Consider the following 69,753-nt stretch of genomic DNA (forward strand, 5'->3'; position numbering starts at 1 on the left):
TCGAAAACGTAGGCTATCTCTCTTGGGTGAAACATTATCGTCCATCGTCTCTCTGTAATGCAAGTGATCACACACCGACATCTACACCGTACGGATCATATTGTTTTCTTGCTTCTTTCCCGTTGCTCACATGTTCTGGTGTGAGCTCGGATATTGTTTATCCTAAACTCAGAACTGGCATGCTAGGTGTGCTCTACCTGCACATACCGTGGCTAGAGCGGTATACTGCTGTACGCTTCATAAAGGCATGACTAGTGCAAAGTTGGCGTGACAAAGACAGAGAAGGGATCTTCAATTTGAAGATATTCATACGGAGTATCACTAAAGTTAAAAAGCACCAGCATATCCGTGATTTCTGCTTTTCCATGAGGGGCTAACATACATTGAAGATGGCATCCAACCCCAACCTCCCTGATCTCCAAATTTGCCTATTAAATCAGTCCATAGATGCCAGAAGGGAGCAAACAAACAGGACAAGATTCCTTGAAAACCACCGTCTGCCTGCACGGCAGAAGCGAGAAACAAGAACAGGGGGTAAAAAGGACAAAGACACTCCAGACAACCTTGGCGCTTAATCCCCGCAAGCAGCCAATCACATCTCGTTCCAGGTACCATGCTGCACGTTTAACTGGGAGGTGACGACACTGCGCAACGGTCCCAATCTCCACCAAAACAAAGTTTTGGAGCTGTGGGGTCCGGTCGGCGCTTAAGGCTCTTAGCATGACCAATCAAAAGAGTGGTTCTAGAAACGGTTGCGGGAGGTGGATTCGCAACCATGCGGTTGGGATTGCGCTAGCACGAATTAGAGACGGAAGGGAACGAAGGGCAAAGGTCTCCCGGGTTCGAGGACGCTGGGCTGAGGCTTGTTACGAGTCTGGGCGGTTTCCTCGAAAGGTGAAAAGGTCATGATGTTGTTTGGGATGCCTTTCTGTTTATCAAGCATGTCATTCAGTGGAAACATCTATCTAATAGAGTTTCAGACATGCACCAAACAAATCGTCAAATTATATTAACAAAGGAACTACCAATAGGGGCATAATCACCACGGCAAGAAACGGCCACAATACCCATTAGCACAATTCAAAGTTTAATGCTTGGACAAATTAATTGTCCAACAAGATAACAATACACATGTTGCTCTCAAGCAATGCTTTCGCTATTCAGACCGGTCATGTGTACATTACCAATATGATGTAATATACAAGCGCTACCACCAGCATGCAAATGGTATCATGAAGTTGTTCCTTCCTGTCCTCTTTCAGATCGGTAGCGATCCACAAATGCAGCCTATTCTGGGCACCAGGATGACGGCAGTCACATGTCAGACCCCTCACAGCAAACCGGATCCCAATAGTTTGGATTCCAAGTCTCGAAGAATCCAAGCAACCGTCCGTCTCGCGATGCCGCAAAATTGGATAAACTGGTCATCCGAACGAACAAAAGACGCCGCCCGCAACGCCGAGTTTAATTTTCATGCCGTGCTTTCCTTTTCCCCCTTCCCGTGTGTTTACCGAGCCCGTGATAATCGTGCTTGTGATACTGGAAACTCGTATACCCATCCTGCTTCAATACGATCCACGAAAACTCAACAGGAAACATAGGTCGATTTCTGGGTTAATTTCCTTGTCGAACGAAGGACAAACTTATTTTGCTGGTTGGCTCAGCCAAGGAGGCGTTGTGGTGGGCGTGGTTTCCAGCACCGTCCAGAATTTGGGTTCAAACACTGTTGTCCCCCAAAACACTGGTTGCCCACGCGTGTTATGTCTATTAATTTTTGTTTCGTTCAGGACTTGACGGCCGTTTCGGCATCGATCTTTCTCCGTTTCCCCTTTGGCGCCGGGCCCATTCGTGGAGTGTGATATGTTACCGTCCGCGTGACAACTTCACGAATATGCCTGATCGTTGTGCCCTTCGAATCCTTCCAAGCAGGCCCGAAGCAGGATGCGGAAGCCGGCGTGCTTGGGGAGGTATTAGCACTTGGTGCGTCCGAATCTGCGGGACGTTTCGTGCCAGAGATTTCGCTCATTTTCCTCAACTTGAGCGCCGCCTCCCAGTCAAACACTGGCCTCACCGATGTCGACGTGAGGGGAGTCCTTGGTGAATGGAGGATCGAAGTTGAAACGGCAGGCGACACGGGAAGTCTCATACTTGGTAATCCTGATGGGCCTATGGGTGGTGCAGACAAGGGAAGTGTCGGACCGCAGCGGGAAGGATTCGGTCGACTTGTCCCTTTGGAATCGGCCTTAGGACTATTTATGGTCGAGTTCGTCTCGTCCTCCTCTTCCTTTACCTTGGCTTCATCGCACTCACAGCTGAAATCAGATGCAGTTGTCGAGGGCGAGCTTATAGTGTCGTCGTCGTTATCCCGGGCTGAAGGGTCCTCAGATTCTGTTGACCCAAAGCTCTCATTGCTCTGGTTGCTCGAAGTAGTGCTGACGGTACTTGTCCGGTTTAGTGGTGGCTTCGCCGGAAGTGGTGGTGACGCAAGGCTTGGTGACGCAAGTGGCACAGTCTTAAGAAAATCTAGATAGGCCAGAGGCGGCGTGATAGGAGTCTTCTGCAACTCCTGTTCCCACTTGAGCGTAGCACTGAGTGGGTTGGCCGAGGGAAGGCCAGCAGAAGGAAGGCCAGCAGAGTGGATAATAGGGTCGCGAAAGGCCGGTGACCGCGAAACGGTCGACAATGGAGTGCCTAAGGGGATAGCAGATGGCAGCGACACAGCTGAACGAAGTGGCTCCGAGTCAGACCGCGAACAGCTGGGAAAGTTTGCTGTGACCGGGGTCGACAGCTTGAGTGTTGGTTTGGCCGACATGGTGAAGACGATTATGATTCTGGGTCAAACGAGACAACTGCAGAGTATCCAACACGAAAGACCCAACGGTGACAACTAAGAGTTGTCTCAACTTGAAAAACTTTGAACAGGTCGATGGAAGCAAGAAGGCGGAGAGTCAAAGGCTAAGTATATGAATGAGGGAATGGGACTTGAAACACCATCCGGGGATGGGCCAGATGTTTCCCCAAGTGGGTAACAAAGGATCGAATCCGGATCGAATCCCTCGAAGAATACCCTGTCTGTGCCCTGTTTCCAGAGCGCCGGAACAGTGGAAATGTCTGTGGGAAACAGACTCAGCCAGGAGCCGTGTGTTTTTCACACTTATAAATCGGCCCGCAGCAAGGTTGGGCGGGGGTCGCTCTCTTAAGCTGAAAGTTCGGGAAGCTAAAGACAAAAGTTAGTCTGTGATGATCCCAAAAGATATCTCAACACCGTGGTGGCTGAGTTTTCAATCGGTTGTCTGTTTGGAAGAACAAAACTGGCAGAAGGAAGCAGCGGGATGAAGGGAAACAGGATGTCCAGAACATCAAATGCAGGCGTGCTGTGACCAGGGGTGGCTGCCAGCACACCTCGTCAGTTAGGGGAGGGGCTTGAGGCAGTAGCAAATCAGAAAGAGGAGCAGAGGTGGGGCAGACGGTTGACAAGCGACAAAACAGCAGGGTCTCGAAGCAGTAGAGGTGTGTGCGTGAGCGTGGGTGCGGGCGCTACAGCACAGGCGTATGACTTCCCGCGATGCAATTTGCCCACTCCATGGCCGCCAGGCTTGTCTTCCTCCTAGGGAGAAGTACTGTGTCTTCCGTCTTCCGGAGGCCTGTGAGGGATTTACACAATAATTTTGATGCGCGGACGCGGACATGAAACCTTTCAGCAGTAAAAAGGTACCTACCTCCTTTGTGAGCGCTGGAGCCGCGGAGGATCCCAACACCAAGCTTTGTGCTGACCCGCCGGCCTGGGTCGGGAAGTCAGCGGGTGTGCTGCCGACTATTTTGGGGATTTCTTTTTTGGAGAAGAGGGATGATCTGGTCATCACAAACCTCAAAGAATCCTGAAGTTTGCTGCTTGGCAAAGTGTAAATCAATCCAAACAGCTTGAGCCAGATTCGCAGAAACACGCGCAGCAAAGACTGCGTAAGGCGATCCAGCACACCGGATGGTGATGGCTTGTCACGACGAGACGGGAGCCCAAGACCAAAACGAAATCCCCCAAGGCGGCGGATCGTGACTGCGTCGATGTCGGTTACTCACAACCGCCAGGCAACAAAAAGGAGTGTCCGATTGGTGGATGCGGACCCAGGATGGGCGCTAAAGTCATATAATTAGCACAGGGCAACATGATTGGCTAGATCTTGCCGCTCACCACACACAGTTCGACGGACCCTCGCTCTCAAGCTGTTAAGGTCAAGTGTGAACTCGCAGTGGCCGATCCCAATATCACAGTTTGCCAAAGATCTGTGGCAGCGCAGTCGAGAATAGAAACAGAATCCTTTCAGCTGGAATGCGGAGATGTGATGTGCAGATATAAATCTTGCGGGGAAGGTGGGGTCCAAAAGAAACCAAGAGAATGGATTGGTGTTGGCTCAAGGGATGAGGTGATGAGATCTTGAAAGCAACACCGAAGAAGTATCAATGTTCACTGGACCTATCTGCGAGCGCAACTTGACATGGTCTACGGATTTCAAAAATGCCATCCGGAGCATCTGCGGGTTGTTGGGCCCATATATGTCTATTGCAAGGCATCTCTAACCGCCTGCAATTCCGGGCCGCTGCAGCTTGGAGCTATTTTGGGTGATGACTTGGAGCAGTCCTGGCTTGCGGCTCTGCCCGTCATGACTTGTGGCAAGACCACATATTCTCGTCATGAAAGTTGAAACAAAACCATATGTGCCTGTTCAGCGCGTGCTACGAGTTGAAGGTGTGGCTAGACGAGCCTCGCCAGTGTATCGTTTGTCCTAGACAAAAAAACTCGAGTGGCTGAACTTTTTCAATATCCCCTATATGTAACTGCGTCTTCTCATCGGGCAATTGCATCAACCAGCACTGCGCGCGGCTGCTAACGCGCTTACAAAAACTAGTTGGCCTTCTGTAGGAAGCATGTATTGGTCATGGCCAACCCTTTAACCCACCACGTGTCGTTTAGGTCTTCATCTCAACAGCATCATTGGCTGTCCTTCCCTGCGATTCAAGCTGGTCAATGCTACTTCGGTACCCACAATATATGTCTGAAAGAGCGCGCGCCTGTTCCTGCCCCAACACTATTGTCCAGGCCGTTGATCGAGTCAAAGAGGCTGATTCGACTACGGCCGGACCGTGTTGAGGCAAATCCTAAGCTTCCTGGTGAACTGAGAGTTCACTTGGCTTTGTGTTATGGTGCGGTCTGAGAATATTCTCAGTTCTACTATCACAATTTACCTACCCAATCTATCAGGGTTAGGACATATGGCTTGTGTGGCTATGTTTTTGGTACCAATGGTTCAGACCCTTATGGTTGACGTTCTGCGGCTCTCGCATATGCAGATTGAATTCCATCCTTTGCACTTGAGTTGTGTTGCGGCGTAGCCACCACGGGACTATCTTGGCGATATGATCCTGGGCATTTGTAGTGCCTTGATAGCAGAGCTTACCATTGTAGTCTTTCATCAAGCTTTGGGGTGAAACGGTAAATTTGTCTCTCGGTGACCTCTAAAGTTGAATGAAACGTTTATCTTCGTCGACTATATCCTATCCATGGATTGAAGACTTCTCTAGCGGCAACTGAGGAGTTCTCAACACTATGTGGATCACATATTTGGGCTTTGATCCGTTAGGTCGGGCTCGAGGACAAGTCAAACGGCTGATGATTGCTGTGTTTGACACGAATTCGACTCAGACAGGCGGTTATCTGATGTTATACAGCCAACAGAAACTTTATGACTTCCAGCTTTACCAATAAACATATTGTATACCACTAGATGCTCCTGATGGCAAGAGAGCTCTTCTTGTTCATTTTTATCTTACGGTGTCTCTGCGGAACCTGAAAATCCTCAAGTGTAAAGTCCCGATCCTTTTTCCCTCTATTGAGTGGTAAGAGGGACCAGAGTGTCAGTATAGCGAACCTCCTTTGAGTCAAGAGATTCTCTTGTCCATCGGTAAGGTTTACTTGTGTGCTAGTTACTTGCATCACAGCGCTGATATCTATCCAAACTATATTGTTTACAGTCTCTGTGCTCATATCATTGACTAGATACAGAAGTACGATTGTAGCAAATCGCTTCATATAATCTGGAATTAGGAGAACACATATGAGAGTGAAGGATGCCTTAGAGGTCATAGAGTCAACCAGAGAGTTCTATTCCAATAAGAATGAGGTAGCTACTAAGGCAACCTCTCTTCTAAAGCTTATACTGTGACCGTATTACTCTTGGTTGACATTCTATGATGGTAAATGGTCCAACATCGATATTATTTAACGACGAAGCTAAAACAACGAGGTAAAATACGGTTATCTGAGAAGGGATGACTATGAGCTAGGCTTCATGTATCATTGGGTCCAGCTCCCCACCATGTCTGGATTCTGTGACCTGTCAGGCTCTTGTAACTGATCAACATTGTATATAATGACTTTTCTTAGATAGAATTCATGCATAAAACAAGTATGGACTTGTGAGGACCTATGCTGGCATGGATAGGCTTTTTGCCCATCTCCTCCGGGGTGCACTGGCTACTCGGCCGTATGATCTGTCGCAGCAGAAGGAAAAGCATCTCGTACTTGAACAAAAAGCGTGAACAGTCTTCAATTTTATCTGCATTGACTATGGAAGACTTCATCTAAAATCAAGTTGAGTTCTTCGTGATTTCCATGCTAACTTGCGAGAGTGCTCAAACAACATGCGGATGTCAAGGAAAGAACGTGATAGGCTAACCAGTTCCTTCATATCGCAGACATCAAACTGCTGGTGACATTCCAATGCATGATAAATGGGGTGAGTATGCTTGAGCAACACATATATTTTGGGGTGGCACTTGCACTTTGGATCATGGATGTGGCTAGACGTGTTTGGGACCACGATGTTTACAGCCAGGTCATTATGGTGACCACGACCTTGACCTACATTGTATGAGGGCAAGCATACACAGCTACAAGTAAATTATAATGAAATTGAACGATGAAAGCATGTATTGGCAAAAGAAAAAAAACAATGCTACATGGATCAAAGTTGAGGAGATGTTGCTTAGCCAGCTGGCAAGCAGTTGACTGAGACAAACTGTGACAAGATCGTCAGGCTCACGAGTAATATTCAGGTGAAATGAATCCCGGTGCCCGAGTTCAGAAGCCGATAATCTCATGAGCTGGTATATCAAGATTCAGAATGGCTTCCTCGAGTCGGAAAGCAACAGGATAGGATGCATCTTGGGGCATCATGATTATCCAGGGGACGATGAAGCCCGCCTTCCCAAAGATGGCGCGAGGAAGCCATGTGGTAGGCACGTGGTAGAGAATAGCGGCGAATGAGCGTCAAATGAAGAATCCAATATTGCCCAATCATCCTCCAAATTTGACGAACCCGGAGATAAGGCCAAGCTGTCATGCCGGAACTGGATATGGCAGTGATACGTTATTAGACGGCTGATATCTTGGATGCTCTTTAATCACCAGACATGGATATTGTGACGTCTGGGTAATGAAGTTGATGTCGGCGAAAAGAAGTAGAATTGATAAAGTGATCGCAGGAACTTCATCTATTTGAACCTGAGCTTGACTCAGGAAACCGAGATTAACCAGCTAAGATGTAGAGCCGACTGTCTGTGCCACATATCCACAAGTCTTTCTCTTACAAGACATGCTCTCTAGCAAAACTTCATTAAAATGCTGAACTACCGACATCCATAACAGTTTTCCTGGATTTAAAACGGGATAAAGTCAGAAAACCAGCCTGTCGGTTCGGCGGAGGCAGGCTAGGGGAGAAATTATTGGAGAGCTGGGTCGTGAAGCGAAACACGGGAACGGAATCAGCCTTGTATCTGTGACTGCTTACGGGGAAGGAACTGCGCGGTGCGGTTTTGGACGATGCAGAGTTGTGTGATATTGCTCATTGGTGAGCGTTTGATGGGCCCTGTCAGCCTCTTAATGACCGGATTGTCTTGGTGTTCGCTACCACACAGTACATAAACGACCCATGAAACCGCGCTACGCGAAGGAATCAACGTGCAAAGCTGTCGGCAGATCCCGCCCTTGCACCAGGCCATCTGTGCAGAATGTGACCCTTGTTTACCGTATGTGCACTAGTGTGGCAGGGAGTTGAGGTTAAAGTTTAGTTTGACAGGTGTGAAGCGTTGGCTGAGATCGCTTGCTTCAGTGTTGTGCATAGGCTGACATGAACCTCCCGGGGGGGGGGAGGGGGGCAGCAACGTTTGCAGGACTCAAACCAGACGAAAGAGCGACAGCAGCTTCTCAACAACGGAAGTGAAATTGTTCCGAGGATAGGGTAGGATGGGGAGCAGGCTGAAGCGGGAACGGCACACGGCATTGACGACAATCTCTTCGATATTGCGCGCCCATGTGGGGAGGATATTAAGGTTTCCTTGGGAAAGAAGTGAAGAATGTGTTGCATGGTGGTTTAGTGCTACATTGCAAATGACCAGGGTTTGCTACGCTGTGTTTCGTGTCTCCGTGCTCATCACGACGAAACTTGCGTGGCGTGGCGGTTGTCGTGTCGCAGCTAAACCTGGACAGACATGAAACTTTCGAGATATGGGAGGAGGAGGGCCGATAAGATTGGATGTCGGAGCTCGAGCTTTGACCCCTGCCTGACTTCGCTGATATCGAGATAAGGAACATGAAGGCCCTACGGAGCATGGGGTACAGCTTGTTACATCCATCAAGTCATGGGTTTTGCACATCCATCAGTCAATTTCAAGGGCTCAATGCAGTTGTTTGGGAGGACTCGGTGCACACACGGGTCTCGAAAGGTGCTGACTGTGATTCTCAAGCAGCCGGAAATCAGTTGCTGCAAGTCTGCTGCGCTGTCGTCCATCGCCGAACCCGACAGCAACCGAAAAGGTGCTGCGGGGGTGTGGCACAGCTCTGTGTGGGTTCACCCGAAGTCCCCGGCCACTTTTCTCGGCAGTCATGTAAGACACATCATCCAGCATCTTTTGGATGACACCTGCTGCTGTCGTCACCTGATTTGAACCTCGGGATGCTCATGCGTCTAGAGCATCCTGTTTCGTGTTTACCATATAGACATGCTGCGAGAATCCGTGTTGCCTATTGTGAATTATTAATAACAGCATCGAGTAAGCCCAACTAGTAGCAGCCTGGCAGGACAATCCTGTCGCCCTCTACACCTTGGTTTTCTGGGCGAAGGAACAATAGTTTCTCGTCCTCCCTTTCCTCGCACTGCTGCGTGGATGTCTGCTCCTCACGTGCTGGTGCCTAGATAGCCCACTATCGATATCAACATCGCCCAAAAATGCCGACTTGTGAGGGTGTTGAGGGGTCATCTTTTGGGGCACCAGAAAGTGGGCCACGGACCTGATCGCAGCTCTGCTGCCGATTGGGCAGCGCGAGATGTCGATGGGTCCGAGGCGGCGGGGTGGACCCACACCGACTTTTTGGGTTGGAGGCTGGTTACCGTGCTGATGTCCTGATGTGTTGGCCATATTACCATGTCACCTTCACGCTTAGTGGGGCACTGCTCGGGCTCCTTACATTCGTACCCCATCCGCCATTTGCCAATTCATCCAAGGGTGCACACGCAGAAAATCTCCACACTCGTGTGCTTCCTTGGTGTCTGAATGTTAACTGCGATCACGGATCTGTAGATCGATTAGTTTGCTCTGGTAAGATTCAGGTGAAGACAATGTATGTCTTTGAATTGAATCATTCGCCTTGGTAGGCTGGCAGATATACAGTACCAACCAGCAGCGCATGCAGTCCTCCTAGTTTGCTGCGTGGGGTATAGTCCGTCAGGACAAGGTAGATCGGGAATTGCATGGTGTGGTGTCTTCGGTCCTTCGGTAAGGCTGAGTTTGGTTAGGGTAGGATAAGGTAAACAAGGAGAGAACCATCAAAGAACATATCACCATCCTCATGAATAGTCCCGCAGCACGGGGGGCATTCAGGGTTGCTGGAACTAAATTTAGGCTGGGCTTGAAAAGCATTGCAGGAGGATTTAGGCATCGAGTGTCGGTACCTAGAGAGGGAGTGAATAGGGTTGGAGTCAATGTGGTTGTGATGCCGATCATCGGTGAAGTCAATGCATGATCTGTTCTAGACACAAAGGAGGGGCAACCGTGAGGATTCATGCCTGGCCGGATATCTTCGTCAAGAGTTTTGTGGTGACTCCTATTCATGTTTTTGGGGTCGCAACGAGATATGATCCGATGGTTTCCCAGAGTTATCCCGGACTCCCAATGATCTGTAGATACAGTTCCTTGAACGGTATCCTTCACAAACTGCTCGTGCCAGGTAGCACTCTTGGGTCAACGATGAGAGACGCTACGTTACCCAGCACTCAAGTCTTACGCTGGTAAAAGACCGCAATCGAAGATTCGAAGAGTCTTCTGCGCAGCGTTCCGCAGGTTTCCTTCCGTTTTTCCCTGCTGTGGCCCCCAGTGTCTTGACCTGGCAGTTGTTTGGGCGGGTCCGCCCAGCACTCCTATCCATCGCCAGTAAAGCTGTCGGAGTAGGCAAGGATCAAAAGAGTGCTATTGAAGAGGCCCCGACGGAGGTACGGCTCTGTACGCCTTATAGTATACGGTTATTGTAGACATTTTCCTGCAAAGTAAGCTGCTTGATCCCCGCAGCAATCACAAACTACATGGAGATAGGCAAAGCCGCAGGGCTGAGAGACGCGTGGGGATGTTTCCTCGATGCACTTCGATGCACTGCGGCGAGCTTTGTGGGGGAGGCGGTCAACATTTTCCATGTCTGGCAGGGTCAAGGCCCAATTCTCGCAGCACGAGCTACGCACTCCCTCCTCGGAGCTGGCTGTTGGACCCCTCCAAAGAAGAGCTCAACCCGCCAGCCACCGTGTGGGTCCCTGCCGCAAAATCCTGAAGAGGAGCGCCCCACTTTGGGCTGATTCATCCAACCAAATCCAAAGTTAAAGTCAGACCGCGCCCTCAAATCATCTTGCGGCTTTCCCTCGTCTCTCCTCCTTTTCCCTCGCACAACCAATCAAGCACCCAAGTGTCTCCCCACCCGACGACCGTTCCAGCACTGGGGGCCTGCCGACCCGGCTTCGTCAAACCAATCGTCGAAGAAGACCCAAAAGAATTTCATCAAATCAACGGCCGTTTTGAATCGCAACATCGTCATCGCGCAGCCCAATAAGGACTGCCAGAGCAGATCGGTCGCGATCCAACAAGGCAGCCTCGTCTGAGTCGCCCTGCCGCCTCGCTTAGTCACCGTTCTGTCAAGATTCGCGCTTGCAGGGTGCTTGCAGCCCGTTGAACCCTGTCTTCCCGCTGCTGCGCGCACTGCAGTAAGAGAAGCTTTGACTAGCAACACCAGTGCGCTTGTGCAATCCCAAGGAAGCCTTCTGATTCCTGGTTTCATCAGCCCAAGTGGCGCAGCTGCTGTTTTTGGTACGTACGTCACCATTTCCATTCCGGTAACCGTGTACAGCAATCCGCGTGAGGGCCAACGCGTCCATACTTGGTTTTGAATATCGGGTTTTGCCAGCAAGTGCTTGCAGAGCTACCCTGCTAAGCGCCCAACTGAGACCGGGATGTGAAGCAAGCAGAGTGCACACATCGACCCTTCAATATTTGTTTCCCCACGAAGTCTTTTTCTGTGGCGGACTGGTAGAGCATCACGGTGTCTGCAACCGGACAGTGGACTCACACGCTTACAGATCCTTATTTGGAATATTCAAAACATAGCCTGGCGCGACTCCCATAGGCGCTCGCCAGCCAGTCATCTCTCGGCGTAACCAACCGCCCGAGACAACTGAGCGAATCACCGGGCATATTGTCCCCACTAACACTAGGGGCAAAGACCGTCAGCTCGGGGACCTATCACCACCTTCGACGGCGATACTAATCTCACCATTGGCCACGGCCCGGTCCCGTGATTGTTCCTGCCTGCGGACCGCAATTAACTCGATCTCGCGGCTGCTCAATCAACGTCCCCATCGCCTATCCCAAGTGCGGCTCTGTGTACTGGGCACAAGGGGTATTATTGAAGTGTGGAGTCTGTCGAAACCGCAGCTCCATCATTCTTGTGGCTGTAAGTGCATGTCTCTATGTCCCTCAGGTGTGGCAGATCTCTGCGGACATGCCCTGCCACATTTCGGCGCTTTCCCTATTGTCTTATTCCTGCCTGTGTATACACTTATTACTAGCTCCTGGTTTGCGTTTCCAACTTAAACTGTGATGACCTCATGCCATGTGTACATATTACCTTGGCCACTTATTTTCTCACCGCGTGAACGATGTTGTGCTGACGATTATTCAGACTAAACAGCGCCTCTGGGTAGCAGAGTAGTCTGGTCAGATAGTGGTGAGTACTTCCCTCACTTGAGCTCAATTGTTGCCCATCTGGTTGTGTTTGGTTCTGTCTTAAGTGGACCGCACCACTTGTCTTGCAAACCTTACATCCGTTCCTTCACCACTTTCTATCCGCTCAGAGAGACAGTCGTGAGAGATAGAAGAGTAGCCCACCAACATCTCAACTCGACTTTTGCATGCCCGACCGAGTGGCTTGGCATCAACCGCAGACAGCCTGGTGGCCTCATCCGAGAGGGTTCAATAGAGAATTGGGGCTCCTGGGACGGCCAGGCTCTGTCATCACCAGCCTGACGCCTCAACCACATCCTCGTTTTCCTATTTTGGCGCTGCTACCCAGATCGGTTTGGGCAGATGAGCTGGCTCGCAGAGTGGACCTGCGGTGCATATCCTGTTATGCATGCCAGCGCATCAACTGGCCTTGGCCCTGGCCTCAGGCGTCAAAGCGATGTTCCCCACCATAAATGCAGCCCCACCTTCTCCCTTCCCCTCCTTCCCTTCCCCTCTCTCCCTCCAGTCCGGCCTCACCGTCGGACGCTCATATACTGCCATGCGATAGACCAAGTCGCTGACATGAGAAAAATGCTAGATCAGGACCAGTACCCAGTTTATTTTGTCCAGTGTGGCCTCTGCATAGACGCTGGCACTTTGCCTTTACTCTCAGTGTAGGACTTACGCATAAATTGAGGCAAGCTCAGCCATTCTCACGTGGCCGCGCTTGTTCTCCCCCAACTGGGCTACTTCTCTGAGTCTCGCCTGGCGACTACTCAGCCTGCATATGCTGCTGTGCAACCAAGTGCGCAGACTGCCTGCTCTCCCCTTGACTGCCAACTCATTGCTGCAATAGATTGGGTGTGCTGTTCTACGCCCAACCCACTCAGGGACAGAGTACTTCGTTGTCCGTCCCTTAACCCAATCACTTCGAGGCGCTTGATTCTTTATCAGTGGTTTCAAAGACTTTGGAAGCGACCCGACTGGTAACTCAGCGCGCCTCGGCCACTGGTCTTCTGGAACCTCAGTTTACCCGTAAACTAACAGCACTCAACATTCCCTACTCAGTTTTATGCCTTTGCATTCATAACAAGGTTATTGCTTCGAAACTTAACAGCGCGTCTCATCATTCCGTCCAGCCGCCTTTAGGATGATGGAATACGCCCAATACCAGCAACAACCGCAGACCGCGCATTCACAACCTCATATTCAGACTGGTTACCCAAGTTCGACAGGTGGCAACAACATCACTTCACCATCAACTCAACATCTTTCTCAAACATCACCAATTCTTCCCTCTCAGCAACATCAGCCATCGCCGACTCAAACCCACAATATGTATCAGACGCAGTACGCGGTGCCGCAGCAAAACATGCATTACGGCATGCCTGGTATTCAGGCCGCCGCTATGGCAGCAACGGCAGCTGCTTCCGGATCTTCATACCCATACATGCCGTCAGATCCAAGTCTGCAGCAGTCCCCGAGAATGTCGACGGTCGGTGCGAAGAAGGATGCCAGGGCAGGACCGCGCTCTCCCCAACAGATGAATAACATCCCTCAGCAAAGGCGGATGGGCCAGGTTGCCAGTCCGGGTGTTCCGAACGCGCCGACGATGCTTAACCACGGTGGTGCCCGCCCTGCCGTTCCTCCTCCGATGGTCGCAGCTCAGCAAATGCCGCCTGCTCAGTCTCCTGAGATGTCATCTGGTGCCGTTGAAGAGACCCCTCTCTACGTCAACGCCAAGCAGTTCCACCGGATTCTTAAGCGTAGAGTTGCACGTCAGAAGTTAGAAGAGGCACTTAGACTCACCAACAAGGGCCGGAAGCCTTATCTCCACGAGTCGCGGCACAATCATGCCATGAGACGCCCGCGTGGTCCTGGTGGTCGTTTCTTGACCGCTGAAGAAGTGCAACAGATGGAGAAGCGCAAGCGGGAGGAAGCTGAAGCTGCTGCGAAGGCTGCTGCGGAAGGCTCCGAGCAGAAAGAGCAGCAGAACGAGCAGCAAGGCGAACAACAGACACAATCGGAGCAACAGCAACAGCAAGAAGCTGGCAACAAGACTCCGACTGGTGCGACCAAACGGAAGTCGGATAGCTCTCCGAGCACTGCATCCAAGAAGCCAAAACAAGGGTCAGATGAAGGCGGCGACGAAGAGTAACGCAATATGGATAATAACAACTTGTGGAGCAAGGAAATCGGAAGGGAGGTAGCGCTTTGGTTTTATACCCAATCTCTGTTCATAAGAATGTCTACGAAGTTATGACACGACCTATCCTTTCATCCTCTTTAGAGACCAGTTTGGCAAGCAATGGCAAATCTCTGGCAAAGGAGTCTTTTGGGGTTCGGCGACGGTCGCGTCTCTTTAGCTTTGACTTTTCGTTCTCCCCCCTTTTTAATCTCCTTTTCAGATTATGCAACATCTCCTCTCTGGGTCTTCCGTAGGATTCTTGCATCGGCACAGTAACTTCTGGGGGGTGAAACACTCGCTTTATATGGACATAAACTTTGGGTGCGTTAGGGGCTTTTGCGTGGGGAAAGCGGGGGCATCTCTTGCTGTTCATTCCATCGTTCGATACCATTACAGCTTTTCGCCTCACAGCATCAGAAGTCTTCATTCGGGTTGGGTCGGCCTTGCGTTGTGTGCTTGAGGCGATGGGCGGACGGTTGGTCAGCTGGGTGGATGGTGGGAAGGATGATTGGTTTTGGACGGACGTGGTGTGAAGGGCCCTCTGGTACTTGGGGACCGGATGGGTGATATGGGATAGGACCTCTGGATTTTGTTGGCTGGTTCGGGGTTGGAAGGTAAAAGGGGGGACGGGAAGATTGCTTACCACACGGTTTGACTGAATGGAATGGCTACGATCGGATACCCCCCCTCAGAAACATATATATTCCTCTGGCTTCATGTGCGATTTTTGTCCATTGCTATGAGTTGTGTCTATGGCGGCTCCTCCCCACTGTTTTTCCTGGAAGTGTAGGGCTGTGAGATAGTGGAAATAGTCTGGTTGCCGCTGCCCTTGATCTTTATAACAGAACGGAACTGTGGCCCCAGGGGTGAACATGGAACTGAGGATACCAGACTAAGATATGGGCAATTCAAGTCCTCATGGCTTGTCATGAGGTAGAATGGTGGAGGGTTTATACTTTAGATGTATTGTTTGTGCATATAGTGACCTCTTTGTTTCGTTTGATGACTTAGAGTTTTCTCGCAACTGTCCTGGATTCCAACCGATGGGCGATGTACTCATACGGTCCATCGATAATGTACTTTCAGTGATAGCAAACCATCGGCTCTCGTGGCGAACGCTGATAAAAGTATGCCTATGTCACGCTTCGACAGCTCAATTTGAAAACTTGTTGGGACTTCTCCAGCAGCAATGGATAAAGCGGTTGTCTTAATTGATGCCTCGAATATCAGGCGAAAAAGACTGTTGTGCGCAGGGTCTTGTACTGAAAGTAATATTACGTACGATTACGGACTTTACAATGCACCTTACGTGTAACACCAAAGTGGGACCAGTTTCCAACCAAACAATATCTGCCACAACCAGCATCTGAACCTCTCCCTCATCCTCATCAACCATTTTCTCACTGAACGGCGTTGCTTGTTTTGTGGCGCCCAAATACGAAAGATGTTGTTCTTCAGGTATGTCATGAAGTATATGTTATGAGTCACTAACATTTGTTGTTTTAATGGCGAGCTGCAGTTTTGTTTCAACGTCGTTCACTGATGGGCAAGTTCCCACTTGAACTGGGAGCTGTCATCAAACGACCCAGCCCTGTCTTATCCTGTAGAAAGTTTCATGGAAGCATCCTGCTTCGCATAATACCTCACTTTACAAGGATATGTCACTCACATTCAACAAGGCATATTTTTTTTGAGTGAGGAAGAGTGATGGCTTGACCGTCTCTCAGCCCCATGCTCTTGACTACTCCCTTACCCCCTAGCTCTGCTTGTTGCTCAGCTTGGGCTTGGTTTCAGCAAATCGCCACCCATTTGGACTTCATCTTGGTGGGAATTTCTTACTAAGCATGACACAGCTTTTTTAAGACCCTCATCGACCACGAGGTCACGGTCGAACTCAAGAACGATATCCAGCTCCGTGGTATCCTGAAGAGTGTTGACCAGTACCTTAATATCAAGCTCGACAATGTCCAAGTCATGGAGGAACTCAAGTACCCCCACTTGGTAAGCAAGGTCCTTTTAGTATAAGGAGTATTTGTTTCGCTGGACAAAAGACCGATCGATGAAACACTCCTGCTGATGGTTCATGGACCAGAGTGCCGTTAAGAACATCTTTATCCGCGGCTCCGTTGTGAGATACGTTCACTTACCGGCTAGCGCAGTGGATGTGCAACTGTTGGAGGATGCTGCCAGAAGAGGTGAGTCTGGCTTTTTCTCATGATGTTCCGGAACGAGTCTCATACTAACATTTTGATAGAAGCCCAGAACCAGGCTGTGAAGGCTAAATGAGCTGCATGTAATCAGCAGGAAGATTGAGACAACGCAAAGAGTGCAATAAGCGTTCGAGTTGTGAAGCACGGTGCAGCTCCTGTTGCCACTGCGGCGCTCTGTATTGGTGGAAACTAAGCAGAGATAAGGCGAAACATAATGAACGAGAAGAGAGGAGACAACGTGTCAATGGCCGATGGAATCAAGGGTGATGACGCGGGGCCATCTCTTCCACATGCCTTTACAATGCATCCCATAAAGACTTACCGTGCTTTTGAGACACCAAGTAACGGCCAACCTGAATGCAGATATGAAGTGCTTTGGCCATATGGGCATCTCGCCCTCCTCCGTCCCTTGCTGAGTTCATTGCAGTGGAATAACTCAAATCGTATTCTAAATTTGCTCAGATATGCCGCATTATTTCTACCACTTGCTCCGCACACCCCTTTGCTGCGTAAAACTATGAGACCCGGATCTCATGCAAACCATGCTAAGAATGAAGTAAACAAAACCAGAGATCGACACAGGAAAATTCGTATTGGTAACCCCAGCCCACAAACTCGCGAGCAAGCAAAAGAGGCGAACTCCGCCTGAACAAGTCTCGCAGCCTTCTTATTCCCCACCCATCGCCATCTCGCGAACTTCCCCGAGCCCACAAAAGCTAACCTTGGTTTTGTGACGAGGCTGATAAGAGGCTTATTTTGGAACGGCTTTCCTAACGAGGAAGCATTGGGAGCTTGGCTCAGTTGGAAGAGCGCAGGTCTCATACCCAAGGATCTTATCCCAGCATCCGAAGTATGATCGGGCTAGACACCCGAGTAATCCTGAGGTCGTGAGTTCGAGCCTCACAGTTCCCATTTTATTTTGCAGTCTTCCCCCTTACATAGGCTCCATGATGGATGTTTGCTTTCTATTTTGGAGCCTTTTAACTTGATATCGAAATTACGTGGATGCTGGGTTTCCCAATTAAAGATACCCCTCAGGGATCGAAGGGCTTATATATCACCCTTATAAGTTTAAGGGGATCCATACTATATACATAAAAAATGTCGGCTCAAGGCTCGCGTTTGAGTCATTTTACCAGTAAACAGCTCCTCCTTTCCCATCCTTTCCATCCCACAATCTCTCCTTGTCTTCCCCATTGCCATTCCTCTCATGCAAGACCCGCACTAACCCACCCCTCTTTCTCTCAGCAATCCACCTATCAATCCACCCTCTCATCCTCTTCCTGCTCGTCTCATTGCCCACATTAACCGTCGGAACAACCTTCTCGATCTGCAGTGCCATTAAGAACAACGCCAGCTCCCGGAAGCTGCTGTGCTCGCTGTATGGCACTGCAAAGCACATCGCCTCAGTCGCATTCCCGCCCCGCTGGGGCACCAGATCTCGAGCCGTAATCTGCGGACGCCACTGTGGGCTGTGGAGAAGTTGCGTTGTGGGCAGAGAGTTGGGAGGTAGGTTGGCGAGGTTCTTGGGTGCAGACTTTGAGACAGAGGGTCGAAAATTCCAGCCAGACGGCCGGAACCCCACGATCTTGCTGAAGTGTCCCTTGAAGCCCTGGAGGTACTGTGCTAGTGTGTCGGCATTTATGTCCATCAGCGCGTGCATGTGCACTTGGGCTTCGCGTGGGTCGGAGGTCAGGAGGGCGGTCAACTCAGGGTCGTCTAGTTGGCGACACATGCGCAGCTTGGCTGGCGCTGCGTAAATCTTGGTCTGGAGGGCCTGTGCGATGCCTACACATATGCGTTCCTTGCCGATTGAGTATGTGCCGCAAACGACTAGGAGGCGGTTGCGAGGCTGACCAAGGAAGGTAAGGGCATTTGTGGAAGGTGAGCCTGATTTTTGGTTGCTGGACGAGGAAGAGAACGATGAACTGACAGTGAGAAACTTGCTGACGGATTCTATACCTGGTTGATGGCCCACTTTCCCTCGACATAGAAGCCCATCCCATACAGAGTTGTCGTTGGCCGTGATGCTCTTGTTGAGCATGGCACATAACTCTGCGCATGCCCGTATCACGTCACTTTGTGGGGGAAAGGAGTAACGTGGGTTCAAATAAGTGGTATCGAGATAGCAGACATCGATTTTCTGCTGTTTTGTGCGGCTTGAGATGGCATCAACGGTCTCGGGCTTCAACAGTGGATGCTCGACGTGAGCAGGACATGCTCGAAAATCGCCACAATGGAGTATTCTCTGTACTCTTCCGCCGCTAAGGATTTTCTCAAAAAGAAACATTGAACTTCCAGGACAATGATTTGCGGGGATCATGGTGACAGTGACGCCATCGGTATCGGGCACGGCCACAGTCGTGTTAAACTCCAGTTCAACGACATATTTTGCCGCCGTTCGCAGTTGAGACTTCACCAGCGATCCAGTTACTTTGCTGCAATAGATCGGACCATGCGTCCAATTGGCCGTCAATCCCATATAATGATCGCTGTGGAAGTGGCTGAGGAAGTATGCCTTGCACCCCTTTACAGCACCATATCGGAAGGCGTCCACGCAGATTGAGAAGCCCGGCATGATCTTGTAAAATGGACATGTCCGTTTGTACGCGGGCAAGCCGCGTGAGGCATGCTCGGCCGCAGCGGCTGTGGCCCAGGCACGGTCTTCGGCATGGCTAGACATGAGCTTGGCAAATGCTGAACTGGACGACGACGACCTTCCCCCAACAATGTTGTCATCAAGAATGATAGGATTCGGTTGTCCTTGGCGAGGAATTGCCGCTTTGACAGACCGACTTCCTATATTGATTCCATCAATGGCGACACCGGACTTAGGTTGTGGTAATGGGGTTGGGTTTCCATCAAGACATGAGTTGACATGTGCTGTAGCCTCGTCCACGCTGGCACCGGCAAGACTGCCGTTGCAGACAGGACAACACTCCTCCATGGCGTCGTTTTCATCGATGCCACTATCTTCTCTATCCTCTTCCATTTCAAATCGTGCTTGTTCTTCCATGTAGCGCATTGCTTCAAGTTCCTCGCCAGTAAATTCCTCATTCATATAGGCGTCACTGTCAGGATTTGCTAGGCATCCTTCAGCTCGGTCGGGTATGTCATCGTAGCCTTCATTATTGCCGAGCTTTTCGTCCATCGGGGTTTCATGCCATACAAATGGCACCTCCCTGTCAAGTCTGGTGCCATTGGTAAGTTCACCTGGTCCTAGATCCTTAATGGATATACACTCGCCGACCGTAAAACTAGATTCGTGCGATCTCACCCTTAAGTTTGAATTTTGCTTCTCATCTTCGTCCTCAGAAGATGAATCTTCAAGGAACGGCATTCCTGGCCTTTTCATCTTCTTTTTGATCAGACTTTCCTTGTCTCTCGCTTTCTCATGCGCTGACTGAGCCTCAGTCCGAGACTCAAGGAGATTACCATCCTCGGAATTGAGCCTCCTCCGCTTCACAGGCCCCCCTGCTTCGTTAAACCTCTCCGTTTCCCCTTCATCAGCATGGGAAATTTGCTGGGGAGGAGTTGCCCCATATATGTCCTCTTCATGGCCTTCACCATTGTCTCGCACTCCGACATCGAGGTATGCAGCCCCTGTCTGCGGTTCCTCATCCTCCTCATCTTCTAATAATGTACAGTCATTTCCTTTGCCGACAAAAAGCTCCTCATCTTCAGGCCGCGGTGCCTTCTGGAAGAAATTCAGGATACTGTGGTTGGGCTTCTCCTTTCCAAGGAGCACCTGCTTTGGCTTTGTCGTTGCTGTCGACTTTCCCGAGGAAGTCAACGAAGAAAAGGCTTGGGTAAGTCGTATTTGCCGTTTTTGCGGCGTTTTATTCGGCCCAGTCTTGGTTTTATGTGGCGTTGCGGATGAGGATGACGTTGAGGAGGATCTTGTTACAAGACGGGTCTGGGTCAGTTTTGACTTCGCCATTCCGTTTTTTCCTGTAATTATGCCGTGGAGGGGTAGAGTTGAATGGGAGTCGCTCAGGATATGGTATCTGATACTCCAAAAGGGCTCTAGGAGGATTGGCAGGCTGTAATAGGATGTGCTGAGATGATCAATTGCAGAAGATGGGAATGCAAAGACAAAACAGTGCCAGTCCAATAAAACATGATTGGGAGTGAAAGAGGTGGGGTGTTTAGCAAAGCCTTGACGCGGACGCGATCTCGCGTTGTCACGTGCATCTAATCAAAACACTTATCAGCCCGGGATTTTGGCCGATCTTTTTCTTCTTTACCTAGTGAACCAGCTTAAACCTTACCACTTATACAATAGACTCGCACTCACTTAGGCGTCTAGGTGTCTTAAACAAAAGCAAGACTGAAGCGTGGAGGACAAAGAGCGAACAAAAGGCACAGGACATGCAACTCTCAGTTTGGGAAACTCGACTGCAATCACAATCCCATTTCATTTTTGATACCTCCAGTCACAAGACCACTAGTATTCCCAAGAAGCCGATCGTAAACCAGTAACAAATTACTCCTCCGCATTTTCGTTCTCGTCGTCCTCGGCACCCTCCTCCTCCTCGTCTAGACCACCAGGGGGAACCTCGTACAGGCGGAGAATGCTCTTGTTGGGGTCCTTGACGAGCACATACTTGCCATCGTCGCGCTGCAGGACCATGTCAGCAATGGTGCGCACGATACCCCAGCCGTTGGACAGTTTCAAGTTCATCTGAGAAGCAAAGTCCTTGGGCTTCCAGCCGATGACGCCCAGGATGACGTGTTTGTCATTGACCTTGGGCGAAGCGCGTGACACGAAACTGCACTCTGGTTAGCCTGTCATATAGGCAAGGGGGAAAGAGGGAGGGCACCAAACGTACCCAATCTTCATGGTATCGGCATTAGCTAGAATACTCTGCACGGTCCAGCGAGCCAGCTTGCAGCTGTTGTTCTTCATCTCGGTAGCAACGACAGCACCGCGCTGAGAGACGAGCTTCGTCCGCCAGTCCAGGGCGCCGCCAGCGCCGGGAGCCTTGCTGTCGAACTCGTTGAGCGCATGGACCGTGATGAACTGGTCCTCACCAGTGGTGGGGTTCTTCTGGACAGCATCGAGCTCAGTGCGGACAACGATGAACACGGGGTCCTCCTCGCTCGTCGACAGGTCGAAGCGGCGGTACTTGTAGGCCTTGGACGCCGGCGGTTCAGTCTCCTCGGATGCGCTGTAGAAGGGGTTCTCGTGCGCCATGTTCACTTTCTGGCTCTCAACGACAACCTGGTTGGCGAAGTTGTGGTTGATGTAGGTGGCCTCCTCGGCCAACGCGCTAGGCTGGTTGATGCCATCGCGTGAGTTGTCGCCCTCAATCGGGGCGTCAGCAGCATTCTCGTTGACAGTAACCATGTCAAGCGCGGCATTATCACGCTTGTCAAGGAAAACCTTGTTGCCCTGCTTAACAAGAACAATATCCCACGGGTAGACAGACCGCGGAGCGCACATGAGCATGGAGAGGATGCTGTCCGTGGCAAAGATGGTGCCCTCGTCCTTCTCGGCCAGCTCCTGGATGACGGGATCGGAAGAGGTAGTGACATTGTACACGGCACGGTCGATGACCTCCAGCTTACGCTCGGCGTTCTTGACGGGAGGCTTGTCGTAGGAGCGGTCGTAGTAGTAGAGGAAGCCATAGCTGTCGAGGTCCTCGCCCTCATCAGCCTCCAGATTCAGCTTGGTGAGACGGTTGAAGTCAATCTCCTCAACCAGCTTCCAGTCAGGCTTGATGTTGATCGAAGCATCGCGAGCGCGGGCTGGCTTGTCGTAGTCCTTCCAGCCGAAGCGACGGCCGCGCGCTCCGGAGGAGCGGCTACCACCCCGACCATCGTAGGCACCGTAACCGCCGGTCCGACCCGACCGTCCAAGGGCCTGACGACCGGGCCTGGCGGCACCGGTGCGCTGGGTACGAGTCCGGGTGAAGACAGCGCCGCGGCCAAAGCGCGACTTGCCGGTGTCGCGAACATTTGAGACGACGGAGAATGAGGCCTCGTCTTCGGCGACAGGGGCAGCAAAGAGCGAGGCAGAGCCAGCGCCGTAGACCTGCTGGTCACGGTAACTCTTGTACTGCTGCCGGCTGCGGCCGTCCCTGCCCTCCTTAGCCTCAGTCCAGTCGGCCATACGGCCTAGCTTGTCGCCCTTGGAGTAAGGGGCATATGGGACGCCATTGAGGGTGGTCTCATTGGTGATTGGGGGTCCCCAAGTATCATCGGGATCGGGTAGAGAGTTGATCAGGTCGACCAGGGCCGAGGCGCCGGGAGGGGGGATTGCCATCTTGTCAAGGGAAAGACGGTAGGCTGCTCGGTCAGAAGTTAGCTACTAAGTTGGAGATATAAACTATACTGCAATAATCGGCCGGGCGAGGGTTGGGGTACCGACTAATCAACACGTAGTCAGATGGTTCTGAACCGATCGCTGAACAAGCAGCCGTCTGCCTGGCAACGCCCTCGCCTTTTTTGCCAAAGGGTCGAAATTGTTTGGTGGGGGGTGTGTGTGGTGTGGGGAGAGTGGATAGTGGGGCAACTGGTGTAATGAGCTGTAAAATTACCGTCACATATGGACATGAGTGGCCAGCCCCAAAGAATCCTGGAGCACACAGTGTCTGTGGTGAATGATTCATACTTTTCAGCCAACTAACTGAATCACTTTATTTGCAGTTCAGAATTTACCAACCAAAGAATCATGCAATTCGGCATTCACGAAAGACCAGATCACATAGAATTCTTGGTTGGAATTCTACCACTATCCTCGCCAGTTCATCACCTAAACAGTGCGAATGTCCAACGGTAATTCCGTACTCCATATCTTGCTCTGTACTGTGTATGCCAAGAACCTCCCTTGCTTGATCAAATGATGACCAGATCCCTCCCATGCTTCTCAACTTCATATTACCAGATGCGCGAGAGTAGCAGCTCAGGTTCCATGTATTCCACGGGAAACTGGTGAAATGAATGGTATTGATAGCCTTCATACATCGTGTGTCGAACGCTTCCTTCAATCAATATGCCACCCCCAGTTCCATCTTTGTCGCAAAGATGCTCTCCAGCGCATCTCGGACTTCGAACTCTTCCATGACAGCGCCAAAGCTGCCTAACAGTTAGCGCACCCACCCAATACACACAAATGTAACAAAGACAAACAACATACCCATAACACCGAACCTTCCCCTTGAGCTCTTCTGTGAGCCTGACAAAGTCCTCCTCCCTCAACTCAGAAAACCTTGGATGCCCCAGGATCATGCCCCATGCCATGACCGGCGTGATCTCTCCGTCTAGATCCAGCTTCTTGCTCAAGTCCAGGAGCGTGGTCAAGTCGGCTTTACTCAGTTCCCAAGTTCGCTGACCATGGTTCCCAACCGCACTTGTTGAGTCTTGACTAGTACCGCCGTCAGCCGAACAGGCAGTGTTACTCTTGCTTTTGTTTCCGGTGCCGGAGTGACTCCTATTGCCGTAACTGTCACCGAAAGGGATGTCGGGTGTTAAGTCGGAGAAAGGCTCAGGTGGGCATGATGCCATGAGCGCATGGCCACAAGGCTCGTTCAAGCCCGTTTCATAGTTGCGCTCCAGCAACCAGGGCATATGGTTCATGCATGGCTTCTCGAGGCTAAAGGCATTGGTTTGTCAGCCACTACTTGTCACCCATTTGGCTTTGATAGGAACAGGATGGCTCATACGTCAGCACAAAATCAATGCCAATCTGCTCATAGTCCAATACTAGATTTGGACCATGGGTCATTGCTTCGGCATTCGCCTCCATGGGCCCCTGCTGGCATTGGTCATGTCCTGGGGGATAGATCGCGCTGTGTGGTGAGGTGCCACAGCAGCGATGGCTTACCGTGCACGCAGACAGCGGCGGAGGGGTAAACGCAGTTGAGTTGCTGGATCCTGGGCCGTAGCTCCCGGCTATACTAGAACTGGACATGCAGCTGGTGCTTTGTTGGCTCATCAAGTCTTCTGTCACGGGCCTTCCATAGTTGATACCGACTTGGGCAAGTAGCGTCTTCAGGCGACGGTTCTCTTCGACTAACCGCTCTTTTTCACGGGCGATGTTGCTAAAAATTTCCCTTAAGCGGAGCACCTCATCCTCGAGTGCCTTGATGTAGGCTTCTTTTCGCTCCCGATGTGTCCTTTGAGCTTGCCGGTTAAGCTCTTGACGTCGAGTTAAGGCAGGTTTGCTGCCTGGCTTAGGACCACGCCTCTTAGGTGGATTTCCATCTGCGACTCACGTCAGCTTTTGAGATGCTCTTTATCTAGCCATCCCGATTGATAACAATCACATACCTCTTGTGGCCCTCTTCTCTGCGAGAGTCTTAAGAATACTCAAGTTAAATACAGATAAAGGGTCGGTATCCTGGCCGGAAGTCCCGGTACTATAGCTGGGCTGTGGTAACGAGTTTTGAGGAGATGCAGATGCCATTGTTCTTGAATCGTATAGAGATGAAAGGGATGGCTTGCGCTGTGGGGACGAACAGGTTGGCTGTGAGGGGAAAGCCGCAGCTATACAACCGATGTCAGCAGTCATTTTGGTAACAGTGCTTGATCCAGTATCAATGATGTTTGTCCCAGTTTGACAAGACTCTTGATAAAGTCCAATTTTAAATAGAAAGGTGGAAAGGGCTAACATTGGGATTCTATCCCTTTTCAAGCTTCCTAGCAATCAACATGCACGCTGGGATCAAACAGCGGGACGAAAGGGAGCGGAAGCGATCATTCATGGCAGAGCACTCACCCGATGCAACAATGGGAATGCGACAATGGTACTCAACAGATTGCAATAACAACGATAGGGTGCTCGCAGTGAGACAGGATAGTTAACAGCCTAGTTTATACTACAAAGGGTATGGGCTTGACGAGAGACTGGGCGTGGTGCTTAGCATTGAAGTGTAGGAGCTTAAGGATGATGATGAAACTGTTGCCGAACGGAGATGTGTCGGAGGCTATGGCCTGCAGGGGTGAAGGGGAGGGCAGCAGAACAGCCAAGCTTGGCAGTCGATACCACGAGATACAGCAAATTGTCCCGAGGATATAGGCTTTGTCTTGGTCATGTCAAAATTGTGATATCAGCGATGCTGTGTTAAACTATCGATGGCTCTCTCAACCAAGCGCCGAAGGTTAATTGGATCTTGGTCTTGGGAAGAACTCCACCGCGGCTCCAGGTCTGTGACGACTTGCTGATCTCGCAGCTGGCGCCAGCTTAGCGATCTTATCTTGACGTCTCAGGTTCCACTGCTGTGTGAACAGTTTTCAACTCCTGCATCCTGTGAGAGCTGAATATTCCATGCTATCGTGAAGTGGGATTTCATGTACCAGCTTGGATAAGATCTTCATATAGACTTTGTTCATATCACAAAAGTGCATAGTGTTGTTTGTATCCTGTCCATTCACTCTTCTGCACTGTATGGATCTGTAACAGCTCGGATGCTCTTATACTGTGTAGTCGATTCTCCACACTGGTTTCTGAGAGCCAGGACTGAGTGGCCAAGCTTTCGAGCACCGCACGGGACAGCAACGCCTCTTAACCCTAAGCATTCTGAGCTCTGTGATGTCCTAGTGTCTGTCTTTGCCTCAATGCTGCATCGTCAAAATGAGATATATGAAAGTACTATTTTGATATGGGTATGGTGCTGTGGTAATTGTGGTTAATACCTGCGCAGTTCAACAAGCGATCAGGTAGGTACCTAGGTGGTTTTTTTGTGCCCTTTCTTGGCCCAGTATTCGAGCTGGGCTTTCTTTTTGGTCGGTTAGATTCTTGCCGAGGCATTGCGGCTTTCCAACTGAGGATGGCTCAACCCAGTTCCGGCATACCTTCTGTGTTGAACTGCGCTGAAATCAACATTTTACGTTTGCTCTCTCAGGCAAGAGGGACATTCAGACCAGAGAAATACCTACCTTACGGACAAAGGGACCAAGAATATCCATCATGCAATCTGTTTTACAGTTATTGAATCCTTGTTATCCACTTCAGGTTACAGCAACGGCTCCGCATGTGACTGGTACCTGGACTTTTCCCCGCAGCTCGGCCCCTCGGTCGAGGTCACCGTTTCAAGGGAAAACCTCCGGCACTCGAACTTCTGAGTACAATCTCTCCATAAGTTAAGGTTGAAAGTCCACCGAGTCAGTGAGGCTTTTCACTTTGTTGTTTTATATGGCTTCATACTGATTCCTCCGTTCTATGCTGCCTGTGTGTTCTCTTCTGCCGGCGGCGCCAGCTTGAAAGCCGGTTCTTCAGCAGCGGGCAACATATTGTCATCAACATCAAGCTGCTTCAAGTTATCATTCCTTCGATCACCGCCCGGTTGCTGTTTTTGGATGTGTCCAAAGTTGTCTGGTTTGCCGCTCAGATACGGGGTGTGCACTTCTGCTACTTTCTACCTGTCCTTGAGGAGTCTTTGGCCCATCACTGACTCGTAGTTTAGGAAGCCCGGTAGTCCATAACATTGTGACATTCTTCAGACCTTGCGCAGGCCCTTGGACAACTGGGCTTGTTGGTACGACACGCCCGCCAAGCTCCGATCACCTCTCTCCGACCATTTGTCGCCAAGACCGGATCCTATCCCCACTTCCCCGGCACCACGGCTCCGGGACTTGTTTGGTCCACACCGTTGGGGTCCGGAACCTTGCTATGGCAGCACACTCAACATCACATCACATTCACTGGCTTTTGCCAATGGATGGGGCAGCCAGGATAAAACAACTCCTCCGGGTTTTGCTACGAACTCACCTTCGCGGGTTGATCAACCTCCAGCCAACGCTCCTCCTTTTGATGGTCACGACCATCATCCTTACCGCTCTTCATCCACTGAAGGTGCTCTATCCTAACAAGTGCTATGAACTCTCATCAAAGTTCATCCTCCCTGTCTGGAACTGGCTACAGTACCTGTTCGAAAAGCACAATGGTGCAACTATTACGTTTTCGGGAGATGACCTTCCCCCTGGAGAGAGCGCAATTGTCATAGCAAATCATATCGCTTGGGCCGATTACTTTCTCATCCAGGCACTTGCAAAAAAGGCCAGTATGTTGGGAAGGACAAGGTGGTTTGCGAAGAAAGAGTTGCAAGCAGTTCCAATCCTTGGTTGGTAAGTGTCTGGTACTCTCGTTGGCAAGGAGGGGTTGTTGGGGTTTTTGTATCGTATCAATTGCTCTCAATATGAGACATCTAGTCAGAACTGTGAGCCCACTAACATTATCATACATGTAGGGGGCTGGTAGCCATGGGAATGCCCATGGTCAGTAGGCGTTGGGAAGCAGACCGACTTGTGGTCAAGTGCTTCCTTGACAACATCGTAAAAGGAAAATGGCCAATCTGTAAGTCCATCTTTGGCTTTTCCAGTCCATCACTCTCGCCACTGTAGAGCATCTAGGGACTTATCAATGGACCGACCTCCAGGGCTTGTCATATTTGCCGAGGCCACACGCCTCGTTCCTGAAAAGCGACTTAAGTCAATGCAATGGTGCGAGCGCCACGGAAAGCCTCAGCCGAAACACCTGCTGTATCCCAGAACCAAAGGGTTTACCACAGTGGTACAGCGCTTGCGCGAAGCGGCCCACATCAAAGCAGTTTACGATCTTACCGTCGCATACCAGCGCGGTCGGGACTGGCTTGTCGCGCCTAATTTTTGGCACGCGCTCTCTGGTCCGCATCTCAGCGAGCCCGAAGAACGAGGCGGAGGCGGATACCGCTTTCATGTGCATAGTCGGCGGTATCCTATCGAGGAACTTCCCCGTGATGAGGCAGGATTAGCCAAATGGTTAGAAAGAAGATGGCTCGAAAAGGGGGAGTGGCTGGAAAAGAAGAGGATTCAGTGGGCTGTTGAGGGGCAGAGGGCGGCTGATATGGCCGGTTCAGCCCCATGTCCGTCGGAGGAGCTTGGAAAGCAGTGTAACTGACTGCGATTGAGGCTATATTAGGCCTTGATGTTTTGCTTGCCGCCCAGGGCGAAGTTAAAAGCGTAATGATAGTGGATAAGGCTTGAGTGTACACTGCCCCAACAGGGTTGGTCAGTGTCATAGGCGTGCTCCCAGGCCATATGCGATGCTATTGACCAAGACATATGGAAGTGATGACAACATTACTACTGGGCCTAACACGGAACAAGCACGAGGTGGCTTTTGTACATGACCGTTGCCGTGGCGGCGAGGGAAGGCAGCCGGTGAGACGGGACACTAATTCTGGTCTGACTTTGAGTCTTCCAGTCCGGTAGCCTATATGTAAAAACAAGTAACAACGTCTGTATAACCAGTCGGAAACGGTGCCAATGTGACACAGCATTGAGGAGGAATGAAGAAGAGTTCAGTGTCCATGCAAGGTCAAAACTGGCTGGATAGAGAGGTTCGATCATGGAGGGTAGTGCACTCGCTGTTTTCACTCCTCGATGTAGCTGCAAGATAGAAACCAGCGTTGAAAAGTTGGGTCTATCTCAACTTGATTTGTATCTTGAACGTTCCGGTAGTTCAATGCAGTGCATACCTTACATATAGTTGGCTGCCAGTGAAGTAATCATGTTATCTTCTAACTTACTCTTCGACCACAGCGTTGAGTTACCTAAGCTAAGAACACTGGTTCCTTGATGCAGGCAAGCCCGGGCATAAAGCGCGACATCCGTCGCCTCTCAATAATGTATAAGATAAGGCGGCATGAGTGTCAATTGTGTCTTTCCATGATCTGGTGAGAACAAGTTGAATCGAAGATTTTATCATCCAGTACGGCATTGTAGTCTCCTGATTGAAGAGACAGCAGCGAGTCTGGACCTCTTAGGGACGCAGGTACCCCTCCCGGACAAAACTCGAGTGGGTTGAGTGGGTTGACAACGTGTGCTGACCGTTGGCAGTCAAGGCCGGTAACCTGATATCAATGTTGTATTGCATATCTCGGGCTTCCTAGTAGGCAAGTCATCTGTGGCTGAAATATCAGCCAAATAGCCTCAACGGAACCGCTGCGGTGTTACATGGCGGGTTTGGACTGCCCAGTTGCTATGTCAACCGTCACGATTTCCACTACTCGAGAACTGTGTGCCAGGAGCAGTAACATATCGAAGGGTCGTATTCCTGCAGCTGAATGCTACCTAAGGTAGTGTCCTGTGGCTTTCTGTTACCAAGGAACGAAAGAACAGGTAGGGAGCACTGTTCCTGTGTTTTTCTTACACCCAGTAATTCTTATTACCTTGGTCATAAGCTCAGAGAGGAGTTGATGTGAGGAGCATGCTCAACTAGGATTTGTGACATAGGAGTCTCTCGGTTGTTACCAGAGCTCTAAGACTTGAATATAACAACTTACGAAAACTTCCCATGTCAATCATGCCCCAAAGCTCTTAAGAGATGGCATGGTTAAGTGAAGCAACGCAAGGATCAACCAGGTAGCCCTCTCTATTGGTGTTCAAGCTGAGAGCACGGGTGACCCACCAAGATCCAGACCTGCTCGAATCATTCTCATCACTTCAGGTTGTGACGACTAGAGCGTCATCATAGAACCGATCTTGCCTTACAGTCTGAAGTCACTGGTTGGCACAGTACGAGTCAGGGTCTTGGAGATCACCCTAGTGTAGAAGATGGGAGAGCGAAAGCAAGAACAAGAATTGATCTAAGATCCAATAGCAACTGAAGGGCAAGACCACAGAACTACAGATGCATGGCCAGGATGCCAGCAAGATACCTTGGAGGAGAAATGGGGATGATCGACGAGCTGCAGAAGAGGTGGGTAAGAACGCACTGCCAGAAGCAAGAAGAGTAAGATGAACTTAATTAAGGTACTCAGCCAATTAACGCTGCCGCGCGCACGGCGCCCACTATTGGCGGTGTTATCAAGCCTCTGGTGCGACTGGAAAGCATGCAGAAAAGAAATCAGTCAACGAATGGACGAATAGCTTGATGCAGCAATAGCTCCTGGATGCAGCAGTTCGCAGTGGGAGCAGCCGTCTTTCGGTTTGACCTGGGACGCTGGCAAAAAGGTGAGGTCACGTTGGAACTCTTTGACTGGCATGTTGAGCAGCGACTCAGCGAAAATAGGCAGTCCGTCAGCTGACACGGCACAGTGGCTGGGTCGATGTGTTTCTGGGAGCTTGAGCAGGCTAGGAGTGTGCTTTTTATTTATTTAATTTATTTAATCATGTATCTTATTTTATTTTATTTTTTGCGGCCATCCTCGACCAAAAGTAGCTTGTATGGACTAGCTTTGGATTATTGACCAGAGTGATGGTGGGCGGGGCATTCTGTCATTCCGTTTCTTACGCTCCATCCTTTAAATCGGTGTGAGGAACTTGGCTCTTCAAACCCCCCAAGTGGCTGCACACTGGAATCTGGAATGGGTCTCGTTGGAGACACCTTGTAAATGTATTGCCTTTGATACAGGCATACGCCTGACTGGGCAACGTAACCAGACTATTCCTATTCCTTGCGGGCTTCCTTCAGAGCTAAATCAAGGCACAATGCGTCTCAGTCTCATAGTAAGCTTCACGATAGCATACACCTACCTGGGTAGGGATGGGTAAGGTTAAATGTAAGGGAGGTAACCAGAAATTGACTAGCTTTGTTTGAATAACAGCGTTGATACGGATGCCAAACTTCCATACAAAAAACTTGACATTGACTGACGTTTGAAGACAAGCAGCCGAAAGCTGTGGAACAGCAGCGACGGCTTGGGCCTGGAGCAACTCCAGAAGCATCCCAGCACAGAATGTTCAAGTTGTGGGAATCTGATTGGTCAGCGTGTGGGGCTTCCCCGCTTCTAAGGGTACCTCACAACGCGAGTACAATGGAAAAGCCAGGCCGAGCTGCCTTGGGACAGTGCGTACACAGTGTGGTGAGCACACCATAGCGCCTTTTTGGCCGTACCGCACACTTGAAATCCAACGATTGGAACCTGATCCAACCTTGCGCTACCCAGTCACGGCCATTCTCTGGCGCTCTGTTCTTCGAGCAGTTGACGGGAAAGCACAGCCGATTATTATCGCTGATTGCATTGCATCGCATTGCCTCTGTTTTGTCAGAATTCATCACAACACAATTCTAAAAGAATACTAGTGCCAAAAAGCTGACACCGACGCCACCTAATAATCAACGAACAGCAAACAACACCCCCCAATTCGCCGCCTGAAACGGACCACACTGTTGGTGCCCACTGCTTTGGGATATCATCGTTGGTTTGTCTTGGCTCGGGCCTGTCTCCCGAACAGAGATCCCCACTTTTCACCACCTCAGTCTTTCCCGCCTGCACCAACATAACCAAGTGAGGCCAGTTCAGCGACAACAACAGACCACCACCAGGCAATCCTTTGCCCAGGGGCCGGAGACACCGTCCCGTGCTTCCACTGATTGACCGGACGCGCAATTGTTGCAGTCCTGTGAACGATCTCCCTGCAGCCTCGACTTTGAGAGCCGGTAGAAGCAGCATCGCCGCCCACGCCCAACACTCAACCCGAGCCATCCGGCAGCTTGCTCAATCCAAATCATCTTGCCGGTAGCCCTCCGATCATCTGGGTTCTCCGCTTCCTCGGAGTAGAGCATTCACAGCGTCGGGCATCCCACCGCGTCTTTTATTGTCGCGTGTGCATAGCGGCCCCGCATTCCCGGCAACCGCGCAGTCTCCGATTTCTTTTTTGGCCCTGAACAGCGGCACACCTCCGTCAAACCGTGCCACATTATGTCTCAGACTTGTGCGCTGATCTAGCTCTGGCTTCTCTGCCAGAACCTTTTCTTCTGTTCTGGCTGGCTCCCACCGGACCCCCAAACTGCCGTCAGTTTACACATCTTCAAGTCGACCAATCCTCCTCCCGATTCCGCGGGGCCCTAACTGGTCCTTGGGGGCTCGAAACACCCTCTGCCCGTGCAGCAGTGTCGAGTTCTAGGGTCTGAGAAACTTCTCGTGCGAATTCTTTTTCTTTTTCAGTCGAGCGTCGTCAATACCGCTACTATTTTCTGTCTTATTCCTTTACGACGAAGAGATCCGAACGGTCATGCTCCATAATACTGAACCGGCCTCCTTCTGCCTCTGCATATGGTAGTATTGAAGAAGGAATGGATCGGCTTTCAAACCCCGAAGCTACAATGGACGACGAGTCTGCCATTGTCACGCCCAGAATGCTGGTCCCCCCGCCCTCCCCCTCGCTCCGGGTTTCGGCTTCGGCCAGTCCAATGGAAAGATCCCTCAGCGAGAATATTCGGGAAGAAAGGGAGGAACTGCGTGAAGCGGCCGAGCAGACCCTCAATGCCATCATGGACTTGAACATGGATGGCACTATCCGATGGGTTAGCCCTTCGTGGGTGGATGTCATCGGCACTCAGCCTGACTCTGTTGTTGGCACCCCTATCGCAAACCTCATCGTGAGTGACAACAAGAATATTTTCGCAGATGTGGTCGAGAGCATGAGACAGGATGATAGACGAAGCCAATTCATTCGGTTTGTGGTCAATCTGGGCCCCTCCTCCAAGCTCTGGCCCGTCGACGTGCCCAAGGCCCCCCCAGAAGAGCCCGCCCAAGCTGTGGCTATCGACATAGAAGCACAAGGTATTATGATTTACAGCGGGGCCTCTGGTGGAGAGAGTCATGTAAGTTTTTGTCTTCCCCTCGCGTTTCGTCGATCGCCTGCGTTTTGTCAACCGTTGCTAACCGTATGATTTGAGACCATGTGGATGATTCGACCATGGGTTGCCCCGCGCGAAATCAAAATTGACCTCCCTAGAGTGATAGTGGAATCACTGGGGTCTGGTGCTGAGGTTCTTGCTAGTTACCTCACCCAGTTGGCCGAGACGGGTGTGGAGGATCCAGCCCAACACCCACCTCCCCTTCCTGTTCTTTGTCGAATATGTGAGCGCCAAATCTCGCCATGGTGGTTTGAAAAGCACACAGAACTCTGCTTGCAGGAACATCGAGCCGAAATGGATGTTCAGATGGCCCAAGAAGCTCTCACGGAACACCGTCATGCAATTGTAAAGGTGCTGGATGCACTTGAAGCACGGCAGAGCCGGTCAATGACAGGAGAGCAATCGAGTTTGCCCGTGGCTGAATACAAAGGTTTACCCATCGGTCCTCCCCCATCCTCGAACTCGTCTCCAGGCAGCGGCTCGCCAGTCCCCGGTGCTCGATCGCGTGACCGCTCTTCTGGCTTTGGGCATACACGAAATCGGTCGTTTGCAGTTCGCAGACCGCAGGCGAGAATAGTTGAACTGCTGCTCGATCTCTGCGATACGGCTCTGGAGATCAGCACACCAGCACTCAAGGATAACTCAGCCAATCAGGCTGCTCTTGGCGAGTTTCGCACCCAATCTCCCCAATCTGAGAGCAGGATTGCTCAAGTAATGCAGTGGGAGACGCCTACAACGAACACGCTGGAACAAGAACAGGGTCTTGCACTGCTCTGTTCTGACACCGAGCATGTTGTTAAGCGCAAGGTCGATGCTGTCCAGCGTCACCGTAGGATTTTGGAGTATTCTGAGCGCATCCGCATCGAATTTGCCTACATGGTTCAAGACTGCATCGATGCTGCCATGCGCAAGGCTGCTAAGATAGCGGCAGGTCGTTTGAGTGACTCGACAGAAGAGGAGGAGGAGGAAGACATCGAGATGCCACCAGTAATTGAGGAAGGTGTCTTTGCTGGCTCTTTTGAAGACCCTTCTGCCCTGGAGCTGGCTCTTGAAAAGGCTGACATTGAAGAAGACCCCGACAAGCGAAGACTGTCGAGGATGCTGCCGTCTCCACGATCTGCGAGCCCCAAAGAGTGCCCAACACCCCGATCGACCCGTGGCGTCGGGGGTACTATTACGGGGCCAGCTCACTCCCGTCGTGGTTCGATGATATTGGAAAGCGATGCGTGCGACAGTGACGGCAGCCTGCTGTCTTCCGTTGCTACCAAGCCCCCACAGCGGACAGATTCTCCCATGTCCGAGTTTGGTGATTTGCGCAGACACGCAAGTCAAAAGAAGCACAAACGCAGGAGTTTGATCCTGCCTGGCGCCGTGTCTCCGCGCAGGCAAGAATCGCCCTCGAGAGCAGGGCATCCTCCTTCGTCACCGTTACGCATCCATAAGCCTCGGAACCTGGCATTCCCTGGTGTGGACACTGCAGTCGTCTCTCCCGAAGCCTCTCCAATGTTGCCAAGCAGCGAATTTACATCGCCGAACGCACACCATACATACCATCATCGGAGGCAATCGTCAACGGCAGTTCCCATGATGCCACTTGAAGGGGGACCAGCCAAGCCGCCTCCTTCTCCTCGTTTAAGCGCTGTGGTCGGTGGGCCACAGGCTAAAGCAGTTGCCCCGTCAATCAAAGACTTCGAGATCATCAAGCCTATCAGCAAGGGCGCTTTTGGTAGCGTCTATCTGTCCAAGAAGAAGTCCACTGGGGAGTATTTTGCCATCAAAGTCTTGAAGAAAGCTGACATGGTGGCCAAGAATCAGGTTACCAACGTCAAAGCCGAGAGAGCAATCATGATGTGGCAAGGAGAGAGCGACTTTGTTGCCAAGTTATACTGGACCTTCTCGAGCAAAGATTACCTCTACCTGGTCATGGAATACATGAATGGAGGCGACTGTGCGTCTCTGATCAAGGTCTTGGGCGGTCTGCCAGAAGACTGGGTTAAGAAGTACATTGGCGAGGTCGTCCTGGGAGTTGAGCATCTGCACAGTCGAGGCATCGTACACCGCGATCTCAAGCCTGACAACCTGCTGATTGATTCCAAGGGTCATCTCAAACTAACAGATTTTGGCCTGTCGCGCATGGGTTTGATCGGTCGGCAAAAGCGGGCTCTCAACAGCGGTGCTGAGGCAGCCCCTGATATTCTCAAGCACGGCCCGTTTGCTCGCTCGGCTTCCATGGCCTCATCTCGATCCACGTCGATGGACCTCCATGGCCGAAGCCATTCGCCTGGATCTACTCCGCTTATGACGCCGAGCGACTGTTACCCGTCGAGCTTGGGTCAGCCGTCATGTTTTACCTTGGGCTCCCTTTCTCAGGAACCTCGTCGTGTGTCCGCGCAGCGCAGCGATAGCAACGGGAGCGAGGCTCTGACACACATGATTAGCGGGCTGTCTTTGAATGAAAGTCACAACAACTCACAGGCCGTCTTGTCCCCGCCAGAGGGCGGCGAAACGGAAGCCGCTGGCTCACCCGACCTCGTTGCGTTGTCCCAACCATCTACTCACAACAGCGTGGAATATAGCAAAGAAACCTCCGCGCAGTCTTCCATGCCCCCACCGAATTGGGCATTGTTTGACCCTGAGGACACCAACCGCCGGTTTGTGGGCACGCCGGATTACCTGGCCCCTGAGACCATCAAGGGTGAACCCCAGGATGAGACCAGTGACTGGTGGTCTGTTGGGTGCATCATGTACGAATTTCTCTACGGCATCCCTCCTTTCCATGCGAGCACTCCGGATGAGGTTTTCGAAAATATCCTGGCTCGTAGGCTTCACTGGCCTCCTGAGGACGAGGATGAAGTCTCTCCTGAGGCCAAGGATCTCATCAATAAGCTTCTATGCATGGATCCTCAGCAGCGACTAGGAGCAAATCGTGATGAGAAGTTCAAGTCTGGTGGCGAAGAAATTCGCAGCCACCCCTGGTTCAAGGATATCAACTGGGACACCCTCCTTCAGGACGAAGCGCAGTTTGTTCCGAATGTTGAGAATCCCGAGGACACCGAGTACTTCGACTCCCGGGGTGCAACGCTGCAAAACTTCGCAGATGAGATTGAAGACCAATCTTCCACAGCGACACCCCCTGTCGCCGACTACATTGATCGTCCCCATGATGCTCTCTCACGTGCCAGGGCACCCATTGGAACGCCAAAACGCTCGATGCCATTGCACATTCCCCCGCATGTGCGGGACTTGAAGAGCAGACGTCTGAGCGAGCCTGTTGCTGCCGATGATTTTGGCAACTTCTCTTTCAAGAACCTGCCAGTGCTCGAGAAGGCCAACAAAGAGGTAATCCAGAAACTCCGGACCGAAGCTCTGGCCGCACAGAATAAGCCCATCACCCCTGGAGGACTAGGAAGCCTCACGTCTCCTGGACCAGGTACCCTCGAAGGAAGCCCGGTTATTAGTAATCCGGTTCAGCGAACGTTATCGAATGCAAAGGCTTCTCAACGACCGCAATCTCCTGGCAGTGTCAGCCACGCCAACTCCTCCCCTAGCAGAGTTTCGCAGCCTTCATCCCCGCTTCTTGTCTCGTTCCATGCCCCAACGACGATAGAGAATAGACGTAAAACAGCAAGCAATGACGCCAACACTGCCCTGCCGTCTGGGAACTCGCTGCAGCCGGGCACCTTTATCGAGGTTGCTCGCGTCCCTCCCAGTCTTCAGAAGGCCGCCACTACCATTGCTGCAGCTTCTCCTGCCAGAGGCCGTGGCCAGGCTCCCCAGCTGCCATCATCTCCTCAAAGGACTGTTCCGTCCCAGCTAATTACTACTCCCCGTCATGGGGGTGGCCCTGCTGGTGGCCGATCTCGCTCCTTGACTGTTGGTTCCCAGGAAGGTAGTCCTATTGCTGCAGATAGCCTGATGGCCCATCACCGACACCGTCGCAGCCAGCTCTTTGACATGTCGCCGTCTTCCTCGGACAATGAAGGAGACAAGGCTGCCTTGCTAAGGGTGCAACGACGCCGTCAGAGCTCCAGGAGAATGTCGACTATCTCGACGGCAGATGCCTCTGCTTTCCGTGAAGGCCCCACCTTCCGACCATTGGATGTCCTCATTTGTGATGACCATCCGGTCTCCCGGATGGTCATGGAGAAGCTGCTTGAAAAGTTGCGGTGCCGCACAATCTCAGCTGCCACGGGCAGTGAGGCTCTCCGTTATGCCATGAGCGACATCAAGTTTGATATCATCTTCCTTGAATACAAACTCCCTCAGCTCACTGGCTCTGATGTTGCCCGCATGATACGAGATACTAAGAACACCAATACTCATACCCCTGTGGTCGCTATCACATCTTATTTGAAGGAACTGCCTGCACCTCAGTACTTCGATTCTCTGGTGGAGAAACCCATTAGCTCATCCAAGCTGACAGAGGTGCTGAGCACACTCTGCCACTGGAAGCCTGCTCCCTCTGCCCAGACCACTACCAGCTCGTCAACCTTGGCGATGCCGCATCCTGCCACAGCTACCCTACGCCAAGCAAGCCTGCGTGCCGAGTACAGTCCAAGTACAGCTTCGGCCTCATCCGGATACGCGTTGCAGTCCAACAGCAGCTTCCGGGAGGATTCAGTCACTTCTAGTGTCTATGGCGATTCGGAATCGGTCGCAACGGATGATATCCCAGTGCTCATCAGCCGAAAGGCTACAAGCGACTGGGATGAGAACGGACTAGGCATTACAGGCCCCGATGATCAGTCTATCCAGTCTTCCAATAACAATACAGTGTCGCTCCCGTCACATCCTCGCCTCTACGCACAACAGTCTGCTCCGGCTCAGATGGAGCATCCTGTTCCCCTGCGAAGCAACAAGATCTCTAGCCCACATCATCCGTCCTTAGATAAATTCCGCTCTAAGCGTGATTCCATAGAGAGACGTCCGGGTGAGGGAAGCGTCGACTCGGCAGACGACGAAGATGAAGAGTTTGGCGGCACAACCAGTGGCTTGGGTGTGCTGGTATCAAGTGGCCATCCGAGCAACAGCAGCGGTAGCTGCAGCACTCCCGGATCTCCACTGAGCATCGCTAGCACGGCGCAGGCACAGTATCGCAGCAAGACGGTGTTACCGTCGTCGAAGCTGGCCATTGAGATGATGAGGGCTAACAGCCATGACAGTGTCCCCACTCCAGCTGGCGATAAAGCTGAGATTGGGGCTTTTCGTGATGAAGCGATCTATGCTAGCCCGAAGGGTTCGCCTGACAGCACTGATAGCACGGTAGGGCCCGCCACGGCGATTGAGGTAGCTACAGTTGCGGCACGGGATGTGACCGAGAAAACTCTGGATCAGCAGACGGCGTGGCCTAAAGAGGCACAACAGCAACAGCAGCAGGAACAGGAGCGAGAACCGGTGAAGGTTCCTACGCTTCTAGAGCGAAGCCCAGCTACTGCGGCTTTGACCACGCCATCTCTTACTGCGATGACTGTAGAAGATGATCGGAGCCAGAATGTCGTGGCAGCTACCATCATCCTCAGCCCTCCGTTACCTGCGCCTGCAGCTGAAGCATCAACCCCAGTCCTCCACAGCAAGGCAGAACAGATTGTGTCTGCCGAAGAAGAAGTGACTCCCCGTCCGCCAGCTGTGACAACATTAGTCCAGGGAGATTTTGTCGATGACGATCCCACACCGAGACGGCCGCCTGTTCGGACAGTGGACCGGGATAATGATATGTCGCCTTTCCCTGGGGCGATTTGACAGCACGTCTTTTTGCAGTGAACGTTATGACTCCGTTGGTTTTGATGCGGCCCTTTATCTCTGACATTGAGTCAACGACCTTGAGTTTCCCCCTTCTATGCTAGCTAGTTAGGTACTAGTATGAATGATGAATGAATGGCGAAATGAGCGAGGCGTTAGTGGGACATGGACATTAACATAACTCGGTTTTGGCGATGGTTGTGCTTTTGCACGTCTGCTCAAAGATACTACCATGTGATGTTGCCTAGATGGCTTTCGTCGTTTCTTTTTACGACTGATCGAGGCTGTTTGGTCTTCCCACTCCCGTTGGACTGCAGATAACAAGAGCATGATAAGGATAGGTAGCTAGGATGAAGGCTGAATCTGGATGGAAGCATGGGTTTTTAAGGGTTTATTTTGATGTGGAGCAAAAGGTCAGGTCTAGAAAACATTGAAGGAATGGAAAACATAGTGTGTCCACGGCTGGATGATGAAAACTCAATTTCGATCTAAAGATGTGATTAGGGTTGGTTGGTCTTCGGCTCCCGTCTTTCCAAAACAGGATGAGACGTCACATATGTCTGGGTTTTGAGGCCACCTTATGTTGAGGAAAGTCTGAACCTACTCAATGAAATTGAAAGTATTCCCTGAAACTTGGCTCATAAAGTTGTTATGCTCGTTAAGGAGACAAACCTGCCACTGAACTTTGCCAGCCCCTGGCCATGTGATAAGCCTGGTCGGTTATGGATCTGGGCTTTGAGACCGTGGCCTGAGTTCGATCAACTTCTGCTGTATATAACTTGGACAATATTTCCTTCTCGCTTTAAAAAGTACTTGTCCCTTCTTCAATAATTTGTCGCCGATGACGGGCCTGTCTGAATCATTGAGTATACTTGAGAATTCGAAATTTCACCGAGCCGACACCATGCTTACCAACATATCAACACTCGGAGAAAGCTACACAGAACGCAAATCTTTTCTCATTGATCAGGCTCCTACCTATTTCTTGATGAAGCAGGTCATGATTTGCTTGCCCCCCAACCACCTCGTTCATTAATGGCAAGCTTTGGCGAATGCTATCGTTAATAATCAGCAAATCTCCGATTGTGGCCGAGTGTAACCACTGCTGATATTCGGTTGCTGCATGCAACGCCAAGCTGTTTGTTGAGATTGTCCCTCTGGACTCGTTCCCACATCCTCTGAGCTGTTTGCATGCGGCAAAGCCTATGTGTGGGCAGTTCGGATTTGTTTACGACGGGAAGATGGAGTTGAGGGAAGCGGCGGTCATGGAAATATTCCACAGATTTTGGTTTGCATGTTCTAGGTGCTTCATTGCCGCCTAAGGAAACAGGGTAACACAACATAGTTCTCACAGATTGCGCCTCTACAATGTGATCCGGTTGCCGATTTGGCCAGACGGTATCGGACGTCCCTGGCTCAGGGCAGGAGAGCACGAGACCTCCAACTGGAACTGATGGGGGTTCCTGTGGAAATTTCGGCAGTTGATTTAAGTTGACCAATAGAAATGCGCGAATCGAGCCCCTGGCTGTTTCTTGGTTTGTGGAACCAGGCCTTTGGTTGCGGCACAAACCTTTTGAAGACACGAACTGTCTTGGTCGGGTCCAATCAACTTTGACCTCTTGATTTCTTTGCCGAAGAAATGATTTGGCTGGATCCGGTCAGCAGGGTAACTCTCGATTTGTTTTACTTTTTGGTCCCCGCCCTTCCCGCCTTCCCTTTTTTTTTTTCGCTGCGGTCGCTCTTTGAGCTCGTGCCAAGCGAAGAGGTTCAAAGCCATGGAACGCTAAGGTTGGCCCTCTCGATGCGGCTCGTCCAGCTGGAAACCTATCAACTCACCACGTGCGTGGGGCTCTCACTCTGGTTGGCTGGTTTCGCCGTCGGGTCTGGAAGAGAGCTGGGGCCAAGGGAGCGGCTCTTCGAGGACTGAAGATGCGGTTGCAGATTGTGGGGTGCCAAGAGAGCCAAGAACAGGGCCCCAACCGCTGCCGCTGTCGTGAGGTGCCACCAACCGCCACGTTTGCGCCGAGGTTGCTTCTTGGCCACCGCCACAGAAATCTCGGGCTCGATGACAGCCTAGTCGTCCGTCGCTGTGTTTTGGGGCTATGTGGCCAAGAAAGCTTGGTATTCTTGACTCTTACAGCCAAGAGGACCAAGAGATGCTCCCGCTATGCGATCAGTAGGAAATTGACTCGGCAGCAGCATGTGCATCATAGATAATCAAACCAAGATCTCGGTGCGACCTGTCTGCGTTGGGAACTGGAGTTAAGTAGTTGCAGTGCGCTACTGCACACTAGTCGGCAAGAGAGGCGGGATGCCAGTGCGGAGGACCCGGGATGGACCCATAGCAACGACACCATCTGAGACGCAGCGTGCGTTGTGTTGAGGGGCCGACAGGCAGAGAGGCTTGAACAGGCGGGGTTCGAGACGCCAGCGACCGTCGAGGACCCTCGAAGCGATGAACAAGAGGTTGCCAACGAAGAAGGGGACATCGGGGTCACGACAGATGGCAAGGTTCTCAGCATATTCTCGGCATCTGGCACTTCTAATGGGATCTGGCTCGTCACACACAAAAACAACGGCAGTCAGCGGTTGGTGCAACTCTAGACTCGATTTCGATACTTGGTGCTGCTCTTGATATGCCGGGCACAGAACGTACATACCTACATACTTACAGAACGGCGAGGATCCAGTGAGCGCACATGCAGAGGTTCACTGTCGCACAGCACGCTACGCGAATGCAGGGCCCTCTTGTCCAGCAGAAAAGCGTCAATAAATGCGAATGCCGTTATGTGGCAGCGGCCCATCCATGAATCCTTGTGGTCGCGTGAGGGAAGAGCATCCCGGCATGCTGGGTTTGCCTGAAGAGGCAAGCTGGTGGGGTTGGTTAAACTTTTGTCTCCAACGCTCCCCCACGGTCTTTTTAGTTTCGAATGGTCAGCGCCGGGGATTTGTCGTCACACAGTCTCCCCCGTTTCCGGATCACCGGCGTCTGATGAGTCGCTTGCTCAGCCAGCTCTGCATATTTCTCTCGCGCTCCGTCCTCTCCTGTAGCCTCGAGCTTTCTTCTCCAGCGGGCACTTCCTCCTCGACCATCCAACCTGTTCTATCCCACACAAACCGGGGACAGTCAGCCTTGCCGGTCTGTTGGAGGCTTCAGCCAACAACATCCCTTTTGCTGAGCATATCTGAAGTTTATTGTGGCTCAACCGCAAATTTTGTCCTATTCCTTTTCCATACTTGCGTCCACGTCCTCTGGATCTCCCTTGATCCAGCTCTTTCGCGCGCGAGCCGCTCGCCGCAACCGTCGCAATGGTGAACTCCATCCGGCACCACAGCCATCACAATCCTCCAATTGGGCAGATTCCTGTTCCTCACGGCCCTGACACCGGCAATGAGCACGACCACTATCCTCCTGGCAACCCGCCGACCGACCCCGAGGATCAGCGTGCCATCTTCGGCTACCTGACTCATCCAGACGATTGCTACACCGACGACGGCGTTTACTGGGCAGATCTGCCTCTCAAGAAGCGCCTGGCATTCGTCAACAAGGTCCACAATGAAGAAGCAAAGAAGGAGCTCCGCCAAATTGGCAAGATGATGAAGGCTGATCCCCTCAGCCCGATCTCTTGGTACATTCACAATGCCGTCCTCCCCGGCGCTGGTCTCGGCCTCGAGGGTTATGTCCTGTTCAGCATTGGTAACCTCGAGCCCCTCTTCCGCAGCACCTGGCCGCAGTGCTGGGGTAAGGATGCCACTGTGTGCAGTCAAGACTGGATTGCTTCGGTCACATATCTCGAAGTCATTGGTATTATGGTTGGCCAGGTGGCCGTCGGTGTTATTGGCGATTGGATTGGTCGTCGTTGGGGTCTGATCCAGGATGCTGCCATCATGTTCGTTGGCTTGCTCATGATCACTGCCAGCTGGGGCTTGACCCTGGAAGGCTGGGTTATCTGCTACGCTTGGTCTCTGTTTTTCTATGGTACGTCTTGGATTATCTCGTTTTTGATTTTTTTTTGTTCGTGTTTGCTAACCTGCTCTCTACCATCCAGGTTTCGGTGTCGGTGGCGAGTATCCCATTACTGCCACATCGTCAATGGAGAACGCAGTTTCGGCTGGAAAACTGTCGACCCGCGAAGATCGCATGCACCGTGGACGTAAGGTCACCTTGGCCTTCCTCATGCAGGGTTGGGGTCAGCTTGTCAACCAGGCTTTCCTCATCCTCTTGCTTCTGGTCCTGCACCACGGTGACGGCGACCCACCGTATGGCACTACGACCACCCAGTGGATCTGGCGTGTTTCGTTTGCTGTGCCTGCTGTCGGCACCCTTTGGCTCGTGTACTATCGCGCCTACAAGATGCCCCATGCCGGTCGCCAACTCGCCGCTGCGAAGAGGAAGAGCAATGTCACAGGCTACGATATCGAGTCGCTCAGGTTGACCTGCACCTTCTTCGGTGGTCGGTTGCTCGCCACGGCTGGAACATGGTTTTGCAACGACGTATTCTTCTACGGCAACAAGCTCTTCCAGGCCCAGTTCATCGCTGTCATCAGCAGCAACCCGTCCTCGGTTCTGACGGGCTGGATATGGAACTTGTACAATGTCATCATCTCGCTGGCTGGCTACCATCTCGCTTCTCTCCTCATCGACCACAAGCTCTACGGCCGTAAGATGATGCAACAGGTCGGTTTCCTGATGTGTTTTATCATGTTCATTGTCCCCGCATTCAACTACGAGTATTACACCTCGCCAAAGGGTATCAAGGCTTTCCAGGCCATGTACTTCCTTTCCTCCTTCTTCAACCAGTTCGGCCCCAACAGCGTCACCTTCCTCGTTGCCGGCGAAGTATTCCCCACTCCCATTCGCGCTTCGGCACACGGCTTCTCTGCCTGCATCGGCAAGTCAGGCGCTCTGTTGGCTTCTGTTCTGTACAACTACATCGACACCCAGACCAAGTTCCACGTTGTTCCATGGTTTGGTCTCGCTGGCATGATTCTCACCTGGCTGTTCCTTCCTGACACCACTGGTCTGGATCTGAAGGAGCAGGAGCGTCGCTGGCACTACATCCGCACTGGCCGCGGTCACGAGTACCATGGCATTGCCATCCATCCTAAGCATCTCTCCTTGTGGGAGCGTCTCATGGGCGTTGGCAAGAACTACGACCCCGAGAAGGACCTCAAGCAGAAGATTGAGGATATGCGCGAGGAGTGGACCAGCAAGGAGCGGCTGCGCCGCGAGAAGGAGGTTGGCGGCCAGGCTGCGGGCGACCTGGAGTGTCTGGACGATGATGAGTTCAACGATAATGTGCACCGCTACTTTAGGGAGACTACGTCGGAGCACCTGTACGTATCGGGCGCGAACCCGGCAGTTAATAACAGCGATGAGTCGGAGAAGGATCCGGAGAAGGTCAAGAGGGTCAGCAGTAGTGATGAGATCGCTCCGGTTCCTGCTACGCCTGGCGCGCAGCAGTCTGGGAAGAAGGAATCGGCGGCGGGTCTGTCGGAGAAGTCATCGAGCTGAGGTTAGAGTCCTTAGGCTTGGTTGATATGGTAGAAATGTTGGGTTTCCATAATGAGGGAAGGTTAAGGGGCTGGGAAAGCAGGCTTCGCCCCAATGAGTCGTTTTGCAAGGCCTCATAAAGCATGGGAGTTAGGGTTCATGTCGTTTTGACGACCGTACATATAAAAGTATTGCTGTGATACAAGCATAATACCATAGAATTTGTGCCCTGAGATCTATGTCCCATTTGCAATTTGCTGTGGCAGTGGACTGATATGCATTAACTCGGAGCAGATGTCCCAGATGCTTTTCCTTCTCCTCCAATGCCATCAATCGTTCTTGACAAAGGCACCTTCTTCTTGTCATCATCATGCCTGATCAACAGGGGGCAAACTATGCATCACAGGAGCACTCATGAACGAAGTGGCGACTGATCCGGGAAGTAACCTCTGTTTCATACATTTTTATCGGGGAGGAGCCGGTATCACGGGCTTTCTGACCTGGGGTTATGTCTCTTTGAATATAAAGCCTTGCTAGATTGTTGTTCCTTTCACTCATAGCTTGAGTCTCCTAGAGTGCTCAACAATCCGTAGATCACATTGTGTGTAATTGCCATGCATGAGTCACTGGTACCCCAATCTGGTGTTCTTATTCTCCAAGCCTGAGTGAGATAGAGGAATGCTTCGATCCGCATCAACTCACAGGTTAAGCAGGATGAAAAGAATGAAGAACCAGATGTTGTCGTTATTGCATTGGTTGATAGTCACAAACATAATCAGGTACACCCATCTTCCGCGTGAGAACGCCATCTAAGCCGGGGTTGACCCTTGCCCAATGCTGTCATGTAAGAAACCAAAGCCATCACCCTTCCCCACGCCACACGGGCTTTGCATAGTAGTTCCAGATCAGATACAACAGTTTTCTGTGTTTCAGCACAGAGCCGATCTAGGCTAGATCCACTTCTTGGGCAGCTGACCACTTCCGTTGCAGACTCGATGCCACGGTGTCGTGCTGCTTGCTGACTCGGCGACCAAGAAGCGTAATCCCGATGCTGTCCTTGTCTAATTGGAGTTGATTGGAGACGAAGTATGAGACGGGCTCTTTGTTGGCTAAGGATTTGCACTAGGACAGAGGAGTGCCAGTATACTGTTAGGTTTCAACTGCGCCCCTTCCGATAGGGAACAGGTCAAGGTATGGATGATGATATTGAAAATCTCAAGGTACTGAAGATTAAGTGTTGCGGCAGTTAATTAGAGGCATTGGTGATAGTCGTATGTAATTAGATAACCTAGATCCAACTCAACGGGTACGGTCTTACATACCGCCGTAGAAACTCCCGGTTGATACAACATGCTTTTGTCCTTATCAATGAGGTAGTCCAGTTAGCTTAGTGTAAGAGTTATACAATGGTTTGTATATTTTTAATGGCTTACAGCATGCAACGTTCTTTTGTAAAATTTGAATGAAGTGAAGTGATCAATTGCCAATTTTCACGCTAACACTTACCCTGGGTATCTGAGTGGTGAATCTAAGTCTAGGTATGAACTTACTTTCGTTCTTTGCATCCCAACACCATTTTACGTAAGAAAAACTCAAGTATTCAAGTACGATACCAGATTGAAATTACAGACACTTCATACGAACAATGGAGACTAGAGGTTAAAACATCATGTTCAAAGTCAGGTGCACTCAGATCCAGGATCCTTTGTACAAACACACATCCTTCAGTTAACTCTAAAATATCTGCATTAAACCATACCCAGATTCTCTTTGAAGTATACTTATTTTGCATTGAAGAATTTGAGGTTGTCGCTATTTTTAAGGCTCGAGTTGCCTTCAAAACTCAACGGAGATCGACACGACTTACAAGAACCCACAAGTCATACATATTTGAGTCTAAAGTTGGACCATTCCGGCTATTGATAAATTCTGGTTCTTTGGTCGACAACGAGACACAGCTAAGTTGTTTTGGAGCAATATCGCCTTTTACCTTGGATAAAGATCCCCCCCCTTTCTCATCTTCAACTCTCCAGGTGGGCGCCGTGAATCCACATTTGGCATGATGGCATTATCCTCCACATGCCATTAGTTTCGAGAATGGCATGATTCGCGACCTAGTACTGGACGGATATTCGTTATTAGTGTCGGCATGCAGGTAACATCGTGCTATGGCAACGTATTCACTTTGCTCCGCCAATTCTTGCTAATTGGAGTGGGCATGACGGCCATTGTTGCAATAGGAAAGCTCGCCGTTTTCGCCTTTGAGGTGCCCGAGTCTTGGCACGATCGAAAGCCGTTTTGCTTCCACGGCGCAGGTCGAGCAGGGGTCCGCTGCCGAAGTCGCCGAGGTCGCCGAAACGCGCTCGAAAAGTGCCTCAGAGCAAACGTGTATGCGCGTACCTCCTCCAAACATGGCAATTACGACCTCCGTCACGCTCCACGCTCTCATCCCCGGCCGGGGGGAGCAACAAGTCTGGTAACGCCCCGGAGGGAACGGACGGCCATACCCTTACTAGGTTGGCTTTGTAATGGCTTTGATCATGAAACCACCACATTCAGTTCGACTTGTTTCTGCCCTTGTCAGACCTGATCACTGTGCTTGTGGTGGATGAACCGCAATACAGCATAGGGCGTGCAGCTATCTCGGCCGATGCCGCATCTCTTAGGCTCTGATGTGCCTGAAATGTGTAGGTAGTCACAAGAGCCAACGGTCGACGAAATTTAATTAGTCTTACGGGAGTACCAATAATGTAGGTAACATCGCTATCATTGGGCGATCGGCAGTTTCGCGCTAAGCAGCACGTGGTAAATGCAGAGATGGACACTCGCACAAGAATGGATCCTTGAAATCCTGAGTTCATAACGAGGACTCAGCCCTTGTCTCAAGCCGCTCGCATACCCTGTTGGTAACCAACAACGAGCCCGAAAGCAACATCGGTTGGAGTTGGAGAGGAGCTTCTACAGATGGTAGGTTGTTGAAACAAGGTTCAGAGATCAAATTGCTAGCAAACTCAAGCTCCAGACTGCAGTTTGACAACCACGGAGCATGTTTCAACCCACTTCTGCAGAAATATTGTGATGAGTATTGAAAGATCAACTGTGTTGGCTATCAAGATTCGACAGCTCGTTGCGAGAGCAAGGAATAAATGCAGAGGTAGTTTGGAATAAGCGTAACGGCTTTCTCTCCTTTGCTTTGCACTGCAAACGACAACAAAAAGGTGGGATATGGTTAGTTAAAGAAGGCAGTCAAAGCTGCTAGAACCAGCAGGAGCCTTAGTCGCAAGGTCTGCCATCAGGGGTTAGTTTGCCCGTTGTGGAACTGACCCGCCTGCCGGGTTAGCCAGATGGAACTCCTGACATTAGAGCAATGTGAGGCATCTAGGTATACGCAAGCTGTGTGTTAGAATTCCGTCCCGCATTTTCACCCTATGATCATAGGATCCTAGATATTCTGCGAGATAAAACGTATTATAAAACAAGTATGCAGTCTTTGTCTTGTCAGCCCTGAAGATTGTTCTGTGTAATAAGTGTCTCAGCTGAGTGACATCACAACCGGTTACTTTAGAAATAACTAAGAACACCAAATGACGCTTCAAAAGGGCAGTAAACTATTTTCTGAGATTTTGTTTCTATATATTTCTATCTAGAGATACAAGGCTAGTAGAGGTATGCAATGTTGGCACATAAAGATATAGAGGGTGAAGGTTGGAAGGTTGTACAACATTGGGCCAGGTCACGTCTTGGCGTCGAGATCGTCACGGATTGCGTTCCGGTGCGGCATCGACAAGGGCTGCTGTGGATCTTGATGGCTGCCTTTTGTGAAACGTGAAACTGTAATCGTGGATTATCTGCATACACCCCGTACACCTTGGCTTCTTGACGTTGAATTACAGGATTATGACTCCGTCCAGAGAAGTGTTTTGGAAGATCGAGCTCAAATTTTGATTCTCCCGTCTGTCCGACGAGTCGAGGCAAAAAAATACCGCCAAAAGTATCTCAGTAGCTTCTAGTGTCGGCAACTGTTGCAAACTACGGCCTGGTGCAAGGTTCTGCTGACGACACACTAGAATACCTAGGCATCAGTCACGCTGTGGGGTTGTGGCGCACCGCGCCGGCCAAAGAGACCTCTCCTTCATAGCTTGAGCGTTAGTAAGGTTTTCGTATTTACGTGTTGCTGTACATTTCACCCTAAAAGTGCAACGAAGACAACAGATCCGTGGATCGTGTTTAGATCAGCATCACGATGCAGCTTTCTCTTATGGCTTGACGCACCACAATCCTGCCAGTCTTGCATCTACGTAATGTTAGGCTTTACGACCTCAGGCAGGTAGGTACTTACATGACACATTATAGGAAAGCCGAAACAGTTTATAAGAAGGCCGGCTGCGAATGACAATTGTTGTGAGCCTTTTGCTGCCCGAAGGCCTCGTTCTTAGATGCTTGCAGTGACAAATGACAAAGAATAGACCAGGCCAATCTGAAATCAGTGTATTGAAATTGCTCCAAAGCTCACAAAAGAGCCGCCCTACTATCTCGGACGGCCGGGCTTGCGACATCGTCTCATCGACCACACCACTGACGAGAGATGACATGAGGACCAGGGTCCCCCAGCAGCCGATGCCAGTCTAAAACGCCTTTCCGATCCTCGTTGTATCGTAAGTTGTTGCAGCTAGGCCGGCCTAATCCTCGGCAACGTCTAAACTGCTTCTCGAGGTCTGGTCTCATCGCCGCCGTTATGCCTGATGAATTTAGAACCTGCTCATAATTGAACCTGTCTTTCTCCGAGGTGGTAATGCGGGGACTGGGGCAAGACTACTCTAGCGTCGAGCGGGGGATGTCCTGTGACGGGAGACCAGGCCCCGAGCCCAGCATGACTCTGCCAAGTTATTGATGGGATTGAGGAAGAAACGCTCGACAGGACCAGATTTGTGTACGCTAGAATTTCATCTCTCTCAACAATGGGCAGACAAACTGAAATGGTTACATTGCGGTTCCTGATATGGAGAAAACAGAACGAAGATGGAAACAGCTTCAATTCTAAAAGAAACAAGTGAATGTGGCGCCTCTGGTAGCTCCCTCGTGCAACAGCATCAAGAGGGCAGGTACCGTTCGCTGCAGAAGCGCAGCATGCAAGGCACGCCTGCAACGGTGCCGCCGGCGATGGAACCTTGATGGGCTTTGCAGTGACGGACGCGCGTTGCGATCGCACCATTTCAACTGATCTTGCGGCAGACTATGGATTACATCGATGTGCAGGATGCTATTCAGAACTGCCTAGGTCCCAGAACTATACACTATGCGTTGGGAGCCATAGTTTGTCGCTGTTCACGCCTTTACGTACCTAACCAGGTGTTGAGCTAGTCCAACACATGCGACGGGCGCTACATTCCGGAAGAATGCAGGAGGACCTCGACCGATCGGACTACGTAAAGAACCACAATGGCTGACGACATCGCATTCTTTATCCGGACGCTAGGAGAGCCAGTACCTGCAAGCGCTCCACTCGCATTGAATTCTGGGCACCGAGCTCGAAAATAGCAACAGCATGCTTTGGACGCAGATATTGTGTACCCTCCGTCTCCCCCGCAGCATCACCATCTTTAGCGCCGCGGCAACGAAGCATCGCGACAATTAATATACTCTGCTATTGACAAGCAACGACAATGTAGCGCGCCCTGTGTTTCCGAAGAGGGTATTCCGCGATAACTGATTATTATTACAACCAGTAATGCTCTTGGACATACCTCTCCCCACGGATCCGAGAGGGCCGGGCCCCGTTCGGTGTCAGAACGTCTCCACCTCACCCGGAGGCCGAGTGGCCACTTTTCATGGAGGTTCCGCCCCGGTGCGTGGGGGGAGAAAGGGGTCTTGCCCACGTTCTAAGACGCAAACCTTGTCGATCGTGTGTACCCTTCCTGGGAAGGCCGGGACGTCTCTTAGAGATAGCGCTCTTGAGAATTGCAAATCAGTTCCCAGGCGTTTCCTGTTTTCTCTCTGCCGAACGCATCATCTATACCAGATCAGCAGTTTCTAAGGTTAAGGTTATGAAGCCAAAATGGAATCACAGAGCCGAGCTCGCCGGGAGAAAAGGTCCTTGTTGATATCGTGGCGTCCGCTTCCCGGGATATCAGTACGCAGCTTGCTGCAGATTAATGTACCTATTCAGACACCAAGACACTCGAGATCTAGCATCTCAGCGAAACAATAAGTACGTTATAAACCCTAAAGGCTCGATGCCAGACCGCACCGGAAGGGCGCCTGAACTTGTTCCCCGTAACCGCAGTCTGGAGAAGGTTGTCGCCGGCTGCAAAAGATTTTCGCGCCCTCGGAAGTGAATCCGAGCTCAGCAACCTGTCAGCCAATAGGTTTATCAAGAGCGATCCAGATTCGGATGTTCCCTCCTGAGATGCTGTGACTGGCAGGGCTGCATAAATGCATTGCACTAAGAGCAGTTTGTGAGAGCTTGGGCCCCGACAGCCAGCCCAGAATCTCGGCGACCACCACATCTACCCTATACACTCGGAAGTTCTGATGCAAGTGCTGATCCAACACATTGTAGCACATATGATGTTTTATCATAGTATCTGGTCTTCTTTCAACGGGCTGATGGAAGCAGGGCCTGAGGGCATGATCAGTAGCTGCTGAGGCCCAAACTGTCATGCGAATCAGATCAGTGCTTTCCAGGTTTCTGTTTTGCTGAAGCCAAGGCCTGGACAAGCCAAGGCGGGGATCGTTGTTACGTTACACAACAGGTCCTGTCGACAACGGACAGGAGTCTTTGTTTGACAGCATTCTCAGCTCTCTAGACCTCTCTCTTTACATCACAGGGACTTTTAGGGCCGAGGTTCGCCGACTGTACCTACCTATATACGTTGTTTCCAGCACATCACTGAGGATGAGCTCGGTCCCATAAGTATTCTACCATGATATAGGACTCACGGACAGCATTCTGAGACAGGATCGAGCTTTTTGATATGGGTTGATATTTACTAAGAGGCCTGCGATAGTTGTCTGATACATCGGCAGCAAATCACATCGCTGTAATAAGCGGGGGTAGCTACTCAGCTCTACTCACGGATTACCTCGGGTGTACAATCAAATTTCCTAAGAGCCTCAAAGGGTCGAATCGTCCAGTGCCAGGTCGCCAGCCGGCGACTACCGGATCATCGTCTGGGGTGGCACAGCACGGGCTCGGATCTCGAATTGACAAGAACGACAAGAAATGACAGAAAGCATCACTTTCTTCCCACGTCGAGCTAGCTGGCAGATGTCCAATGTCACGGGTTTGCTCGGCGTCAGTGCGCAGTCAAGGTGCTGTCCTGACACATCGTTTGCAGTGGGAAGCCAGCAGTCATTCGCCAATTAGATCAAGGCTCAAGCTCCCTACAGTTCCACCACTGGACCCTGGTTCCCATCGCCGCAGCGGTTGCTTTTGACCGAGTGGCTGAGGATGTTGATGAGAATTCTGGGCTTTGCGAGACTCGTTGATAGACCTGTCAGTGTGGCTTGATTCTGCTCGTATCGCTCCAACAAGGGCATCTTAAGTTTGGAAGAACAATAACCCAAGGTCTGAGCTGCATGCTAGAGCTGCCAAAATTCTTGGGAATATTCCGGGCGATGATCGACCCCTGAAACCCCATGCGCGCGACGCGGGTTTCCTTTGTCCAGGGCTCCTGCCCACTGGCACCCCCCTGCCCAGTGTCCACAAGCAGGGCGGCTTTGCCTTGCTGGTTGCAGGTGCACTGGGTGTCCATCCTAGAAGCCCAACCCAAAACCAAAACCAGCCTGAAAAACCCCACTGTCCTGGAGCGGACGACCCCCGCTTGCATTCCACCCATCCAGGCCGCAACGCTCCAACATCCCTCACACCCTGCCACATGTCCAGGGGAGCCGCCGTTGAACCCGTTGGATCCGCCCAATGCAAGGCTGTACCGATCAGGAAAGAAGCAGATTTACCTCGCAGCATGGACATGTTTCTGCTGCCAGGTCCTGGCTGCTACGGGCTGCGGTGTTCAAGCCTCAGGCCCAGTTCTCCGCTCTCCAGCGTATCGTTACTTTGTGCTCAGCGTATCATAGAACAGTAATCACTGCCAATGCCATGACAGCACGATCCAGCTCTCGCGACCCCTCGAGCTCCAGGTCCGTCTTGCGCTTACACAACGGCCACCTCCTGCGAGTTCTGACATGATCCAGGCAACACAACTGGAGACAGCTTCAGACAGTGGACTGACTGCACGCAATCCTACCGGCCTGGGTTCGAATGAATGATAGGAGGTCGCCGAAGAGGATGGAGGACCCCTGGGTCAGGTCCGGTGCGAGCCAACTTACCAGTACCTACCTTAGGACAGGGGGACACCCGTGCACCTGGGCTGCACCTCGAACTCTTCCCCTCCGGCCCCACACCGTGATCCTATCTGACGATCCAGGATCGGGGCCCGCTCAGGATGCCCTTGTCGGGTATTTGTACGAATTATACACACTCCCCTGGCAAGGTGCCAAACACCGTTCATTGACCCAGTACATACCCTTACCTACCGCCTCTAATACAACGTCTTGACTACGATGCCTTCTTTCCTTCGGTCCATGAGTGCGGTAATCGGTCATGTTGCCGACCCTTCTCAATCACAGATAGTGTCCCATTCTTCGCCTCTAAACGCGACTTGCTTCTCAAGGTCAAAACGGCGCCCAGAGCAGCATTTGTATCAAATAGCATAAACTTGCCCTTCGCACGCACAGGACACCAGCTAGTTCGTTACTACGGTCAATCGGCATTTCGCGCATCTGAATATCCTTTTGACTCTACGTCTGGTTCGTCCGTACATACATGATACTTCTGTAAGCTCACGCCCTTGACGGACAAAACAGTTGCTTACAGCTCGACTTTGAGCGCCCCTAGTGTCACCGTACGTTCATCTAAAAGCCATAGCCCTTTCGCACCATGGCCTGTGGATGATGAGTGGCCGGAAGTCATAGCTCTCTGTTGAAACAGTACGCTCGGGCCGGCAGGCCTGATATTCGTTCTGGCAGTTTGTCTTGTTTCCCGTTTCCCGGCCCGGCCGCCACTGAAAACAAGATCCAGCTTTATTCGCTTCCCCCAGTCTTAATCCCGCATCAAGAGGTACCATTGAAAGTCTTGTCTTGCTTCACACCTTAACCTTGCTTCTGCCTCGAGTGTACCGTCCTCCCAAGTGGGCCCTTAGTTCCTCTGCCCCCGGTTCTGATATACCCCCCTTCCGGTACTTTCCCCGACCGTTTGTTGTTTATATTTAAGTCGGCCCCGACTGCCGAATCTTCCCCTCAGACTTCGGCGGCATCAGGTGCACAACAACATCATCATCAACCCATCTATTGAACGCCTTTGCCTGACATAACGCCGTTACATCCGGGCAGGGTATCTCATCCTGCTCTACTGTCCTTGTCTATCCCATCACCGGTTATTTATATCTCTACCTATCAGTATGCGTTGCCCCTTTCTCTTATAGACCTCTCATCCACCATCCTGTCCGCTTATATCAAGTGCTGACACCCACGTCCAAGCTCCCGTCAGCACACTCACAACTTACCTCTCTCCCGACATCGGCCTTCCGACTTTTGAATTCTCTTGCCTGTCACCATTCTGACACAATTCCAGCACCATATCTTGGATCGTTCCCAGCAACAACCATGTGCGACTTCACCAAGAACTATTACATCTACACGTCCTGCTCCGATCCAGGCGCCCACTTCTTCCGTACCGAAGTCGACGGCAACCGCAACAGCGCCTGCCCTCGAGGCCCTCATGAGCGGTATATAGTGCTGCCAGGCCAGTGCCCCCTTTGCTACGGCGGCTGAGTGACCTGAACAACCAACCCCGACGTGGGGTAGGGACATTCTCCCTTTTGAAGCATGAGCCAGCGAAGGGAAGGGGACCCGACAGCACGGAGCCCATTTTGTCCGTTTGGTTCTTCCCGGACAAGTTTCGGGGAAATCTGGCTACCCCTGCCCATAAACATCGACAACGGCAATGCAAAGACTGTTTATGCCGAAAAAAACAACTCAAACTACGCACTGTTCAAATAACCACAATGATCGACAAAAGCCTGCGGATGAGCTATTCGAATCCAGGAGCGAGTAAACGCATCGATACTCCATCACCATCACCAATACGCTACTTTAGAACTTCCCTCTACTATATCATTCTTCTGTCTGCCTGGAAGAATTGAAACCACTGGATTTCCAACACTTCCACATTGTCCTAGCTCTATCATCATCGGCTCACAAATCTCATCTCAATACCCATTTTGTTTTTCTTGTTCACTCAACTCTGTTTCTCAGTCACAACAAATTAGTCTGTCGTTGATCTCGCTCCAGACAGATGGGTATCTGGCGACATTCTTGGTCGGTTTTTGGGTAGTGGCGTTCTATGGCGTTGGTTCGCAGTATATCCATGTTTGATTTGTCTAGAGGAATACCATCATATACCTGGTTTTCGTTCTCTTAGTGGATGTAGGTACATACGATACTCACTTCATATCAGTGTCACATGGCAAAATCAAGGGATATATTGACACAAAATCCTTCTTTCTACCATTGAAATCAGTGGCTTGCTGTTATGAACTTCCGTCTACACCATTCTATTGCGTATGCTCTGTCCATAACAAGCATTTCGTTAAGGAAAATGAATCCTCACTATATCCTTCAGAATGTCAATAAGTTCTTTAGCAATGTGACTGAAGCTGATCATTTCGGAAGATAACGGATGAGACCTAGAATATTTGGCGATCGGAACTGCCCGACAACAATAAGCATCAGACTTATTTTGTCTTCCATCCATGCAGGGGACTGTATCGTGACCGACAACCATGCAGGGCCCCGTGTTCAGGCTGCATGACACAGCGGAAAGAATCTCGTTGGCTCGGGATTTTACATCTCAAATTGGTAGCGTCTTTGAAGATGTGGGTGATGATGGCAGTGTGGGAGGGGAGAGGGGGGCACCGTCTGTGGGTAGGCTTGCCGTCCAGTCACAGTTTCACTACTTATGCGGTGCACTTGACTGTTCCTCCTCCCACGTCTTGAAGTCCACTGGGTAGTGATTGGTCCTATAACTGGCGGTTAGGAGCATATCTGGCTCAAGTTCGTCCTATCATCCGAGTCTCATGCTTGGATCGCAACTCGACCCTTAGGATGGGTTAGAAAACTTAACCTGTCGCCTTTAGTCGTCTAGTTACGTGTTTTGTCCACTTGTTCATGCTAACAGCATTCTTTTCTGCAGCAATACTCGTATACTACTCGTATGGCAACTATCCTCGTGCTCTCCTTCTCGCCACCAAAGGCACTGGACAATGGACAGATTGCTGATACCGAACCACCGTCTGTTCTCCCTTGCTTCCACACAGGTCGACGTGCATAACAGCGCCACCTAGTGCTGCATCGAATGTCAGAGAAACGTGTCCTAGATCTATAGGTGGCACAATCCATTCCAGTTCTTGTGAACGCCTAGTCAATTTCCATAACTGGTGTGTATATACTTGGCATTACACAAGGTTACAGCCAACCCGACAAGGATGGAGGAGCGATCCTCCCTCTTTCTGGATGTTGTATGGGCTAGGGACGGGATTCAATCCTCCTGGAGCGGCTACATCCAACTGAACGCTCCATGTCACGGTTAGCTAGTCAACAAAGGCTTCACTCTCCCAATATGAGGTGCAGCCGGGAACGCAAGAAGGCATGGGCATGCCAATGGGCCTAGAAGACAAGCGAGTCGGAAGAGCTCGAGATGGCATGGTGAGGACTGGACTGGAGCGAAATCACTGACACCAGACCAGCCTGTATGTACTTTCTTGTTCCTTCCCCCACGATAGACACTAAGTCCTGCAGGTTGGACCTTTATTGCAGATGTTAAGACTCAGATAGGGGGCTAGGGGCCTGAGAATCCTGAGCTCTGGTGTGCCCCATGATTACCCTCATCTGTTCCTACAGATAGGATCTGGTTGGTGGATGACGAAGAGTCTTACGCTACTCATTTCCCCGGAGGGGACCGTCCGCGAAGTTGACGAGGGTCTAGACGGTATACCTGGGCGTTAATGTGAGCCTTTGCCCTTGGGTGAATCCAGGATCTCAGTATATTAGTCACCTTGTGGGGGAATTCGGCAGGCGAGCTCAGCTCAACAGGACTGACTTCCCACGTATGGCATGCTGACAAGCAATAACCGGGAAGCGCAGTGCAACCCAGACATATGGACAAGGGAGCCCCTCCGGGTGAGCCCGGGATGTGGACAGGATGTGGGCCAGAGGATGCCATGGGCGGCAGCCATGCAACGGAGGGAAGATGGAAAGAGCTGGGAAAGGGTATTGGAGGGCTTTAATGACCACACCTCCTTGACCGACAAGGTTATCCAAGAGGGGAAGATGGAGAGAAGAGCAACCCCAAGCCAAAGCACATCCCATCGACCCCATCCCAGCATGACACCATGGCATGTTGGCGTGACGATCTTGTTCCCCCATCTACAGATCTATCGATCCAAGAGGTAGGTGCTCATGAAGGCTACCGCGGCTGCTGAAGACGATATGGGTAAAGAACCGCGCGATAAAGCTGGCCATTGAGAATCCGATGTCCCCGTTCTTCACACCCTGAGGGTCATAGCTCGTCAGGATCCCTCTTTCACGAAATATCAGAGTTTGAGAAAGAATACAAGCCCGCCAAGCTGGTTCAGCTTCGTGGATTGGCCGTCCAGAGCCCTCCCGATTGGGCGTTTAGCTAAGATCATGTCCAGGCCTCGACCACAACCCCCCTCCCCCCAAACACCCCACAAAAAGACAAGCAGGAAACGGATAGTTTCCGAATAAGGCTCAAAATTGGAAAGGCTTATCATTCGCAGATCCGTTTTACCGCTGAGCGCATGAAGAACATCTGCACATCATTGCGGCAGAACGGGGAAGAGAGAGGGGCTGTGCGAGCAACTGCTGAGGGGTATCATACAGTTGTGCTGTCGATTTGGTCGTGGGACGCCATTCAGCGCTTAAGGACCAATTCAGATATACCACGGGATGCTCTAAAGCGTATCTAAGAGGGATCTATGGCGGTCGAAATTCATAAGAGGTATAATGTGACGCTTGAAATGATGTTCTATTTTGAAAAAGGGGAAAAATAATGTCATGAACAAGCCAGAAATGATTTCTTTGTCTACATACCAACGAATTCCAAAATCATGCCGACGGGAACATATCAGCCGGGTGCTGTAGCCTCGATAAACAGACCCCTGGGTTTTTCTGGGATCCTCTCCTCACTAGCAGACCCTGGAGCACGTCCACGCACTGTGACGCACACGTCAGAGGCAAGTGACACCAACTTGCAAGCTTTGCTCCGAGCAGGTAAGTGCACGTGCAAAAGAAGCCATAATAGGTGATACACAACATGCGACTCACCTGGAGGAGTTAGCGTTAGAAGAGACAACCGGGCTTGTCAATCCGGCTTGCAGCTTGCAGCCTGTCAACTGTCAATATGCCTGACAGGGCAAGTAACAAGCCCTCAAGGTGCACGGGATAAGGGCCGCAAGGTGCCCAAGGTCTCGGGCACTGACGTCTGAGTGACCGGTTCCTGGGAACCTGGGCCCTTGCCAAGGTAGGTATGTAGGCTTGCAGCGGCGTGGATCCGGTGAGTTTGGTAAAGTGAGCGCGGAGAGAAGAGATTAGCGAAGAGGCGCTTGACCCTCTGCGCGGAAAGTAGGCTCGATCTGGACGTCTTCGGGATTGGGACGTGCGGGATGCAGGGTGCAAACGGCGGAAAGTCTGCACTCTTCTCTGCATATCGACACCCACACGACAGCCGGTTCCATTTATCTACGCCATTTGCAGTCCAAATCGTTCTGATGTTATAGCCATAGAAATAATGTGGTAGGCAATATTACAAAATACAAGCCCTTCCTTTTCCCCTCCTCCATTTCCCCAGTCTCCCCACCTAAGAACGTTAACAGAAGTCAGAAACCAACTGACAAATACTTGGGGTACTTTTTGACTTGAGACGGCTGAGAGAGCTCCGAGCTCCCTTGTCAGCGTTGTTAATGCGCGAGTCTTCCCCTCAACTCCGTTTCCCTTCTTGGATGGATAAACGTCTTCCCTTCATCGCTTATACGGCATCCCGACATACTGTAAACTTCCTGGGGTCCTGACTGCTTCCCTCACCTCCTTGTATATTCGGATTGGCAGGCTGGAGGGCACTGACAGATGCTTGAAGAAACTTGACCAGGTCGATCACCGGCAATCACTCCTTGGCTGGATCGGGAAAGGGCAAAGAGACCCATCCCTAGTCTCTTCCAGCACAGTGCCCACACAGCCCAGAAGCCCAGACACCCGGGGCACAGACCCCGCTGTTCGACTGGTCCCTCGGCCGATCTTGGCAGATGTGGTGGAAATGGGGCCGTCATCGCTTGCATGCCGCGCGCAGCGCAGCGTGGTAAATACATACGGCAACCATCGAAGGTCGGCTAAGACAGTGCGGCTTTTCGCTTGGGAAAGCTCGCCGGCGAGGGTCATGATTGCTGGCTTCCCATATTACTCAGGCATTCCTATGGAATAGCAGGTTAGTTCCCTCTTAATAAGTCGGAAGCCGATGCACTGACCGTTTCAGCATCTTGTGGTGCCCCCGGCTTTTGGTTTATCACAATAAATGGGATGGTACTGGAGCCAATTAAGTGATCGCCCCGAGTCCGAGTGTCATATCTCGAGAAGTTGAGCTTTTGCAGAAACCTAGATGTTTGGAGTTATGTTCTCTAGACGCAATGACATGGATTAAACAGATCTCTGAGTCAAATAAACACTTCTTGCACGCAGAACTTGTTTTTCAAAGTAAACACTGGGTCCAAAATACAGGAAGCCAGGTAGTGGTCTTGACAAGACGAGATGTTGTGCAAATTTGGAATAGAGCCACAATGAGAAAGGCATAAAAGGTGTCAGGAATTTCTACCCTGAAGGATAATGGATGAAAAGAGAATGCAGGGAGTCGTTCGATATGTCTGTCCCAAAAATTGGCTGGCAAAAACAGTGAAGAACCGTGCTGTCAGCAAACTTAACACCGTGAGAAAGAACCATGGAGCTTGTAAGGCTGGACCTGCAGTTCATCTCAACAGCCATGAACTGAGAGCTCAGCCTTCGTGGATCTTGTGATATGCATGTCGACTGAGATTTCCGCTTTTTAGTTCATCCAAAGCGAAGTGGTTTTCACAGATCTCCTACCTCAGGTAGGTGTGGTTGATTAAACTTTGGGTTTAGTGTTGGAAAGGCTATGGTGCGAAGCAACTCCCCCCACCAAAAACACTCTAACTGCCGTGCTAGCGTGCCATATGAGTTTAAAAGAAGGTATGCTGCGATATCTGTGTAAATACAACCCCTGTATCGACTGTATCATAACCTTAGGTCCGCGGTTGTGTTAACGCTCTTGCTGATCCTCCCGCTCCTTGTGCTGCCGCCCAGTCAACCAACGAATGGAATCCCTCCGACCATGATCCACGACATGGGTAACATTACCGATTGCGTAATCACGATACAATGTATGGATTACGAGCCTGCTCATCATCCAATTGGAATGTTCTGACGCCAATCTTACCGCAAGCTTTCAAGAGAACCGAGCGCCAAGTATCAACAGTCTCAAGTTTGATGTCAAAGTAAAGAGCCATTGAACCGCCAAGCAACCCAGGTACATCCAGCTGTGCTCTCAGCAACAATCACACCGGCCGAGATGCCGCCTGTTCATGTGTTATTGGGAACAAATACCACAGTCTGATGGAGCGTTCATGACCACACACCACCGACAGCTATGCCGGCTCTAGACCTTTCGCGCCATATCGCGGCCGGTTGTCTGGTCATCCAGAAGGCCGAAACACAAGGAAAATATCCTTCTCAGATCTGGCTACCTTCAGAGTTGTCTTTGGAGCGATCAAGGTGGTACCACTTAGGCCCATTTTCAATAATGAACGACAAACAGAATGTAGGCGGCATCAGCAGCGAGGACATAACTGAAGAATCTGCCCAGAATAAAACAAACCATATCCTGTTCCTTGATTCGGACATTCAGAACCAGCTGCTTGCCCCTTCCGGATGTCTTGCCCAGTATGCTGGACTCCTGCGTCGAGGGTGGGTTCATATGAGCTTTGCCATCAGCTTGAACAACCCTGAGCAGGGTGTCTTCCGAGTATACATGCTTCCAGATGATATCGACAACCGGAGAATTCCACGTTCAGATTCTTCTCTCCGCAAAGCCAGACTCAACTTGCTCGGACAACTCGATTTCTCGAGAGCCACCTGGGAAGGTGAGGTTTCAGGAACTCGATATCCTGATTCTGTTAACTTTGACCCGGAAGAGAGTCGGAAGAATGGAGAACATCTGTCTCTTTTGCATATGTTTAACAACATACCGTCTCCCAATCCTACACCCGAGGAAATACCCGATCTTGATGCTCGTGAAGCGGCCTATAGAATCATGGACGGTGGCATTTTCGGTCTCAAGACGACCCTCTACACATACCAGCGCCGATCTGCCGCTATGATGCTTCAGCGAGAAGTTCAGCAAGAACAAGTTATCGATCCTCGTCTAGTCAAAGTCGTTGACCAACTTGGAAACCCCTACTACTATGATGCTGTCACCGGTACGGGACTGAAAGCGCCAAGGTACTACGACAGACCATGTGGTGGCATTCTTGCTGAGGAGATGGGTGCTGGGAAGACACTTATATGCTTGGCACTCATCCTTGCTACTCGGCATATTCCATCCAAGGTTCCTGATTGTCTCTGGACGGATAGGCTGATTGTTCGTCGCCGTATCGGCACTCTTCTGGACATGGCTGCGGCATGCCTCACCCGGAACTCGGTGCCTTGGAGGAATGTGTTTGGTGCCCTCGACCCAGATGGCATTGAATATCCCAATTGCGTCGAAGCCATACGTAGAAACAAAGCTTGGTACGAATTGCCACCTGCTGATCGTCGCCGAACAAGTCGTCAGCCGTCTAGTTTACCATCACCAAGGAAAATCTACTTGAGCCATACTTCCCTTGTGATCGTGCCACCCAATCTCATTCAGCAGTGGAAGCAAGAAATTTCAAAACATACGTTCGGTCTCAAGATCATCATTTTGGACAACAGCAGAAAGCATGAGCTTCCACCTCTCGAGGAACTCATTGAGTATGACATTGTGTTGTTCTCATCCACTAGGTTTGAGAGGATGTGTGAGAACATCGACTTCGATGTGATCAGCGGCCATGTCCTCAACCACCCCATTGCAAGCATCCGATTTAAACGCTGCATTGTCGACGAAGGCCATAAATTAGGGAATTCCACGCCAAAAAGGAAGAGCAATATCCATCTGCTAGTTGATCACCTTCAGATAGAAGCCAAGTGGATCGTCACCGGAACTCCCTCCAAGGGTCTCTTTGGAGTCCGTGAGGGCGTTACCTCCCAGGCTAGTAATGGCTCCACCGAATACTTACAGACGTCTCCTGATCTGGAGCGGGACGATCTTAAGCGCATCGGCTCGATGGCAACTCTCTACCTGCAAATGCGTCCCTGGGCAAATCTCCCTACCGAAGCTGGAGACACGCCCGCAGACTGGTCTGCCTATGTCATGCAACCTCGACACTCACCGCGGAGCAATGGGCGTGCCAACTGTTTGAAATCTACGCTGCACTCTCTGATTATTCGCCATCAACTGTCCGAGGTTGGGGAGCTGTTCCCGACTGTTGACGAGAAGATTGTGGTGCTCGATGGTTCCTACCAAGATCGCTTGGCGCTTAACCTGTTTGCCATGATGATCATCTTCAACTCTGTCCAGTCACAGAGGACAGATCAGGACTATTTCTTCCATCCAAGACAGCGCAAGGCCTTGATTGAACTGGTTTCCAACCTCAGGCAGGCGAGTTTTTTTGGGGGTTCCTTCTTCTCCTCAGAGGAGATCCAAAAAGCTGTCGAAACGGCAGAAGAGTTCTTGAAAGAGGGGAAGGTCCCTATCAGCGCTGAAGATGAAGTACTGCTGCGCGACGCCATTCAGCTCGGAAAGCTGGCATTGAGAAATGATATCAAGAGATGCGCGAACTTGTTCAGAGAAGTCCCTCTCTATGTCCAAAACTTCCCCTGGAATGCGGGGAAAGAGTGGTCATTGAACTTGAAAGACGGTGATCTAGTCTGTACAGATTCACGAATCATCTTGGCTCTGCAAAAGTTCCTATACCCTCTAGCTGAGTCGCCTAATGCTTTGCAAATCCTGTTCAAAACCGGCAAGCTTGCCGCACGCGGCCTCGAGGAAAGGCAAAAGTGGATCAAAGACCAGACTTCAAAAGCCTCACCAAATGGGCACAATAAAGATCAAAACATGACTCTTGCCGGTAATACTCCCGTCGGCCAGGACAGCAATAGCCCGATGAGGCGACGTTCTGTGATCTTGGTTAAGGAAGGTGCTGAAGGGCAGGGGACCCCTCTGGAGGTTCCTGAGGCCGAAATAGCCTCAGTCCTTGCTACCACACAATTAGTTTCGACAGCGTCTGCAAAGCTCTCGTACTTGATTGACCAGATTGCCAAGCACCAAGAGCACGAGCAGATCATCGTTTTCTATGAAAACGATAACGTGGCGTACTATCTGGCGGGCGTTCTCGAAATCGTCAGTCAGCCCTCCATCTCCTTACATGGCACTCACTAACCTTCTCGACAGCTTCAAATCCATCATCTCATCTACGCAAAAGGACTGAGCCCAGAACGAAGGGCCCGGTATGTCGCGACCTTCAACACCAATCCAAAGTTCCGGTATGCTTACGATTATCCCCTTATCCCCTTCTCTGTCGCTTTCACCCACTAACTACCTAACCTCTCCCAGGGTTCTCCTAATGGACATAACCCAAGCAGCCTTTGGCCTGGACATGCGCTCCGCTTCACGCATTTACTTCATCAACCCCGTCCTCAATCCGCAGGTCGAAGCTCAGGCAATTGGGCGCACGCGGCGCATCAGTCAGCAAAAACCCGTCACCGTCGAGACACTCGTGCTGAGGGGCAGCGTGGAGGAAGTGATCGTTTGCCGGCGCAAGGAGATGACGCAGGCCGAGCAGTGGCGGTGCAAAAGTATACTGGATGATAAGCCGATCTATGAGTGGATATTGAATGTGAAGATATTGGAGATGCCAGGTTTAAGGGAGGGTGAGAGTGAAAGCAGGTCAGAAGAGCAGATGGCCTGGCTGGAAAGGCCGTTGCTTTTGTTTAGAAAAGGGTTTGGAAGGGGGTTGAGCATCCGGATCAGGATCTGGTTGCTTTGAAAAATGGGTCGCCGACCAGGGAGAGGAAAGGTGGAGTGAACGGTGATGAGATGCGGAGAAAGAGGGGCTTGGCATATCAGGAAGATGGAATGCATGGAATGTCTTTGCGGCTCTCGTCAACATCAGGTACTTCTGAGCCAGCAACTGCTGAGGATTCGGGCCTGGGTCCGAGAAAGAAGCGACGGGTACGGTTTGCTATGGACGATGACTAGTGTAGTGCATGCCCATCCAGCATATCTCGTACCGACATTGGGGATCTGGGGCTCCGGTAACGATTGTCCAGGCGTTGATAAAGATTTGTACCGAACAGTATGAGAGGCACGCGTTCGGAAACCATTCACTTTTACCCTTTCGAGGTCTCTGGTTGTGCGAAGCCGAAGGCAGAGGCGTCGGGTGTCGGAGCTAAGATGCGGAAGCACTGGAAAAGGATGGCAAAGCATTGCCTTGTTTTTTTGCCGCTGAGAGCTCCAAATGCAAGGAACGACAAAAAATCGGTGAGAACTTAATTTGGCGGAACGTACTAGCAGTATCCTGTACGGATCCGTACATAAGTGTGCATTAGCCAGCGCAGCCAGCGAGCGAACGACCTGTTGGCATTGTTGGAATACGAAGATGTGATGTACAGAGAGTGTGGAAAAGCGTGTGGTGTGTTGTTCGCCTGTGGGCCAACCCCCCCGGGCGACCCGGCAACATGGGCATGCGGCGCGCCCACACAGAGCCACAGAAGTCCACGCTGAATCCCAGAAGGGCTGAAACTTGCGCCACACTCAACGCTGTGAATGGTCAACTGCCGCGGGCTACAGCGGGCTGCTGACGGGAAAAGACTCGAAGCTCGATTGCCAGTGGACAACTGGCATTGGTCTTTTCAGCTTCCCCGCCATACTTGGGTCCATTCTTTCGGCTCTGGCGCTGCGATGTTGGGTTTCATGAACTGGAGGTCAAGCTCAGCAACGTCCGCCACAATTCAGTCCCATTCAGGCCAGATAACCGTACGGATTAACCCCCCTACCCTGGAAGAACGAGGACGGGTTTCCCGCAACCATGCTGTTAGCCACATAGTACCTGTAGGTCTGCCAGTAGATTTTACCGACGATCCATGGATGAATTGGAAATCATTGGATGACTGTGACCGCAAGGCAACCGCTGGACAAGCATATTGAGCAGTTGCAGTGTCAGAGATGATCTCAGTGCCTGGACCTGAATACTACTGTACCATAGGTACCTCTAAGCCAGCTGCACTGCACGATGATGCTGTGCTACAGTAGAGAAATCGACATCTGCAGACACAATGCACGGCCTGTTGAAGATCCCGTCCTGTAACGGCGGTTTCGTTGGTCTTCTGACGGCCTGAGAAGAGCCTTGCCAGCACCTGGTTCGTCCGCTAAAAAGCTGCAGATAACACTGCACAATTGTAGTATGTAACTTGTAGGTACTGAACGGGATTAGTATTGCCGAGCCCGAGTCGCCCTAGCACGATAGAGCAGCATGTTTCGCTTTCACGGCCCGGGACGAAATGCAGCAAGCTGTGCAAGAAGAGGGCGGCATTCGCTCGTCATGGACTTGATGGAGTCTTGAACTCATGGCCACGGGTGGTTGTGGGATCAGATGGCCCACATGAACCGCAGCGGCTTGATGCTTGGCTGATGGCGGCGAAGCTTGCACTTGGCTTCCATTCCTCGCTTCTTGTCCTTTCTCTCTGCCGCAGCTGCAGCTCAACAGTCCCCAATAGGTACGGACACTGCCCGCATTATGGATTGCGGGACAGAGAGAGCAGGCTTATAGTCACCACAATCCCAAGCTCGTCATCTCTTTATGTCTTTCGCTTGCCCTTCCCCCTCTTCCGGGTCAGCTCGACCCCTCCCCGAGCTGCGTTTCTCCGAGTCATCGCCTCCAAACAGCGACTGGAGATTGGAGGTTGGAGCGAGGGGCTCAGGCGTGTAACCTTTGTCTAGAGGTAGTCAGCGGACGGCTCTGGCACTCTCCCACGTCAGCCCCGGCTGCCACGCCGCCGCAAGAGAGAAAGAAAGCAAAGTAAAAGCAACTTGCCCGTCTGCGTCAGAAACAGACAAGCAGACACACCGACCCCACGACGGGAGACGGAAAAGAAAAGACAACTTGTTGCCGGCTGCAGCAGCGGGTCAGAAACACACGCAAACATCTGGATCTAGATTAAAAAGTTGTTCCTTTCGGCAAATGGACGGCATCGTCAACGTTACCCGGCAACAACAACACTCGTTCGAAAATCGCGACGACCCGGAATTTCGTGATACTGGTTTCTCGACGCGGGGCAAACACAATTCACCTCACCATTCAACGACAAGCTGAAACAGGATGAACGGTCGATGAGCAGATAGAGAAATTCCGTGCATTATCACAGTAGCTCAGCCAGTTCGAATACACAGAGGACAGAGAGGATCAAGGCTGAGGCTTGAGCGACAACACCAACGACAACAGATAGTACATCAGCACGCGTACAACTGCCCATCAAAATGAACACCAGCAGCATTCGCAGCACTTCCTCGGAGGATGCCAACACCACATCCACAGCCGCAACAGCCGCCCCGCGGTCGCGACCGTGGCCCTTGAGCCGGAGCCGACGCAACAGCGAAAGCTCGCTGCACTCCCTGCAAAGCTTCAAGGACTTTGTGGTGGGCAGCATCACCCGACGCCGGAACTCAATCTCATCCGTCGACAGCAAATCCTTCAGCGTACTCCGTGCAAACCTGTCTCAGGTTGCTCATCCTGTCCCAAATGACGATGTTGATGCTGATATTATTGACAACAAAATCGGTCAGCGGCGTCCATCGGTACTGCGCAAGAAGCCGCCACCTAGCGTGGTAAGACGAATGTCAGCACCGGTGTCGCCGGCCACGACCAGCTCGGCATCAGTGCCGGAAGCTGCTGGGCCTGGGCTGCCGGAAGGGATGTTTTTCAGGAGCGGTTCTTGTCGAAATCGAAAGACAGCCACCGATGTCGTCAATGCAAACGGCAACCTTGACAACGACAATAAGAATGCAGTGGAGAACGCCTCGGAAAATGCCAGTGCTGTCGCCAATGGCAACGCCAATATGAATGGGTCCGTCAAGAAGGCGACGGCTCCACCGAAACGACCTAAGACCCGGTAAGTTAAGATGTTTTTGTTTTTGTTTCCATCTGTTCTTTTTGTCGTTTCCGCAATGCTTCGGTCCAAACTTTTGAATTCTCTAGAAATGCCACCTGATGGCCTAAGCGCCGGCACTTGTCATGACTTGATTCTGGACGTGTCAGATCTTGTTTGGAAACAGCCGGTCTGTTACCGCAGCACATGTCCGGGCTGCAGTGGGCGATGGAGCCAGATATGCAACGGGGCGCTTGCTGGACCACTCGCTATTTACAAGGTACACTCCTTACAAGGCCCTACAAGGCCCAATGTCCCCAGTGTGACCCCTGTTGCCAACTGTTCTATCACGCTCTTTTTTTTTATTGCTGGCCACTGGACAGCAGCACGGATGACGTTGCTGCATTCGGCTCAGGGGCAGCGCTGGTCGTCTGTTGACTTTCACAACAATTTCCCGCCACCAGCGTTGACATCTTGAGTTGTTTCATCGAAAAACAACTTGTCCCAGACTTTCAGAGAGCTGCTCTTGTTCTTTGCTCAGAATCTTAAATCTCTTTTTTAGCTTTCCTTTGGGCTCACCTGTGGCGTCGACCCCCGGCTTGGCTTCCCCCCAAGCATCTCGAAAGCGGTTAGATTGCCAATGAATGACAGCTGAGCCTGGTACATCAGCCGATCCAGCAAGTGCGAGTGCGAGTGTGCACAGTTGCTTGGACTTCAAGCGTCCCTTATGTTCCGCGTTGAGCACGTCTGCGTTTTTGCATTTCTCCCTAAACGTGCATGATGACACATACAGTCTTGAATCTTGAAGCAGGCATCGAGACAATACTGTGTATCCTGTCCTTGCTCTACCCTAGCGCCCTTCCTCTAGGCTGCAAGGCTGCCTCCGATGCCGCGTTCCCACCACAGAGTCAAAGCAACAAGGGCATCATCAAAGGCAAAGAGAACAAGCAGTCCGACAATTTGAGCTGAAAAAGTGAATGCGAGCAGCCGCCCATCTGGACTGCGGATCTGCATGTCATTTTAAAAAAAAGCGCGACTTGGCCCGCTCCGTGGCATTACCACTGCGCCCGTTTTGGACACTTTCCCCTTTTTCTTCACCCTTTGCTTTTTTCCCCTGAATATCCAAACCTCTCTGGGTTGGCATTTCAAGTGCAGATCTTTGGCATAAAAAAAACACACACACACACACAACGCAACACTTTCTAATACTGGAAAATTTTCTGCCTGATACAGACCTCCACCGGCCTTTTACAATCGTCAGTATCGCCACAACTTCTCGGCCTCACCCTCGGGAGCCCAGAAGTGGTACACCCTTGGCAACAACAGCAGCAACAGCACCGAGAATGACACTCCGCAGCCGCTAAGCTCAAACTCTCCACGTTCTCGGACCTCTTCCGCTTCCTCCGGCGGCAGCCTCGGGCTCGCTTCCCAACCACAGCCTACACCCGCACCGACCCCGACTCTGACTCCGACTACGTCGTCACCGCCCCCAACTCGGTCCGTAGACAAGCCTACCAATACCCCCAAGACTGTCAAAACCTTTCTGCGTCCTCCTAAGTCGAAACTGGATGTCATCCCCCTCGCCATGTATCCGCCAGAAAAAAATGGGTCTTCTGGCATCAGGACGCAGCGGGTCAGCGCACCCGTGGGGTCCCGTTCTATGGACGAGATGCCCGTGATCCATCGGCCGACCGCTTTCACGGACAGCCCGTCACCGATACCACCGCCAGGATATAACCGTCCCCGACGACTGTCCAACAGCAGCTCCACCTCGACGACCTGCAGTTTCGTGTCTTCCGCCCAAGAGAGTGTCGACAGCAGGATACGGAGTGCATCCATCAGCAGCAGCCAGACGAGCATCGATTCCTGGCCGAGCAGTCCCACAATTGGCGTGAATGGCCGGCCAGTCTCCTCACCAGCCGGCTGGCCATGTGGTCCAGCAGGAGCAGGCTCTGGAGGCCCGTGGCAGAGACCTACGCTTCTCAAGTCGTACCGGCGGCGAGCACAGGGCGAGTTGTTTGCAGCTCTCCCCAGCGAGGTGCTGGACATGATACTCGAGCAGCTACGCAGGTCGCACTTGAAGATTGGCAGCAGTAGTTGCCATACCTGCTGGATGAGGGACTGCTGTGCGATTGCGGTTAGCGCACGGAAGTTTCTCAAGCATGCGCGCGAGGCTCTGTATCGGGATATTGTGCTTGTTGGGCAGGATGGTCCGGCGCTGAAGAAGAGGACTAAAGCATCATTTGGGGCGAGGTTGGTATTGCTGCGCCGGACGCTCAGGGCGAATCCGGATATTGCGGTTTTGGTCAAGTCGTTGAAACCTCCGGCACGACCGGCGCATGTTGGAGTAACTGAGTATAATGATTTGGTTGCGTCGGTTGTCATGGCATGTCCGAACTTCGAGCGACTGGTTGGGTATTATCCGACGTACGATCATACCTGGCAACGATTGTTTCATGCCTTGTCGACGAGGTCGAACTTGAGGGATATGTATTGGCTTTTGGAGCCGCAACAGGCACAGCGACAACCAACGACACGGATCAACGGCCAGAACGGCCACCACGATCAGGAAGGGATGACACGCGAGCAAGCACAGTGGTTCTTGAGTTACCACTTGAACTGGAAGCAGCTGACCACTCTTGTCGTTCACTGCCAGCCAGGAGCTTCTCTGAGCCCAGCTAACCTTCTCGAATGCACGATTCGGTCATTGCCCTCCCTACAGAACCTCTATCTCTCCAAACTACCCTCCTCAAGCTTCAACGACATCCACCTTCTTTCTCTCCCTCCCCTAAAGAAACTCTCCATCAACCAGTGCCCCGGCGTAACAACCGCGGGCCTCTCCTCTCTCGCGTCACGACCCTCGATGTCATGCCTGCAA

At 51.3% G+C, this 69,753-nt stretch overlaps 10 protein-coding genes and 1 non-coding gene across 11 annotated transcripts in view; 8 read left to right on the forward strand and 3 right to left on the reverse strand.

The window, feature by feature from the left end:
* Positions 1 to 1,783: 1,783 nt before the first annotated feature.
* CTHT_0003550 (uncharacterized protein) lies at positions 1,784 to 2,812 on the reverse strand (the record flags this gene model as incomplete). The annotated part of the gene is made up of 1 exon (XM_006690838.1): positions 1,784 to 2,812. The coding sequence occupies one exon, from the start codon at positions 2,810 to 2,812 to the stop codon at positions 1,784 to 1,786; it is 1,029 nt and encodes a 342-aa protein (XP_006690901.1).
* A 10,650-nt stretch (positions 2,813 to 13,462) lies between these two features.
* CTHT_0003560 (putative transcriptional activator protein) lies at positions 13,463 to 14,470 on the forward strand (the record flags this gene model as incomplete). Its single annotated transcript, XM_006690839.1, has 1 exon — positions 13,463 to 14,470. The coding sequence occupies one exon, from the start codon at positions 13,463 to 13,465 to the stop codon at positions 14,468 to 14,470; it is 1,008 nt and encodes a 335-aa protein (XP_006690902.1).
* Positions 14,471 to 15,944: 1,474 nt separating this feature from the next.
* On the forward strand, positions 15,945 to 16,786 carry CTHT_0003570 (uncharacterized protein; the record flags this gene model as incomplete). The annotated part of the gene is made up of 4 exons (XM_006690840.1): positions 15,945 to 15,958; positions 16,354 to 16,501; positions 16,593 to 16,695; positions 16,755 to 16,786. The coding sequence occupies 4 exons, from the start codon at positions 15,945 to 15,947 to the stop codon at positions 16,784 to 16,786; spliced, it is 297 nt and encodes a 98-aa protein (XP_006690903.1).
* Positions 16,787 to 17,496: 710 nt separating this feature from the next.
* Positions 17,497 to 17,622, forward strand: CTHT_0003580. The gene is made up of 2 exons: positions 17,497 to 17,533; positions 17,587 to 17,622. It is a non-coding gene; the product is annotated as a tRNA-Met (tRNA).
* A 220-nt stretch (positions 17,623 to 17,842) lies between these two features.
* On the reverse strand, positions 17,843 to 22,978 carry CTHT_0003590 (eukaryotic translation initiation factor 3-like protein; the record flags this gene model as incomplete). The annotated part of the gene is made up of 3 exons (XM_006690841.1): positions 17,843 to 20,609; positions 21,201 to 21,482; positions 21,543 to 22,978. The coding sequence occupies 3 exons, from the start codon at positions 22,976 to 22,978 to the stop codon at positions 17,843 to 17,845; spliced, it is 4,485 nt and encodes a 1,494-aa protein (XP_006690904.1).
* Positions 22,979 to 23,702: 724 nt separating this feature from the next.
* CTHT_0003600 (uncharacterized protein) lies at positions 23,703 to 25,120 on the reverse strand (the record flags this gene model as incomplete). Its single annotated transcript, XM_006690842.1, has 5 exons — positions 23,703 to 23,790; positions 23,852 to 24,307; positions 24,378 to 24,466; positions 24,539 to 24,918; positions 24,985 to 25,120. 5 exons carry the CDS (start codon positions 25,118 to 25,120, stop codon positions 23,703 to 23,705), a joined length of 1,149 nt encoding a protein of 382 aa, XP_006690905.1.
* Positions 25,121 to 27,370: 2,250 nt separating this feature from the next.
* On the forward strand, positions 27,371 to 28,591 carry CTHT_0003610 (uncharacterized protein; the record flags this gene model as incomplete). Its single annotated transcript, XM_006690843.1, has 3 exons — positions 27,371 to 27,780; positions 27,903 to 28,009; positions 28,092 to 28,591. The coding sequence occupies 3 exons, from the start codon at positions 27,371 to 27,373 to the stop codon at positions 28,589 to 28,591; spliced, it is 1,017 nt and encodes a 338-aa protein (XP_006690906.1).
* A 4,152-nt stretch (positions 28,592 to 32,743) lies between these two features.
* On the forward strand, positions 32,744 to 39,019 carry CTHT_0003620 (serine/threonine protein kinase-like protein; the record flags this gene model as incomplete). The annotated part of the gene is made up of 2 exons (XM_006690844.1): positions 32,744 to 33,244; positions 33,320 to 39,019. The coding sequence occupies 2 exons, from the start codon at positions 32,744 to 32,746 to the stop codon at positions 39,017 to 39,019; spliced, it is 6,201 nt and encodes a 2,066-aa protein (XP_006690907.1).
* A 3,309-nt stretch (positions 39,020 to 42,328) lies between these two features.
* CTHT_0003630 (uncharacterized protein) lies at positions 42,329 to 44,534 on the forward strand (the record flags this gene model as incomplete). Its single annotated transcript, XM_006690845.1, has 2 exons — positions 42,329 to 42,998; positions 43,069 to 44,534. The coding sequence occupies 2 exons, from the start codon at positions 42,329 to 42,331 to the stop codon at positions 44,532 to 44,534; spliced, it is 2,136 nt and encodes a 711-aa protein (XP_006690908.1).
* Positions 44,535 to 60,456: 15,922 nt separating this feature from the next.
* Positions 60,457 to 63,778, forward strand: CTHT_0003640 (helicase-like protein; the record flags this gene model as incomplete). The annotated part of the gene is made up of 3 exons (XM_006690846.1): positions 60,457 to 63,132; positions 63,184 to 63,275; positions 63,346 to 63,778. The coding sequence occupies 3 exons, from the start codon at positions 60,457 to 60,459 to the stop codon at positions 63,776 to 63,778; spliced, it is 3,201 nt and encodes a 1,066-aa protein (XP_006690909.1).
* A 2,489-nt stretch (positions 63,779 to 66,267) lies between these two features.
* Positions 66,268 to 69,753, forward strand: part of CTHT_0003650 (uncharacterized protein) — a gene marked incomplete at both ends in the record, with an annotated part of 4,542 nt that continues 1,056 nt past the window's right edge. Inside the window, 3 exons of the mRNA XM_006690847.1 lie at positions 66,268 to 66,899; positions 67,730 to 67,825; positions 68,109 to 69,753. The exon at positions 68,109 to 69,753 is cut by the window's right edge and continues 1,056 nt beyond it. Of these exons, the coding sequence (XP_006690910.1) occupies positions 66,268 to 66,899; positions 67,730 to 67,825; positions 68,109 to 69,753 (2,373 nt within the window). The remainder of the gene's footprint in view (positions 66,900 to 67,729; positions 67,826 to 68,108) is intronic.

The sequence above is a fragment of the Thermochaetoides thermophila genome (genome assembly GCF_000221225.1).
Source record: "Thermochaetoides thermophila DSM 1495 unplaced genomic scaffold scf7180000011806, whole genome shotgun sequence".
Lineage (NCBI taxonomy): Eukaryota > Fungi > Ascomycota > Sordariomycetes > Sordariales > Chaetomiaceae > Thermochaetoides > Thermochaetoides thermophila.